We start from the raw sequence: 72089 nt of genomic DNA, 5'->3' as shown, positions 1-72089 counted from the left end.
AACATTTTTTTACGATCCATTTTTTTAATTATATTATACAGGATGTTTCAAGTACCTAGTCTAAAAAGTGTCAGGGTGAATCACACTCATATACAGGGTCCGGCAATAGTGCGTCGGACATCTGTAGCTCCTAAAATAAAAAACTTGGGAATTTTCTTTAAGTGCAAACCTAAAGTATGTACTAGGATGTATTTTAGGAAAATATTTTAACTTCTATAGGGTGGCTCAAAAAAGTGCGAGTGGATCGAGATGATTTTTTTTAAATCACACACCCTGTATATTATTGCATTTTTGGGTTCCTTTCAGATCGCTTTACATAATCCTAAGACATGAGTAAATATATTTCGATAATTTCAAAGATATTAATAAATAAATAAAAATTATATATTTTTCAGCCTTTCTTAAAAAAATTATTAATAATACAAAACTATCCTGAAATCAAAACTATATTAGATATTTACTTTAAATGGTCTGTTCTTACTTTGCTATAAATATGGAAATCGTAAATCATACAGGATGTTCAAAATTCTACGCCAAACTTTCTAAAATATAAAATGATTTTTCTTTGTTTTTTTTTAAATGGAACACCCTGTATATTATTTTTTTAATAGATGGAGAATTAAAAAATGAACATTTTTTGCATTTAGAGTATTTCAAAATTTTTAACGGTTTCGCAAATATTCCCAGTTTTGTATTTCATATGGCATTTTCCACAGTAAATTTTTATCAAAGCCACCCAATGATTTTTCTCTCGTATTTTATCATTGAAAGCGCCATATGAAATAATACTGCGTGTATCCGGAAAACTATTAAAAATTTTGAAATACTTTAAATACAAAAAATGTTCATTTTTTAATTCTCAATATTTAAAAAAACGAAGAAAAATTATTTTATATTTTTGAAAGTTTAGCGTAAAATATTGAACACCCTGTATGATTTACGATTACCACATTTATAGCAAAGTAAGAACAGACCATCTAAAATAAATATTTAATATAGTTTTGATTTCAGAACAGTTCTTGTATTTTTAATATTTTTTTTTTAAGAAGGGTTGAAAAATATATATTTCTGATTTATTTTTTAATATCTCTGAAACTATCGAAATAGATTTACTCATATCTTAGGATTATGTAAAGTGATCTGAAAGGAAACCAAAAATGCAATAATATACAGTTCGTCTGCTGGATCTGTGTCTATGAAAGGAATGCGGACAAAAAACATTTAAATAAACAGCAATATATTTGATACTTCGACTTGACGAGTACGTCACCGCAAATCGCTCCGCCCACTCATTTTATTGGCTACTTGCAAATCTGTCGAAGTTTTATTGATGGGACGCGTCGTCTAATTTTTTACGAAAAACATCGAGAGAATATCGTTTCCCCTCTCACGGATACCCCGTAGCCACAGAACGGACAGACGTACTGTACAGGGTGTTCCATTTAAAAAAAATCATCCAGATCCACCCACACTTTTTTGAGCCACCCTATAGAAGTTAAAATATTTTCCGGAAATACATCCTCATACATACTTTAGGCACAAAATATACACCATACAGAAGCGACAAAGAGATTTGCTTCAAAATTTTTAGGAGGGGGTAATGCTGGTTAACTGTCAAACGTGACGTCACAGAATTATACACCAAAAAAAATTCACGACCGCAGGCATAATTATTTCTAAATATTATGCATAAAAGACTAAAAAATATATTTCATAATTATTTATTTATTTTTAATTCTAAATAAAAATACTGATTTAAATCCCTCTAGTTTTTAAAAATTAAATAAACCTGCCTTTCATCGTTTTCTATTAAAATCTAACAATTTTCTTTCAGTGTGAAATGCTGTTCAAGGCGCACGGATGTCAAACGTGACGTCACGCAATTAGTTCCCATTTGACCAATGCTATTCAAAGCTCTTTGTCGCTTCTGTATGGTGTATATTCTGTGCTTTAGGTTTGCACTTAAACAAAATTCTCAAGTTTTTTATTCTAGGAGCTACAGATGCCCGACGCACTATTGCCGGACCCTGTATATATGTTTAAGAAAAAAAAGTTCATATAATGATGGGGTCTAAAGTATTTCCTTTTTGATCTACAGGGTGTAAAAAAATAATTTCTCGCAATATGTCGGAAACTACTTCTGATACCAATTTTCTTTAATTTTGGTATGTGGTTTACAGGTATAAGGGGGTTTATTACCATTAAAAACCCAATTATTTTAATTTATATAATAATATAATTATTATTAATTTACCCAATTAAAAATTGCTGGAAATTATTTTCAAGTTTGTAGGACGGCCGCTAGAGGGCGCAACTGCTATGGAAAACAACAAAATGGAATTTTTAAGAAATTTTGCCTAGATACGATGTACTATAAATACTAGCTTCATAATCTTCAGTAAATTCTGGATATTTTTTGTTAGAACCATTTTCTCCTATCTGCTAAAATAAAGTGGTGGGGAGAGGTTAGATCTGTTTTTATTTAAATATTAATAACTCCGGACTGGATGATCGGAATCCAACAAGCGAGGGCTTGTTTAAAAGAGCGTTTCTTACTCTATATTGTACCATATAAACAATAATAATAAGATATTGAACGTAGACGCTAGGGGGCGTTGTCTTACAATTTAACAAACATTGCGCGTTTTTTCAAAAAAATTAAATGCGATAGAATATGTAATTTTAGCTGATAGTAAAGAGTAATAAAATCTTAATAAATCAGCGAAAACCGCATCTTGATATCTTTTTTCAAACCAAAGTTATTAGCAAAATTATAATAAATACGAAAATATAAGCCCTTAATTATCTTATTTTTCTAACACGGTATCACTAGCCATCTTGATTATGACCATTCTAATAAAAAATAATATAAAAAAGATTATTTTATTCAAAATATCGAGAATGAACCCGAAAACAATAATATCTATTAGGTGTATTAATATCTAATAATTAAGATACCAATGACGGTGGATAAGAAACGACACCTCAGTGAATTCATGATAGACTTTGGAAAAAAGTTTCTTTTAAACGGATAGTTTAAACATCAAAATATTATTATATCAACATTTTGATAGTTCCAGCAGCCTTTTTTATGTTTTGATTGCTTTTCTGAAAATGCCTTTCTTCAACAGAGAAAAAACGCTGCTAAGACTATCAAAATGTTGATCTAATAACACTTTGGCGTTTATGCTATTACGTCAAAAGCATTTTTTTTCCAAAGCCTACCATGACTTCACTGAGGCGTCGTTTCTTATTAATTGTCATTGATTTCTTAATTATTAGACATTAATAAATCTGGTGTTATGGTATTCTGGTATATTGTTGATTTTAGAATATTCTAATCATTTCTATCTTATTCTTTGTAAGAAGTAAGAATGTTCATAATCAAGAGAGCTAGTAATACCGTGTTAGAGAAATAAGGTAATTAACGGCTTATATTTTCGTATTTATTATAATTTTGCTAATAACTTTGGTTTGAAAAAAGATATCAAGATGCGGTTTTCGCTGATTTGTTAAGCTTTTATTACTCTTTACTATTTGCTAAAATTACATATACTACCGCATTTAATTTTTTTGAAAAAACGCGCAATGTTTGTTAAATTGTAAGACAACGCCCCCTAGCGTCTACGTCCAAAAGCTTATTATTATTGTTTATACGGTACAATATAGAGTAAGAAACGCTCTTTTAAACGAGCCCTCGCTTATTGGATTCCGATCATCCAATCCAGAGTTATTAATATTTAAATACAAACAGATCTAACCTCCCCCCTCCACTTTATTTTGATAGATAGGGGAAAATGGCTCTAACAAAAAATATTTAAAATTTACTGAAGATTACGAAGCTATTACTTATAGTACACCTTATCTAGGCAAAACTGTGTAAAACCCCCATTTTCTCATTTTTTGTTGCAGGTGCGCCCCCCTAGCGGTTGTTCTACTAACTTGAAAATAATTTCCAGCAATTTCTCATATCCTCTTTAGTTATAAATATTTTTTCCGCAGGCCCTACGGCTAATACTTTCCGAGATACAGCCGAGAGCTATTCTTAGTGGGACACCCTGTACATTTTTAACCAAGTGAGATAAATACCTACCCCTCGGGATTATCCATCCTTTTTTAACAAGACTGATCTCTTGGACTTTTCTTGTAGATCGAATAGGTTTTTTTTTAAAAACTACATTACATATTTCAAAATCGCTAGAAAAATAGGCATAAAACGGCCCACATAATTTTGTTAACAAAAAGTCAGAGGCGCACATTTTTTTAGGAAAGATGCACGTCCCTGGTTTTTTACAGGGTTTCTCGTTTATAAATAGAGGTACAAAGATGCTATTTTCATATTACTGTCCTACTCTTTTCTGAAATTAAAAATGCTGCATACATATTTGTTCAAGCCCCCTTAGTTCCTGTAATACAGGGCGAATTTAAAATATCTTATAACTTACCGAAAAGGTAAAACCTGACTCCCATAGAGTTTTTCAGGTAGAGTTCAGTGGCGTAACTATATATGCTTTCGCTAAAATCTATCAATCTTTAAATACGACCCAAACTTATGTGTTTTTTAATGGGATACCCTGTGTATATTTTTTTTTTCCATTTTATTCGCCTTGCTTTGATCTTTCTAAAAATATATTATACTCTATACTTATTTTCATAAACAGGGTGAACATACATTATTTAACTTTTTAATATAGGCGGCCGGTTTAAATTAAGTAATCAAATTTTGATTATTGGTTATTCCACGCTAGTGTGCAGAATGCAGTGTGTGCAGAATTAGTGCACAAATGCATTCAACATATCAGTAACTCAGATCGATAGTGCTTAATGATTTTCTCACGGGTCATATAGGTTCGTCATCACTGATATACAGGGTGCTACAAATTCGAGGTACGAACATTGGTATCTCGGAAACCGTCGTAATAGATACGAAGATCGTTAAATTGGGGCAAAGTTGCTCCTTGTGATGTTCACCAAAATGCCATCAAAAAGTTTTAAAAATTTCAAGGATTGCTGAGTTTTTTGGAAAAAACGGATTTTTTTAATCAATTTTATTTTTTCCTGTCGTTATTTTTTAGAAAAATAAAAAAATAATTGCGCATTCTCATAACCACTTTATTAGAGCTATATGATAGTATTTTTAGATTTTCAAATTAGCTGATAATTTGTGAGATACAGAGGCCAACTTAATTTTTTTAAATACGGACCTGCATTTTTTATTTTAAGTTTTGAAAGAACTCGGTCTCCTGAGTAAAATGACATGCCACACTTGATACTTTTCTTTTCTTTTGAGTACCTTAACAATAACAAAACTATATAATTATTATTTAAAATAATTTCAAATCCGACTCTATTTTTTTTTAAATTATTTCATCTGATTATATTCATCCAATAATATTGATCAGCGCTAATTAAAATTGAATAAGAAAAATCGAGAAAAATTGAAAGATTCAAATAAATAATATCCAGGTCAGCAATTTAAAGATATATTATATACAGGGTGTTCAAAACAAATGCGAAAAATTTCAGGGGGTGATTCCTTGTTCAAAATAAAGGGTAGTTTGCTTTATAAACGTTGGGTCAAAAGTCAACCATTAGGGAGATATCGCGGTACAAAGATGGCGGAAAAATAATGTTTCTATTTTTTATCTTGAAAACGAAAAATGATAGACTAATGAAATTTTATGGAAGCATTACTGTTATGAAAACATACTTTCTGGTAATTTTCTCACTTTTTTAAAATGAGTGGAAGGGGTTGAAATAGACTACCCCTATCATTCTTGTTAACGAAATTTAAAAAAAATCTTATCAAACACATGCAAAAAAATTAATTTGGATAGCTTGGTTTGTTTAGATACTTTTTTATCTCTTGTGTTTCTTTGATAAAACTCGCCGATTTGAAATTAAAAAATAAAATGTAAAGCATTACATGTCAGGATAAAAACATTTTTAGATAAAGAATCTAGTGATAATAACGCTAATAATAAGAATCTAGATAATAACGTGTTGCAGTAGAGTAATGTCAATAAAATAATATTAGAAACATCCTAAAAACTGACAGCGGCCCACTAGATTTTTTCCTAAAAAAATTAGAGCAGCCCACTAGATTCTTTATCTAAAAATGTCTTTTGTCCTGACATGTAATGCTTTACATTTTATTTTTTAATTTCAAATCGGTGAGTTTTATCAAAAAAACACAAGAGATAAAAAAGTTTCTAAACAAACCAAGCTATCCAAATTAATTTTTTTGCATGTGTTTGATAAGATTTTTCTTTAAATTTCGATAACAAGAATGATAGGGGTAGTTTATTTCAACCCCTTCCACTCATTTTAAAAAAGTGAAAAAATTACCAGAAAGTGTGTTTTCATAACAGCAATACTTCCATAAAATTTCATTAGTCTATCTCTTTTCGTTTTCAAGATAAAAAATAAAAACATTATTTTTCCGCCATCTTTGTACAGCGATATCTCCCTAATGGTTGACTTTTGACCCAACGTTTATGAAGCAAACTACCCTTTATTTTGAACAAGGAATCGTTCCCTGAAGTTTTTCCAATTTATTTTGAAAGACCCTGTATATTTAACTTTTCTTATTATGAATTTGAAATCTCAGTGTACGATCTAATAATATGCATAATATTAATCGTAGTTATTCAAGGATATTTAAACTCATAGTTATTATAGATAAATCAACTTCTACAATCTATAGTTTCTAAATGCTCTACATGTTCGAAAGGAAAACCCTCCCTATAATGCACACATTTATTTTTCGTTCAGTCGTTTTATACCTCTTTGAACATATCTTCTTCTTAGGGACGACAGGAACCTAGCTGGCCATTATACTGTTCTACCATTTCCAATCCATCTTATCCGGGGAAATGATTTGATTGTTTATATTATACTAGTTGAAGCCTGGCGCATCCGCCACGATATCATAAAAAGATAGTTTTTTTTAATTAAATGAAGAACAAAAAATCCGGCGACGACAGTTTTTAGAAGAGCCAATTAGCTATCTTTTAGTAAAAAAAACTTTCTAAAGCAAATCGTTACTTCAGTAGAGACGACACAGATAAACATTAGCATTTTATATGTAGATTATATTTATATTATTAATTATATCATTTTTTATTATTTTACTGCATTTTATGTTCCATATTTAATGTTTTACCCCACGTCATTATTAAGTTTGAAAGCTTATCAGATTGTAACGATGAATAGATTAAGTATTTAAAAAAAAACAGAGCCGGATTTGAAATTACTTTAAATAAATTGTGTTCAAATGTCCGAAACAAAAAAAAATATATTAAGTGTGGCATATCGTTTTACACAGGAGACCGAGTTCTTTCAAAATCTCAAATAAAAAATGCAGATCCGTATTTAAAAAAATTAAGTTGGCCTCTCTGTATCTCACAAATTATCAGCTAATTTTAAAATCTAAAAATACTATCAGTTATCTCTAATAAAGTGGCTATGAGAATGTGCAGTTTTTATTTTTGAAAAAGTAACGACAGGAAAAAATAAAATTGATTTTCAAAAAATTCGTTTTTTGCAAAAAACTCAGCAATCCTTGAAATTTTTAAAACTTTTTTGATGGCATCTTGGTGAACATCCCAAGGAGGCAACTTTGTCCCAATTTAATCATCTTCGTATCTATTACGGTTTCCGAGATAGCAATGCTAGCGTACCTCGAATTATTTGTAGCACCCTGTAGAGCTTTTTTGGGACAATGAATTAAAATGTTCTATTCGCAAAGAATAATAATGATAATTTAGCAATAGAGGTAGAGGCACATTTATATTGAACGTAATCAACAAAAAAAATCGATAAAATATGATATTATTACCTTTTGCCGTTTCCGTGAGGCACTCCTTTTACTACATAATTAATCTTACCTAAAAAAGATACAAAAGATACAATTAAAATAATATTCAGTCTTTTGGTGAAAAACATGATAATTTTACAACTCTAATATAATTAATTACATATATTTACTGCTGTTACCCATACAATATACAAAAAATATTGTATAATTACCTTATATTATCAAAAAGAAAAGTTCCATCCTGTATCCTGTATCGTCGATGCCATTTTGTCCTGTTAGAACGAGAAAAATAACTCTCCTACAAGACAAAACGTAAAACAAATTAACATGGACATTGCATAAAATACTGAGTTTTTAGAGTCATCGATAATTTTTAGCAGCGATCGAAAAAATTCGATCAGTTTCGCTCAAATGGGATTGCATAAGCGGCATTCCGTCTCGCACCGCTCGAAATTTTCGATCGATGCTGTCCGCTGCGCGCAGAAATTCAATCGCGTTGCCATGAAAGTGACCTGAACAAGAAAATACTCAAAATAACGGAAATAAATAAATATTTTGATAAAATTACCCCTTTAACAGACATAATAGACTCCTAGGAAGATCATTTTATAAAAAAAACACTACACTCGGAAGTTTTTTCACAAAAATATTGAGAAAAAAAAACGAAATATTTTTTTGACAGGACTCTTGCTTGGTTGATTGTACACAACTGACAAAATTGTTGTTATTTTGTAGTGTGCTGCGATAGATTCACAACAAATTATTTATTGTAGTTATGAAATTAGAACAGACACGCGTTATTGATGATTTTTAGTTAATAATAACGGAGATTTTTTATTAAAATATAAAGGAAAATATATTGTTATCGTAGATAAATATTTTTAGAATAGTTTTTTTAATATCAAAAAAAATATGGTAAAAATCATGGAAATAATGTAAAATACGGTTCTTCAGTATCAATGAGTTATTTTTTTTTACTGGAAACATACATTTTCCGAATTTTGTGTGTGTGGATGTTTTTAGTTTAGAACTTATTTGCTAAATGGATAGCACCCAAAAATTATAAACTATTTTTAAAAAATACTAACAGTGACTTAAAATGACACCCAAATTATACCTACATATCTGATTCATTATATATAATTAGGATGGTTAATTTATTTTATACCTATTTCAATGATTTCCAAGTAATGTACGTGTTTTTTTTTTGTTAGATTGAGACAGTTAAAATTTGATAATTCCTTAATTATTTTATCAAATTTTGCGATTGTCTTTTTTTAGATTTCTGATTTGAGACGTTGCCTTTGTCGAATACTGATAAGCGAGACCCATAGCGAGACCAGTCTTGGTATTGCTTTTTCTGCAAAACCAAGACCAAGACCAGCCAAGACCTTAGCCAAGGCCAAGACTAGCGTTAGCGTTAGGTAGATGGCAAAAAGACTCCCTTTAGTCCCTTGGTCTTGGTCTTGCAGTTAATAAAGTCTTCCACAAATACAAATAAATTATCTTTACAAATAAACACCAGTATGAAAATATTTTTTAGTCGACTCATACATAAGTTTTGCCGTATGTGTCGTTTTATTTGTAAATAGCACAGCATTTGTCGATTTCATTTGCTTTAAATTACTTGAAAAACTATTTTTAAAGATTTTCTAGCTCGGTACAAAAGAACTACTTTCACCTATCGATATTTCTGACCATCCCTAGTTCAGGAAAACCTAGACATTTGACATACTCCATATGACCAAGACAACCTAACCTTAAATAAATTATCAACAGTAGAAATATTGTTAATTTAAATTTATATTAATAAAAAATGCGTTTGCCTGCAGCTAATAAAGCCTCTATGTTATTAGGTATCTGCGTACCTAGTCTTAAACAAGGAGCATCAAAGTTTAAAATCAAGAGACTTGAACTGGACAGTAACTTGCATATGGTAACTTTTTCCTTTTTATTAAAATTGTGAAAACATACTTTTATTTTTATTTTAGTACTTTACAAAATTCGAGTTTGTGTATGCCCACGATCCCCAAAAACAATGCAAAACTGGAGACATTGTTTTGATTGAACAGTTACCTCAAAAATTAACCATGCTCATTACACATGGCGTCAAAGAGATAATCTATCCCTTAGGAGATGTCACTTGCCCATTAACAAATAAAAAAGTAGTGGCGAGTAAATACAGAGACCATATCGATGCAATTAACAAAGTTTATGGAGAAAGACCAGGGGCATTTAATTATAAAAATGCACCACAGCGAGGTTGGCAAGAGGATAAAAAGGACTTCTCACATGTAGACACATATATTAAGTACCATGACGATGGCACGGAACAACCTTACGCAGTTTAATTGTTTCTATTTTTTTCTTTGTATATAGTTGGGTTATAAGAAAAGTACAGTTGTAGTGTTTACTTGAAGTTTTATTATTCACACATTTTCAAATTAAAAAGATTATAACAAAAAAGTGAATTATAGAAAATATCACAAACAAAAATTACTTGATATTCTACATTATTTGCTTTTATACCCAATATAACTGAAAAAAAAAATATTTGATGACTTATTAACAAAAAGTATTACTATTAATTCTGCCTGTATTTACTGCACCTTAAAATTAATTACTATACAAGCAAACAAGTATTTACATAATTTACAATATGCATATACCTAAGTAAATCCTGAGATATTTAACATCTACATATGCATAAATAGATTTGCAGTTTGGTCAAAACAATAAAAAAATTATGTACAAAAGCAAACCAAATAAAAACAATTCAATACAAACCTCAGGGTACTAATACATTAATATAATTCAAATTCATCTATGTAGTCTATCCCACGAAATGATAACTGACAGTGACAGGTATTGCTTGTCATTTTATTTCACAAGTTAAATTTTTCAGATATACTAGGTGCAATCTTTCTGGATTCGTTGGACAGACTTTAGACATTTTACTTACTAAACTATACAGGCCAGTATAGGCATTATAAATCCGTGGTTTTTATTTAAATGCGTAAAAATAAAGCTTATACAGGGTGTGCCAAAAAGTTCGCATCAAATTAGAGATTTCTTAATAGACTTATTGAAAAAAAGGTTACACAGAATTTCTTCTGCATATCCAATAATAAAAAATATCATTTTGATCTGTCATGCAACTGTCATTGTTTAGAATTGATAGTACCAGAGATAGTACGCTTTTGAACCGAGTTCTATAAATACAGATGCTTTAAGAAAATATGAGATTTTCGGTTATTTTTTGGAAAAAATATGGTAGGTATTTTTTGGATGATTGGCATAAGGCAAAGCGAATCTAATAAAAAAATCTTTAGTAGTAATTTTTAGGTTAGTTTACTGTCCAGCAATAAATTGTAAAAAAAATAAAAATCAGACTAACGACTACATAATGGCCTATAGAAAACAAAAATTTTGAACTAACACTTTCAGATTAACTTTATAGACGTTCCAGATAATTTAATAGTCTATTCTAGACGAAAAAACAATGATTTGTTGACAAGTTGCAAAACCCGCCTTATCCATTTTTTTATAAATGGCCTAATAACATATATTAATAGTGGGACCCTGAAATCTACATAAACATACTTCCAAACTGCTGTAAAAGTCGCCTATTCTATATAAAATTCACTACAAATTACGTTACTGCAGCAAAATCCGTCGTATCCATTTATATTTGCTTTTTATTGTCATTGTAACAAATCCCGCATTTTTTCATAAGCTTTTTACATAATTATAATATTACTGCTGACGTCTTTTCAAATCCTTACTAAATTTTAATAAAATAGTATCATTAATAAATCAAGTTAGGATGCAAATTCCATATTTACATATAAAATGACAGCGATCTTCATTTCATAGTCATCGTTGAACGCCTTGGCGCCTTGACCTCGTGACACCTAAATAAGCCACGTTAAAATCGAGACCACGGATTTACAATGACAAGCCTGTATAAAGCCTCGTTCTCAGAGCTTCGTACTATCGCCAGCGATACGTCAAGGAACCAAGAAGATTTGAACAAAATACAAACAGCTGTCAATTTTGAATTTAGTACAGCCCTCATTGGTTCTTTGAAGTGTCAACCAGTGTAGACAGGTCAAAAGAACCAATGAGATTTGTACAAAATTCAAACAGCTGTCAATTTTAAATTTAGTACCGCTCTCATATTGGTCGTTTGAAGTGCCAACCAGTGTCGCCAGCGATAGAACGTAGTTCTGAGAACGGGGCCTAAAGCAAAAAATCCTAATTGACAAATTCTTATATTTAATTCTTAAATTTCAATGGAATAATCTTAATTAAGCTATAGACATGACAATTAAAAACTTATTTATAAACTCTTTCAACAGATATATTGCTCTGGTCATCGAAACTGCTTGGTCTGGATTTTAACGTGTAAGACAGTGATCTAGACAGCTTAATGGAAAATCAAATGTATTAAAAAGAGATGAAAGTTAGGTTGATACATTTCTTCTATGCGGTATTGTCGGGTTTTGCATCAAAACCTCAAGTAAGCGTTTATGAAAAATGTTGCATCTGGTTTGGAACTTTTTTACAATTAGTTACTCATTTTACTACAGCTGAAATAGATTATATTTAGCTTAGATATATTATCTTCATTTCAGTAGTATACATGAAAGTTTTTAAAATAGTTTATTTTTTTCTACACACATTTTGCTACAAACGCAAAAAACTGGCAACACTATGCCGCTTTTTATTGTGTCTCTCTGTCTGTCAACCGGTCATTTATATTTATCTCTGTCGCATGCATTAAAATACACACCACGCAGATGAAGTGACCAGACCTATATACCTTATACTCAAAGAAAACACGTCGTTACAGTAGCCTTCGAAATTATAATCAATGATAATTTATGCCGGTAATTTTTTTAAAAAATTTACATAAAATTTCATGCAAAAATCTGTTTTCAAAAAATATTTTTTATTTTACAAAGATTTGCGAACATTGAGAATGAAAACTTTTCTTATTTTCATTTAAAAATTAATTTTTGACAAATTTGGATGTTAGTTTTTAAAAAAATACATATAGGACGTAGCCTGACTGGAATTGTCATCCATCGTCCTTACAAAGGCTACTGTAACGCCGTTTTTTTTGGATTGTATGATACAGGTGTCTTTTTAAAGATCAAATTGTTTATACCTACGTCTGCTATATTTCTAAAACTGTTTTTGTAATAACACCCTTATAGTATTATTTTACTTGTTGGAATATACAAAAGTTTTTTTTAAAATTGCATGGAATATTTCAACTACAATTAAAATAATCAAATACTCAAATTATTCATTTATTTATCCTAAAAACTTCCAAATAAGTCGTAGAAATGCGTAGGCAAATGATTTTAAATAAGCACAATAAAAACCGATTTGAAGTACATATTTTTGTTGCTTAAAAATACCTTTGTAAATTAATAACAAATAAAAAGTTTCTTTAAAAATAAAAAGACAAATTATTGAATAAAAACAAAATTGATCCTAAAATAGTTTTAAAAATGCTATGGTACATGAAGCTTAAAATCTGCTAAAAATTATTTAAACAAAAACATCTATACCCCATAATCTTTAAAAGTTATATGGAACTCACTTAGCATCATGCCCAATAAAATATTATCCCTTAAATGTATATATTTATATAAAAAGTAAGGTTAGATAATAAAAATATTGAAAAGAATAAAAAAGAAAAATCATCAATAATTCTGTAAAAGTATTGGTCCAAGTAAGTAACTAGGACCGGTGTGGTACTCTTAAGTTTTTTGTCCAGACGATGCCAAAGACAGCCCAATATAGGCAGTCCCAAAATTAAGAGCCTCAAACCAGTCCAGTTGACTCTTGAAAATACTTTATATTATATATTACATACCATACAATATAATACATTATAAAATATCTAATCCAAAGTGAACTAAAAACTACATTTATCTTATAAAATACAAGATGTCCCATTTAATGGTTAGTTCTTACTACAAGTAGAAATCCCAACATTACTGAAAAGCTCTTAAAAAAACTAATCTTGAGCATTCCCAAATTAATTTTGTTTTAGAATGAGCCCTAAGAACATAAAATCTCTCATATTTCTTATGACCCGCTTGTTTTTTAGAACGCTAGCATTCCTTAAACGTTGATTTATATTCTTGACATTAGGACTAATGTTAGTAGAATTATGAACCAGCCAGAAGAGAAAAACGCAACTAGTTTTAATTCACCCTGTGTAAACCATGCAATATTGTGGACTTCAGTATAAAAAGTTTTGAAAAGTATATTATTAGAAAAATATTTTTAATGAAAAAAAAAACAGATTTTAGTTTCAGGTAGTTAGTTATTTAAAATGGTTAAAAATGGTCATAATTCAAAACCACTCTGTATAGATTATGACATTATCATGTTTAAGTACTGATAATTTAATACCAAAAATTTAAGAGTAAAAATGTATATAAAGTAGTGATGAAACGGATAGTTGTTTGGCCGGATACCGAATACCGGATATTCGGTGAGCTGAGAGGCCGGATGGCCGAATATCCGGCCATCGCGATTGTTTCAGTGAGATTGCTGATGAAAATATTAGACAATGTCTCGATCAAGAGAAAAACCCAATTGCAAGCGTGATCGACTACTACTTGAAAACAGTTCGAACTGATCACAGCCGGGATCCTTACAGTACCTTGCAGCAGTGTTTTTAGTAAGAGGTTGTTTTCCGAAGCTGGTTTGGTTTACGACAACAAGCGAAATCCCCTATTACCGACAAACGCTAAAAATTTAATTTTTATTTGCCATAATTTGCCACTTATTAATTTTGACTATTAATTTTCTAAAATTGGTAAAAGAAAAAGAACAAGATAGTAAATTTTAAAAATCTGTGTATTTTTTTTTTCATTTATTATTAGTTACCTATTTATGTATGTATATGAAGTTTTCATTTTTGTATTTTTCATTAAAGTGAATAATGAATATTTTCAGATTTTTTGAAGTTTTTGTTATTTTCAGCTTTAAATAAAAGCAATTTAAACTGTAAGTACATTATTTTTTGTTATTTATGTTACTTTTTGAATACCCGGTATCCGGCCGGATAGTGAGTTACTCTTTGGTATCCGGCCGGATAATAAATTTAGGCCGGATACCGGAGAGTTGCCGGATATCCGTTTCATCTCTAATATAAAGCATAAAGTTTATATGAAAATATTTTTAAATCTCTGAATCCTCTCAATATTTTGCAAAAATGTTGAAGTGAAAAGGTCAAACAGAAAACCTGAAGTGTTTTTTTTGGAAAAGTAGTTCACCCTGTATATGTCATTGCCATTAAGATTAGAATACTAAAAATAAACATTTTCAGTGTTTAAAATGTATTAGGCGACTGTCAACAAAAAAGAAGATTTAGAAACTGTTTTTATTAGATTACCTGATAACTTTTTGTTGTATATTATCATCTAACCTCACTTTTTTTAATGAACCTTTTTATTTGCCCTCATGACACTTGTTAAGTGTCATTTTTTTGCTAATACAGATGCTGAATTGATTACAAATAACTTATTTCCTTTGCCAAAAATTAAATAAAATATACATGTTATGATTTATTGTAAGCTTCTAGCAGGTCACTGAATAATTTCTTTAGATATTGGAACTGGCTAATAACAGAAGAAATATGAAGTATAGAGAGTGTCAGGTAAAAAAGTCTACATCAAATGGGATTTTTTTGAATTACGAGAGTTTGGTAAAATTAAATAAAGCAGTTAGTTTTTCCTTGTCTAAAATCTAAAAATTAAGTTCATTGGTTTACATGCCAAATTCTGCATTTGTTAATAAAAAGTAATTATTAAAATTTTGTTTTAATTATTTTAAGTTTCACATTTTTATCTATCTTCAAAGTTTTGTCACTCAATGTCTACTTTCTGTCAATTTTTCTAATATTTTGACCAGTGCCTATATTTAAGTTTTACATATGATGCAAAAATATTTAATACTTAATAAGACACATTCATTTTCGCACATACCTTGACTACAACAATTTACTCTGTTAAAAAATACAATATTCTTAAGGCGGACTCTGGCGACTCGTGTTGGGTACTAACATTAATTTATTATTGGCATACAGATTGTTAACTAGACAGTTACTTATAGGGGAACAGAATGGCAACACTGCCTATTGAGAAGCCATGTACTTATAGGTGGGTTTTCTGCTGATTCGTCCCGTCGCGTCGTGACGGGGTTGCCATATTTCAACCATAAAGCTCTTGGCGCGAGTAATAAACAAATTAACAACCTGTATACTTGCCATGTTGTGCGAGTGGTTTACTTGTGCAACTATTTGTCACTCGTCGCGCCGCGTGAGCGCTAAACTTGTTGATTACAAATGAAAAAAATAGTGTTTACAAAGATGGTATACTTGCCAAGTACGCAAATATTGGTGTGCTTGTCAAGTACACGAGTCGTCAGACTCAAGTATGCATTATTCTACGGTAACCGCAAAACATTTTCCGATGCACGTCATCAATCATATCGACATTGACACTAAAGTCTATAAACCTGACTAAATGAAATTTTGGCAAAAATGTTTAAATTTGTTGTATAATTTAAGATACCGAGCAGCTCTTCATTTTACTTTATAGAGCAAATGATTGTAACAGATATTTTATTTATGTGTTCAGTAACTTTGTCGTTTATTTGATAATTATCCTAATGTCAGTCATTATTTTGTATAATATCGTGTTGTTGAATCTTTAAGGGCCGGCTACACGAACAAGTTTTACCACGAGCTTACCTGCGCAAACCTGTTTGTATCGGGAACTCGCTGTGTGTAGACGGTAAAACGGTAGCACGCACAAACCAACAAGCGCGGCCTGCGTAAACGTCGCGCTGCTAAAGATTTTAGTTTGCGCAAACCAGTTTGTGCGGTGATATCATACGTGTAGACGGTATCAGCGAGTTTAAGGTACAGTTTTGTGACTTTTGTAGGTTTTGTATTATTAGTTATCAACTCTTAGAAAATGTCCGATATTCACACTTATTCCAATAAGGAGTTTATCACGAGTTTTATTGAAATATATTGATCGTTGCCATGTCTATGGAAGATAAAATTGAAAGATTATTCCGATAGAAACAGAAAAAATGATGCGTACAAGAAAATGGTTTTCTATTTAAGTCAGTTTTTACTCCACTTCGATCTATACCGTTTATTTTGCTGTTTTTTCTTTAACAATAAGCAATAAAAAACAATAATTCGTCACTTGACATTTCCACCAACGGAACCACAAATTCAGAATAAAAATAATGATGAATGTACGCTCTTACTTGCATCGCGTGGACACCGCACAGTGTTCCTTCTAGTTTGCGCAAACTATACCGTGCAGGCAAGTCGCTGTCGTGTAGCCGCCGCTTAAAGATTTTAGTTTGCGCAAACCAGTTTGTGCGGTGATATTATACGTGTAGACAGTATCAGCGAGTTCAAGGTACAGTTTTCTGACTTTGTGGGTTTTGTGTTATTAGTTATCAACTCTTAGAAAATGTCTGATATTCGTACTTATTCCAATAAGCAGTTTATGACGAGTTTTTTTGAAATATATTGATCGTTGCCGTGTCTATGGAAGATAAAATTGAATGATTATTCCGATAGAAACAGAAAAAATGATGCGTACAAGAAAATGGTTTTCTATTTAAGTCAGTTTTTACTCCACTTCGATCTAAACCGTTTATTTTGCTGTTTTTTCTTTAACAATAAGCAATAAAAAACAATAATTGGTCACTTGACATTTCCACCAACGAAACCACAAATTCAGAATAAAAATAATGATGAATGTACGCTCTTACTTGCATCGTGTGGACACCGCACAGTGTCCCTTCTAGTTTCCGCAAACTATACCGTGCAGGCAAGTCGCTGTCGTGTAGCCGCCGCTTAAAGATTTTAGTTTGCGCAAACCAGTTTGTGCGGTGATATTATACGTGTAGACAGTATCAGCGAGTTCAAGGTACAGTTTTCTGACTTTGTGGGTTTTGTGTTATTAGTTATCAACTCTTAGAAAATGTCTGATATTCGTACTTATTCCAATAAGCAGTTTATGACGAGTTTTTTTGAAATATATTGATCGTTGCCGTGTCTATGGAAGATAAAATTGAAAGATTATTCCTATAGAAACAGAAAAAATGATGCGTACAAGAAAATGGTTTTCTATTTAAGTCAGTTTTTACTCCACTTTGATCTATACCGTTTATTTTGCTGTTTTTAAGCAATAAAAAACAATAATTCGTCACTTGACATTTCTACGAACGAAACCACAAATTCAGAATAAAAATAATGATGAATGTACGCTCTTACTTGCATCAATTGTTTGCGCAAACTATACCGTGCAGGCAAGTCGCTGTCGTGTAGCCGTCGCTTTATGAGCAATTCTCATTTTTTTGGCCTATTTTGGTAGTTTTTTTTAAGTTGTACTTTTAAGCACAAACAGTTCTTTTAAGAACTAAATTTTCGAGTTTTTGTTTTGGTTTGGCAATTGCATTTCTTGAAATTGTGTGCTGAAAATACGCCAAAGCATTTAAACAGTCGAAACAAAGAGCTTGTAGCTTCCCTGATAAACTATTTTGAACGATAACGTGACAATAAAGGTTCTTTATTACCCTTGACTGCAGTAAGTTTAATTGATAACCACTTTCAAAGTTATTTCTACGTTGGTTTTTATTAAATTCTGTGATTATTAGGTTGTGCATTAATATCACCCTCTTACTTGTTATTACCACTTATGGCGTTGTAAGATGTACATCAATAAATAAATAAATAACCCATAATAATACTTAGAATAATCTTCATAATGGACTAGTTTATGCCAATATGTAATAAATAAAAAATAAGCTATAAAACAAATAAATTAATTAATTACTAAAATGTTAGTTATTAAATTAAAAATAAAACGTAAAAATCTTTAAAAAATGATATAAGAAATATATTGTTTGTCAATTTTAAATTAAGATTCGTCTCATAAATCCATCAAAATCTGGCAGCGCTGTCGCCATCGCTTGTCACTCAAAGTTGATCACGTCCATCGGAAATTGTTTTGCGATTACCTTATGTAGTTTTATTTAAAACAACTAAAAAATATAGTTTTATGCAATGAGTAGATGTACTTCAAGCAAATATCCCATTTGATGCAGACATTTCTGCGGACACCATATATTTATTGTAGACTACCTCTATCTATACAATTTTACACAGTTTATAGTTGATGATGTTCTAGCCTGACAAGAATTCCCTTTCCAACGCAGCGCCCATCATGTTCCATTCCCCGTCGTCGTTTTCGTCAGGCTCTTCGAAACTATCACTGTCGTTATCGTCGGGATCGTGATCTGGATCGTCCAGCTCGTTATCCACATCTTCGCCTCGACGAAATTTCTGACTAGGTAGATCTTCCCGGCTATTTTCATCTTCTTCTCGTTCTCGCTTCCTTTTCGCACTCTCCTTCTCTGAAGATAAAAACGAAATTTACGGAAATTAGAATATTACATTTTATACAGGGTATTCCAAAATGCACGGCAAAATCCTCATTAAAAATATTGAATAAAGTTCCAATAAACATGGATACGAAATAAATAGTTAAGATACAAGATTGAGGTTAACAAGGATGAGCGTTACTTCTAGTAATATTAAATCTAATTAAAGTAGAAACGGTCTTCCTGCCGAGCCCAACTAGCATTTATAGTGGCAGATACGTAACTGCTACTATCAAAGCCACTACAAAGTGGGCGGTGACCATCGGCGGCTACGTCGTATATTCGTAGCTGTTAAGTAACTGCGACCAAAATGGGGAAAGATTTTGAGTAGCCGGGTAGTGTCTTGGGTAGTTTTTGCCACTAAAAGAGTTACTATGATGTGTTACTATAAAATAGCCTACTGGTGAATGCGACTTATCCGTTACGAAGCTGCCTAGTCGCGGGTTCGTGGCAGCCAAGTGTTAGCCACCGACATGTGGAACTTTCGTCAAACTGTTGAACTTTATTCGCAGCGACCTCTTCATGCAATTTCACATTTCATAAAAATAAATGTCATGATGGAAAATAATTATGGAAGCCATTATTATTTTTTCGTTATTTGTTATTTACCTTGCGATTTTAACGCCTTTTTTAGGTAAATTCCAGAATGCAATCAACTTTACTGAATAAAATAGTGGGTTTATATAACAAAATTTTCGATCGCCTCGCAAAATATTTCAAATTATTATATTATTTACAATAGAAACCCATGTTTGTAATTAAAAAATAATAATAATTTGCTTGAAACCGGGGTCAAACTTTAAAATATTAGTCCACCGTCAGAAATAACAAAATAACTAAGTAAAAAAGCTTTAGTCTAGGTATATTTAGCTTAAAAACGCATAATGTTTGAGCCATTTGGCTGATCGTCAAAAAATTCATGAAAAAAATATGGCCGTTTAATCAGAAAAATACTTTATAGTTCCATATGCTTCCACAAAGTACCGGGAACAATAACATATTAGGCCAACCCTACCCGTTTGGCCCTTTAAAATCTTCGGATTAATAAAGTAACATTTGTAGCTATCCAAAGGCGACTTTATAGAAGCTAAGGCGACTATATATAACTTTTTTGGAACTACATGGGCAACGATTCTTGGGAACCATGAAGTGATTTTTCCAAGAAAGTTCCCTGCGCCACCAAATTGCCACTTAATTGGAGCCTTGCTAGACCGATCGCGGTGGTGACGACTATACATTCCATTGGTGCCACTATAACGTTCCGCCTTGTCCTTTGAAGTTATTTTTTACTTATTGTGCATTTTCTATTATTAGTGTTTCTATATTATTCAGAGCTACATGAGGTATAGAGTATTTTAACGCCCACTCTTTTAGCTCTTGTTTTATATTGTTGGTTCTCAAATTAGTTCTCCTCTGAGATTCGGTTTCAGATGAACTAACACTACACTCATCTACAGAAACAGCTTCAAAAATGTCTCAGTCACTACCTGATTTATGATGTTCATCAGTAGGATTATAGAAAGATGTAGTTTTTGTTTTTTTGTTTCTGATGTTGATGCATCGGCTCGCAGTGATTCCTTTTGTTTAATCCTTCGGTAGAAAATACTAGCATATCTAAATTTCTTTTTATTCGCCTTAGGGATTTTACGAAATTTTAATAAAGCTTAAAAGCAAGTAAAAGAAAACTCTAAACCAGAGCAGCACACGATGCAATCTGAGGCAATTACACTTATTAGGGTATAATAAGTTACGGTCACTAGAAAGTAGCCGTTTTTGAACCCCGTGACTTTTTAGTGGCAATGGATGAGCGACGGCTACTTTATAGTGACCTAGGAAGGTAGCAGTAACCATTTTGCTACTTTCAATGCTACTATAAATTTGAAGTAACTAGGTGTCGTGGCCGCGACTACCCCGTAACTTAAATTGTTACTATAAAGTAACAAAAACTTAATGGAGGCATTATGGTAGCACTTGTTGGTAACCCCTACTTTGAAAAGTTACTAAAAAGTTTTTGGTCTTTTATGGTGTCATATTCGAAGATTCGGGTAGTTCCAGCCACTTCTTTAAATTACATGTTTGCGACTTGCACTCGGGGTGTTTATTTTCCACTTTTATGGTAGGTGGGGACTAACTGGTCACTCTCGAAATATACTTCAAAGTGACTACTATTCCTTATAGAGTAACATTTTAAGTGGCAGAGTGGGCCTAGGAACTATACTTTAGGGGCAGTGACATTTTAAAAAGGACAGGAACCTTGCACCACCTACCTGCTGAACCTTATCCAGGGTCAGAACTTCAATGTAAGGACATCGAGTTGGCGAGTCATCAACTCGAGGGAGGAGGGACATGGTCAGGTCCTCACAATAGGAACTGACCTCAAATCCAAGGAGGCAATAGAGAAAGAGAGACATATCCTCTATTATAGATACGGGACAACACCGGTATCAGGTCTAAGAAGAGATCAAGTTAAAGAGGTGGAGAAAATGGAGACAGATCCTCCAGCCTCCACCTCACCGGGTACCTCAGCCGGAGGCAAGCTCCTCGACTGTGAAGGGCGGCACGGAGGGCCAAACTCCAACCGTGGAAGGGTGTGTACCCTCGGAGGAAGAACTGTTGTCAGATGAGGATGGGAAATACCCTGACCCCTCTACAACAGTGGTATGATGGGTTATAGACTGTGTGATGACTCAAGGAACAGGGGTAGTACAATTAAAGTAGAGAAGGACTAACTGAAGATCCATAACTACACATTAGGGTGAGCCAAAAAAAAAAACTAACCTATGGAATTTATGGGTTAAAATGAACCTAATAACCAAACAATAAAAAAAAAATATCCCCGGAAGGCAGGATTTTTAGCTCAATTTTAAAAGGTGAACATTCGAAGTTTTCCATTTAAAGAACACGTAAAAAAATATTTTTCCATTAAAAGTACCATAACTTTGAAACGGTTTACGATAAAAAAATTACATCGCGGATTCTTGTAGAGCATAACATTTCCTAAAAAATCTATCTGAGAGTACATATTTTTTTTTCAATTCAATAATTCGTATATTTGAAAGCTTTGAAAAGTGAAACAAAATCAAAATATGCAGTTTTAATGTTTCTTGATTAAAAATTTTCATATTTAGCAAACAAAACTAGATTACTCTCAGATAGATTTTTTAGTAAATTTTATGCTCTACAAGAATGCGCGAAATAAATAATTTTATCGTAAATCGTTTCACAGTTATGGTACTTTTAATGGAAAAATATTTTTTTTACGTGTTCTTTAATGGAAAACTTTGAATGTTCATCGACACATTTTAAAATTGAGCTAAAAATCCTGCCTTCCGGGGATATTTTTTTCTCGGTTATTAGGTTCATTTTAACCCATTAATCCCATAGGTTACCTTTTGGCTCACCCTACTACATATACACGAAATTAAAAGATGCAGAGAGTACAAGCATTTTGGAAGTATTATATCTGAAGAACCCCAAGAAAGATATACACAGCGGAGTTCAACAAGGTAAAAGAAAGTAATCGGCCTTTTAAACTTTCTCCTGTGGTCAAGTAAAACATCCATCTGAACAAAGCTAACTCATGCAAGTAGCACTTTTAGACACAAAATCGAAATAAAATCTCTGCTGAGAAACAGTTTCGAAACAATGATGGTGTTTGTGTCATGACACAAAGTTCTGGAATTAATTCGACACATTTTTGATAGGTATGTTTCGTAACATAAATCGCTTTTTGTTTCGAAATATTTTTCCGAAATATTGTTTCGCTACATATAAGCTATAACAATAAAGATCTTAGTGTCACAAATTTTTCGAAACTTTTAAGAAACAGACGTGGCTCACATTTACAAAGGTTTCGTATCCGTTTTATGTAAATTGAAACATTTTGGAAACATATTTAAGGTTTCCATTTATTGTCGACTCATTTTCGAGAAAAGAGTTATCTCTTTTTAGACACAACTATGATATAATGCAGATAATTTGTGTACCACTCCATATTAATTTTATAAAATAATGAATTACAATTCCGCCATGTTGGCTAGTGATACCGTTTTTAACTAAAAATATTTGTTTTTATCGGTTGTTGAGTTTTTTGAAATCATAAGAATGCATTCTACTTACATTAATTGAAGAGTGGAAATACCAAAGGGGGCAAGTGCCAAATTTTTCAATATTATTTATTATTTATATTATTATTACATTTGCTGCATGTCCTAACAAAAGTTACAAGTGCAAAGCGAAAGCGTCTATTGTTTATGTATATTATATATATTTTTTAAAAGATAGTTTAAAAATTTATTAGTTTCAGTTCTACTATGTTTTTCTCATTCATCTCGAAAAAATAATTTTGGCACTTACCCCCTTTGGTATTTCCACTCTTCAATTTATATATAATACCGGGTGCGTCTCAAAAGTGGCTCACCCCTATAACTTTTTTATTTTTTCAGATAAAAAAACGAGATTTGGTATGTTAGTATATGACATAAATTAGGATTGATTGGTGTATTCAATTGTTTTTGGTCACTTCCTGTTTCGCCGGAAATTACTACAACTTTTGATTTTTAAATGGCACCATAGGTTTATTTCTACTTTATTTGATAGAAAATTACATTCTGAATAAAATGAAGTATCATATGTCATATGATCACACATCATATGTGTACTTTTGACATTTTCTACAACTTTTGATTTTTTTGATTGACTACAACTTTTGATTTTTAAATGGCACCCTCCATATTTTTTTACTTTATTCGATAGAAAATGACATTCTGAATAGAATGACATATCATGTGTCAACTTTTGACATTCTCGCTTAATAAAAAAATGTTTTTTAAAATTCAATCTAGAGTGCCATGTGTATGTTAAAAACATTAATTCTTCATCAAGGAGCCTTGGAAAAATAGATTTGGTCGTCTAATGTTTTTAGTGTCTTGCCCTGGCCAGTTAGAAAATGCTCAAATCGTATTTTTAATCGTATCTCAATTTTTTCAAATGGAACGAGGGTGGCTCATTAGCATATTTGGAAAAAGCATTTTTTTACGAATAAATTAATACCACACACATGGTATTTCAAGTCAAATTTTCGTTACGAACCGCAAGTTATAATTTCAAATAAACCATATGCGAAAGTGTCAAAAGTTGACATATGATATGCCATTCTATTCAGAGTGACATTTTCTATCGAATAAAGTAAAAAAATACCGGGGATGCCATTTAAAAATCAAAAGTTGTAGGCATTTCCGGTGAAACCCGAAGTGACCGAAAACAATTGAATACGTTAATCAATCCTAATTTATGTCATATACTAACATACCAAATCTCGTTTTTTAACTAAAAAATTAAAAATTTAGAGGGGTGAGCCACTTTTGAGTCGCACCCGGTATAGTTTTATTTTCAGAACCATATGATATAGAAATAAAAATAAAAATCTATATTTCAAACAAAAATATTTTGTACCATCAAATAATGATATTTTTGGGGATTGCATACCTTCTAAACTTTTCTCATCCGCTAAACTTTTCTCATCTGTGATCTGACAAGTTTCCCTTTCACCGTCATCCTCTTGCTTATCATATGCACCTAATATTTCTGTTTGCATCATGTGCTCAAATTTCGCTTCTTCCACGTCAGTATCTTCTTCTTCTTCCTCTTCATTGTCTGCTTTGGCAAATACTTCATTTTCACGATCACTATCATCAGACTCATCGTCTAGAATATCTTCTACCTGGTAAAATATAATAAAAATATACCCAAACTTTTTAGATAGGCTTCAGTTTGATCGAGATTAAAATAATCCTAAATATTTTTATTATTATATTAGCTTATTACATTTTAAATTGACAATCGATAGCTGTAAGATTAAACTTGGAATCAGAGTTCCGTAGCTGAAAGACTTATTAGGAAAAGTGATTTATAGTTGCCGTAAGACGTTATGATAAAGACATAATCACAAAAAAACATCCCCCTTTAGAACTTCATCTGTCATGTTAAGAAATGAAAGTAAATAAAGCACCTCTCGTTTTTGTTTGCATTCTAAAAATTTCAATTAGTGCCTGTATATATTTCTAATAAATTTTTTTAATTTGTAATGTAATATATTACATTTAAATGGAATAAATTACATAACAATTAGTTATGTCAATTACAGGCTTGTTTTCTAACATTTTTTTAAATAAAACGAATTGTAAAATTTCAATATATTTATATTTGTCGTAGTCACGAAAAAAGTAAAATATAAAATGGACAAACACTTACTTACATTGCAATAAAACTGCCACTTTTAGTTTTGCAATCCAAACGCAATATTTCTTTTTCACAAATAAAAATACCCGACAACACTAAAATCACTGAAACTTCCGCGGCTGACAACGAAAACTGAAAAATATAACTTTTTATTTTGTACCCGCATATCAAAATTACGCTGTACCATTATTTTTTTGTTTTTGAAATAATATAAAATATAATAAAATTGTCTAATTACTAATTATAACTTGTGAATTTTAATAATAACTTCTTGTTATCAAGATGACATTTTAGACGCCAACTGAAATATACCGGGTGCGGTATATCAAAAGTGGCTCACCACTATAACTTTTTTTATTTTTTTCAGATAAAAAAACGAGATTTGGTATGTTAGTATATGACATAAATTAGGATTGATTGACCTATTCAATTGTTTACGGTCACTTCCTGTTTTAGCGGAAATTACTACAACTTTTGATTTTTAAATGGCACCCTAGATATTTTGTTACTTTATTCGATAGAAAATGACACTGAATAGAACGACATATCATATGTCAACTTTTGACATTTTCAAATATGGTTGATTTGAAATTGCAACGTGCAATTCATAACGATAGTTTGACTCGAAATACCAAGTGTGTGGTACCAAATTATTCGTAAAAAAATGCTTTTTCCAAATATGCAAATTGATTGGGCATCTTATAGCTGGCCAGGACAAGACACGAAAAACACTAGAAGATCAAATATATTTTTCTAAGGCTCCTTGATTAAAAATTAGTGTATTTAAGACAGCTATGGCACTCTAGATTGAAATTTAAAATATAATTTTGTTTTAAGCAAAAATGTCAAACGTTGACATATGATATGTCATTATATTCAGAGTGTCATTTTCTCTCGAATAAAGTAAAAAAATACCGTGAATGCTATTTAAAAATCAAAAGTTGTAGTCACACACTAACATGCCAAATCTCGTTTTTTTATCTGAAAAAATAAAAAAATTATAGGGGTGAGCCACTTTTGAGACGCACGCGGTATATATATTTTAATTTTACACATGTATGTAATATAATTTAAATTAATATAATGCAACTTTATACTAAGAAAACATTTATACATTCACAAAATACAACAAAATCCAATAATATAGTTTAAAAACAATGAAAATTGAATTAAAATTAAAAAACGTTAAGCGCGACCCCTTGTGTCCAAATTAGATGGTTAAATTTTCCCAATTTTTACACCATATGATGACCGGTGGCATCTCTAGTGTTTGTTCGCAAAGTTAGTCTTTTACTCCCGTTTATAGCCATTAAAGAAAAAGTTATAAAGAAGGATGTTTTGTGGATGTAACAAAGCAGTACAGCAGTAGCAGTAAGGTATACCTTAGTAGGTTATATAGTTTGAACAGATGAATTGTGATTAAATTATACAGGATGCATTTTATATCATTTGATTGCTTTTCCAAAAATGCCTCTATTACTTGAAGAATCAGTTTTTTGCTTATTTTGAAATGATTAATTTATTATACTAAAATAGGTCTATTATCTGTTACCCCTGTCCCAAAATTTCCGAAAAAAATCAAATAAAATAACTAGCCAGGTCTGACAGCCAGATATTGAAACCATTTGTTTGCTGATTTGAATTTGTATGTTCGGCAACAATCAGGTGAAATCGAAACTCCTTCGGTTCGTTACATTTAGTTTTTGTACGTACGTTAAAATACACAAAGATCCATAAACACGAGAGAATGTCCCACTGCGGGTGTCAAACGATACATTTATGTATACGTCTTTGGCCGTGTTTTAACTGTCTAACGTCTACTTACCTCCTTATCCATATTAGCTATATCATCGCTTGAAAATGACATCAGCGGATTGATAGTGTCCATAAAGCGACCGCTAGGGGTCCTCTTTCGCGTAGCCGGCGTCTCATGTTCCGGATAGGTGACCGCGTGTTCCGGACTGCTGCAGTGTGGCGGAGGGTGGCGGTTTTTTGAACCTTTCGAGTTCAAAGGGAATATCCGTTCGTCGACGTGTTCCCATCGTTCGGCGCAAGACCACAGCCAGTCCGGCGTAACAATTTTTAAATGTTTCATCCGTCGAGCAGCATTAACCTAATAAAACGTTACAAATAAGGAGCAGACTTTCTAGATGCATTTTGTCCATTTTTTTTTAATTTTGGCAAACAAAGAAAAACTGCTACACGTTTTGCAAGAAATTTACAGAAAAAATAGTACACCTACATGTGAAAATCTAGTTTTGATGATATCTGGAAAAATTGAAAAAAACTGTTCACTGTCCTTTAGACGTGAAATTTCTCTTTATTTTTCTGCCACCACGGTCCATACCTCCAACTCAACGATCTCCAGTCGTAGTTCCAATCATTATTTTAAGTAGTATTATTCAAAAAATAGAGAAGTTGTAGTACAAAAAAGACACGCTTCATCTAGCAATGACAAACGAACAGCAGTATGTCCACAGCACAAAAGAACATACTTGTTTGTTTGTCTATCGTCAATGGACATACAGCACATTATGGAGTGTAGAGGTAAGGAGAAATATCTTCGTGCATTAAAAAGTGGTCATAAAAAGGGAAGATTTAGATGGGGCTGCAGACCTAAAATTTAAAATATGCGCCGAAAATTTTTAGAACAGGAAATGATTCAAAAGAGATAAATATTTGACGTGAAGGCGCGGGTTTTAATACAAATTTTATTTTTAAGTCACATGAAATAAATTATCGATTTTTATTCAGCGGCAATATACTGAGCCCCTAATAAATAAAAATAATTGTTTTATATTCTAAAAAATAAAAACAAAGCTTTTTTGGATAATGTTTAGTTATGTTGCTTTTATTCTCTTATCTATGGTTACTTTCCATTTTTTAGATTTATGCGTCATTAGCGCGACTGACTGTGGTCATTTGGCGAACCCTTATTCTTCCCATTTTTGTGACCACTTTTTCAAATAAAGTCCCAAAACAGATATTTCTCCTCATGTCTACACTCCATACAACACATAGAAAGTTCGCCATTTAATTTGAATGGGATAAAATGAATTTAGAACATCGTTTCTGACATAATATTATAACACTGTGTATGCAGTTTGCAGTGCCACCTTTGGTTGAAAATCATTAAAAATGGACAAAATGCATTAAGAAAGTCTGCTTCTCAAATGTTTCAGGAGTAAAATATCTGTGATACATAGAAGTAATACTCCTATAAAGCTAATTTACAGCAAAAACAGCATCTTCTACAGAGTTATTAATAGGTAAAAAAGTTCATATGCATTCGAAAAAACTAATTTTTCTCATTAGTCTTTTTTCTAGTTCTTCGCTAATATGTCTGTAACGTACAGCTGGTTCCAATAAAAATGAATACGACTCTTTACACATTTTTTTCGAATATTTGGGCAGTGTATATTTATGTGTCAAATATTTTGACATGTTAAGGTTATTGTGACATTGTATAAAACAACTTTGCTTTTGACAAAGTGGCAAATAAATTTTTCAGAACGTCAGCCTGACATGAATAGAGAAATGGAGGACTGGTATCATAGAATATATACTGCCCGAAATAATAAAAATATGTTTTATACCGTACTCAATTTTATTGGAACCAGGCTGTACATAACAGTTGGAAATCAGTGATTGTTAACAATTACTAGTAAAAGCTTACATTCACTGATTTGCTAAGACTACGCCAGTAAAAGTTCAACAGCTATTTTTGATACCAACTTGTACTAGTGAATGCTAGCATTCCCTGGACGATAGCAGTTAGTTTGAAAGATTCAGTTAGCGCGGTTGCCACATGTTGTAAAATATAATGATAAATAACGATAAGCTGAATTATAGACAATATAAGGATAACATTAAATTGGGCTAAACGTTGGCAACGTTGACAGATATCTGGCGTAAATTCGCTCTGTTTGTGGTTATGTATAATTGTTTTTTTATCGTTGTAAAAAGTGCTGTGCGGTATTTTCCCTATGGAAGAAATTTTCTGTGAAAAATTAAGGTAAACTAGGCACTGTCAAAAATGTAATAGTGCTTGTTTTTCATTTCTGCAATATAATGAAGTCATACCAAAGTTAAGCATGCAAGAGTAAAATATATTAAGGAACCTGGTGACTATGAACTTATTAAACGTTTTGGTATGCTTTAAGGCGGGTTTGAAAAAACGAATAACTCCCATTGAAGAAAATTCGGGCATTGTTTATTTTCTCCACGATGAAAAACTTTATTGAAATTTGTACCAATAAGTAGTAATCTTATGTTTATGAATGTGTTGTCCTTATTTTCTATAATTTTTAATAAATATACTAAAGAAGTAAATTGTAATTTTAAGATATTATGTGGATCAGCTTGAATATTGAGGTGATCCAATATTCTTAAAAGTTTTATTGTTCTTTCAACCAACATTTTTCCTCACCACACTCGCCCTATACAATAGAATAACTTTTATTGGCAACCTTTAGTAAATGTTACTTTCACTAGTGAATGTTGGAAATTACTAGGAAAAGTCGACAAATATCTTTAAAATACCACATTCACTTGTCCAATACGTAATTGCTAGCATTTCCTAGTGAATGTTAACAATCACTGAAATTCTGACTTTCACTGTAACATGTACAATAACTGAGTACACTTGTATAATCCAATGTTACTGAAAATAATTAGTAAATAAATATTTGTATTGCCATTATCATATTATTTTACATTGTGTAACAAAATATATTTTAATAAAACTTCTGCATTAAATCTTAAAACCCTAATACTCTACACTGGTGTAGTGAGGACCTTTTTAGGTAGCTCTTTTAGCCATCATATATCGCACTCTCTCGGCAGGCTTAAAGTATTAGCCCTATAGGAGTATTACTTTTATAGCGTGAATTAATAAAAACAACCTTGCAGAAGACGCATAAATTACAAATCTGAGTATACTTCAGGTGTTAAAATAGCAGTAAATATAATAACATTTTAAATAAGATAATTTTTACGTCTACTGGTTTAAATTTAGTTTTTATTCTATCAAATAGTTAATACCTTAGCTGTTCGTGGTCTGACTGCTACTAAATGCGTAGCAAATTCATATAAATCTTCTAGAACTTCGGCACCTAAACTTCTAGCAACTTGATATGCTTTCGATTCTTCTAAACTAGAATGAGTAGATACCAAACCGCTAAATACCAAACGACAATCTTGTAATACTTTACTTCTTACATCTAAACATATATAAATTTTATAATAAGATTAAAATATACAGAGCGATAACAAAAAGATTTGAAGTTAAGCAAGTTTTGAAGAATGGCAGATTAATAATTCTTTTGAATTTGTTTATCTGCCAGCGTCTAAAGCCAGCTTTATCTTCAAACTTTCCGATCACACAGTTCTTAAGTCGCAGAATACCTTAGCTATACAGCAGCGACAGTAAGCGTCAGTTCCTTTGAACTATGCTTCCAAAATATGTTGACCTTAAACTATACATTCTGACAAACTCAAGCATACTAAAAAAAATTGTAATTTTTTACAAGTTATTAACAGAAAAAAGCGTTTTTAAGAGTCTATTGCGCTGTACTGTTCGGGTCGCTCTCAGGGGTCGGAAAAAGAGGGTGTGCGGCCGAAGGAAATATATATCATATTTCAGAAATCTGCCTAAACCTTAGCCCGATCCTGTCCTGTTAAGCTACCCAAAATTCCAAACACACATGCTTTGATTAAGACGTGCAGAGCTTCAGCATTTGCCATAAAATAGCAAGCAATTTGTTACAAAACCATATAAATTATATACACTGTAATCACAAAACTTCAATCTTTGTCGGTATTGTAACGGAATTTTAAATTATTTCTTTATTTTCGAGAAAATTTAGTCCAAACATTAGGTATATTTTGTTGAAGTTTGACCATCAAAACTTAAAAATAAAGAAGTTATCTAAAAATGTGCGACAATACCGACATAATATAATCTTTTATCTTTAATTTCCTTCTTCATTTGTGTAAAAATACTTGGCCAGTTTTACATAAAACGTTAAATGCCGAATGCTTATTTTGCTACTTCTTTGGACTAGTGAAATTGACTCTTAAGGGAAATTTTAGTAGTTCAAAAAAGTTTTTTTTCTAATGAAATGTTTTTTACACCTAGAAAAATAGTTTTTACATTACGGCTTTTAAGATATTCATTCCTGATATTAATCATCAACTAATCAAAATTTTACAACTGGCGTTATTAAAATAATAGTCTGAAAATACTTATCATTTAAAATTTGGTCAACAAATAAAATTGTCGCTTCTGTATAGTTAGGTATAAAATATCTAGATAATATTAGAGTACGATAATTATCTTCATTTTGGTACCATTTAGAGGAAAGATATTTATCAAATAATAAACAGGGTCCAAAAACACAAAAGTAATTGACAAACCAACTGCATTACTCTATATTGTCTAGGGACTTTAGTAACACAATTCCTTGCTTAAATGATTACCTGGAATTATTTGTTTTAGATCTGGAGTTTTCCCAGCTTCCATTGTGTCGAATTTCTCGTAAAACGTCGTATGAATACGTTTCAAAATATCCTCTAAATATATCAAATAGTCATCGGGATCTTCTATTTCTATAAAGTTATCTTCACTTTGTACTACTTTAACAGAGGCATTATCAAACGATTTAAATGGACCATCATCACCATCATTAGCCATCTTTTCTTCTTGATCTTCTTCTTTATCTATGTTATTACTTTGGTTACCAGTTGATGTGTCTTCACCATTATTTTTTACACATTCATTCTGTTCTGTGGAATTGGCTTTGTCCTCATCCTCATTTGTCTTTTGTACATCTTCAGATATAGGTAAACCATTTTTTTCTCTTTCTTTAGTGTCAATTTCTTTATTTACAGAGTTTTCTGGTTCTTTTTTTGATTCCACTTCATTTTCTTTTGTATCTTTATTTTCTTTTGTATCTTTATTTTCCTTTGTATCTTTATTTTCCTTTGTATCTTTATTTTCTTTTGAGTCTTTTGTATTTTCTTTATCAGGTTCTTCCTCTTTATCAACAGCTTCTGTTTTATCTTCCTTCGCGTCATTATCATTGTCTTCTAAATCAGTCTTACTATTGTTTTGGATCGTTTTATTCATTAAATTCGTTAAGTCAATGCCTTCTTTGTCGTCATTTTCTTGTTTGCCTAAACCAGGGGGCGCATTTATGTCACCGGTGTGTTGAAAAAAATGGTAGGGTTTCACATGAATTAGATTTCTTGCGTGCGACCATACATCTTCCCTGTCATCGATAATGCAAACCATATTGTCTCCACATGGAAAAAGAGCTCTAGAAATCAAATAATACTGATCAGGATAATTTTTAAATATGTTAAATAATATTTATACTAATATACAGGGTGGTCCGAATTGTATTCCGGAAATTTCGGCAGCATACACTGCAGATACAAATAAGTGAAAAGTTTGTATAAATGTATGTCCTAAAATGCTTAGTTTCGGAGATACAGGCTGTAGAAGTTTTATTTTTATTTATTTACGAAGTAACGTCAATATTTGCATAAAGATTGGTGTCTGTAAATTTTTTGACATGATAAATATATGGCAATATGACTCCTAATTGTAGAGGACGCCACCTACATATTTTTTAACTTGTTTGAAGAGTAATAACTTTTCTTCTGTACCTGTATAAAACTACTGAGTAAAAAGATATATTTACGAAGTTTTTTACGTAAAAAAGATCTCTTGGTAAAAATCGCTATGTAAGAGACCGCCAAGAAAAAAGTTCAGATTCGTAATCTACGACCTCAAAATAGAGTGTATACCAATTTTGGTGAAAATCTGACGATTTCCAGTTTTCCCAATAATTACCTTGGAAAAACTTGAAATAAGAATGAAACTTCTACACCCTGTATCTCCGAAACTAACCATTTTTGGACATAAATTTATACAAACTTTTTTACTTATTTTTATCTGCAGAATATGCTGCCGAAGTTTCCGGAATATAGTTCGGACCACCCTGTATATTATACAAGATCGTAAATTTTGGTAGATTGAATTTTGAAGACGACACTTAAGTATTATACAGTACCTCTTGTCAAAAAAATTAAAAAGGACTTTAAATAAGCAGTCAATTTAGTCTAAAAACGAATATGTTTCAACAACCACTAGGTATAGTATATGACATTATGGTATTTTTGAAATGGAGATTTAATGGCAAATCCACTGAGCTAAAAAAATTATAGTATTCCATTTAAAAATATACAACTTTGGTTTGAAAATATGTTTGAATCACCCTGTATATTGACAAAAATATTTTCGAAATATGAATTACCATTGGCCATTGTAAAAAAAAATTCAAATGAAAATCACAAACCAAAGACCTAATACATAGAGCTTTTTCAGAAGCCTGGGTCACCCTGTACACTTTACGATTATTTTCATAAAACTAATACACAATTTAAACATTACCTTAAGTTAGCCTTCTTGCTTGTTGGATTAAAACACTCGTCCCTGCTCAATATCCGATTTGCAAAATACTTTTGATCTGGATCTAAAAACATTGCAATCATATGTGCGTAGTTTCTTGATCCAAAAGTGCAAATATGCAACTCATATAGTTCATAAATTGATTTCAGAAAAGTCAGAGTCCCCGGTCTTAATCTTGTATGATACCATGGTGACTGAGGTCCATGCAATTGAAAATGATAAACATCTTTTATATTTGGGGGTATATTGTCGTGTGTGGTATGAATCAACGTTTGATCTAAATCGACAAGTAATACAAGTTTCCGATCCTTTATCAGGCATTCATTGTCAGCTTTACCAAGTTTTTGAGCTTGCTAAAATTTACAAAACTTGATTGTTGGTATTGCAATATAAATGTGTCAAAATCTATCAAGAACTTTAAACATGTAACATTTTAGGCACTGGTATGTACTTATTTTAAAGTAGTAGTCTCACTGAATTTTGTTTTCTAACATATTTACTTATATTTGTGTATTTATCAATACTTTCAATTTTCCAAATAGTAACTGTTAATAATCTTAATTATGTCTAAAGATAGTCATTATTCAATACTACAAAACTGTTATAATAAATACAAAACTTATCTATAGGTATCTCAAAAATGGTTATAAGACATTATCTTAAATATCTATATGTTACAAAACGTTTCACAGTATAAAAATAGTATGGCAAATATTAAGAGTATGTAAAATTGTAAATAGTATACATTTAATCGAATAGAAAGATTTCACAACAAAAATAGAAAACACAACAATGCTAGTGAGGTTAAGTTTACATTTTTAAAGTAATTAATAAATTATTGATTGAACTACATAAGTAATAACTGTGAAATAATAAAAATTGTTCAATTTTACCTCTTCACTGACTTTTAAATCTGGAATAGAGTGTATCATTGGAACAGAAGCTGTTGTTTTAAGACTCTCATCTTTTCTCAAATCCGTTCCACATTCAGCACACATATCGTTCATAATAGTTGGATGATTACATGCTTTGATTTCATACAAAATTTCACTACAAACGAAAAAAACACAATTTCAATTTGAAAGGCGCCAAAAATTTAAATACTCTTTACCCAGGTTGCACCACATCTCCTTCTTTCGCTAAAATCTGGTGTATGATTCCGGGCTGTAACGCCTTTAATCTCTTCTGTTCCGACTTCCCGTTCTCTAATTGTTCGTAAATTAGAAGAATACGGCCGATGGAGACCGTAATTCCTTTCCGAATTTTCCATTTTTTAATTTTTATCGGTTTTGTTTGTTGTTGTGACACACGCACAACTTCGTCGGCCATCTTGGATTTACGTTTACTCGCGACATCTTGTGGCATTTCGGAAAACTAATTCCCGCCAAATTTATGAATTCAAAATTAAAATATAGACCATAAGATATACGTTTTATTCATAATTAAGCATACATAAAAAACTACATTGTATATGACTAGTATTATAATTTTTGTGACGTTTAAAAAACAAAGAGGACTGATATTAAAGAATAATACAATAATTCTTAAGATTTGATTTTTTTACTGATGTGAATTAAGAAATATTTTAGGCATAAGTAAACTATTTTACATTTTTAAAAATTATATCAGTGGAATTAATTAAAAAGACTAACTAAATGAATTTTTAGATCATTTTTAATGTTGACTAAAACACCACAGATACATACTTAAGGATATTATAACAAACATATTTTAATCAGGTGTTGCAAAAAAAATGTAGGTACTTAATAGGGGTCAATAATATATAAAATATAATATAGTAAAAGAAAATATGATTTTTCTATAACACATTTACAAAATCACAATACGAAACAACTTTATTACATAAATTTATTTCTGCTATTAAGGTAATCTTGATAATTATATCCTTAAAGCACCTAAAGCACTAATGCACATGTAAGTTGTTCTCTTATATAAATTTATGTAATATACATCGTTGCCTGCTGCTGTCGAGGCGAAAAAAATAAGAACCTTAAATAATTTACGTTACATTTATCTTAAAAAATTAGTAATTCTGTTTTAACAGCATGCAGAACCTTGAGATCCACCTGAACCTCCTGCTCCTGGCAATGAAGGATTTGTTGGGGAATGTTGGGGGCCGATCTTGATTCCGTTTGCCTGAAAATGACAATAAGATTTGACACAAAGTAAATTATTGTGGCTCAACCCTATAACTTTTTTACTGTTTCATATAATAGAACGAACTTTGGTATGTAAGTATATGACATAAATCGGGAGTGATGGACGTATTCAATTACTTTCGGTCACTTCCTCTTTCACCGCAAATAAACTTTTGATTTTTAAATGGTACTATCGGTATTTTTTTACTTTATATAATAGAAAACGACATTCTGAATAGAATGACATATTATGTGTGAACTTTTGACATTTTCAACTAAAAAAAATTAGGATTTTAAATTTCAATCTAGAGTGCCATGGCTGTGTTAAAACTATGGAGTGTAGAGGTAAGGAGAAACAACTCTTACGGGACTTTTATTGAAAAAGTGGTCACAAAATGGGAAGAATAAGGGTTCGCCAAATGACCACAGTGGCGCTAAAAACGCATGAATCTAAAAAATTAAAAGTAACCATAGATAAGAGAATAAAAATAAATATAACCAAACATTACCCAAAAAAAGTTTTGTTTTTATTTTTTAGACAGAGTTTTTGAATATAAAATAATTATTGTTTATCAATATTTTGTGCTTGGTTTGGTTGGCGGTTTTTAAATAATAAATAATATTTAACAATGGTTAAAGTGTGTGTGGTGCGAAGTTGATTGAATATCTGATGGAAAAATAAAGAGCAAAGGCAAAGCCTACGGTATGTAAAATACATAATATAATTCAGTATTGTATTATTTGTATTACATGTAAAAATTAGAGTCAATCAAAAGTGTAGTAAACATTTTTCGTAAGATTATTGACATACATGTTACAAAGTATATTTTTACAATCCTTTTTATAAAGTTACAACCTAAATAAAATTTATTTTTAATGATTTTAAAGTTTGACAGACATGCAAAATTGTTGGCATTTTTTTAAACAAGTAAAAGTAGGAAATACATAAAATTGTAGGTACTGTGAAGAAATATAGTTAACTGTAAGTGCTGTATTTTAATAATCTATCAAAAATCAAAATCATCAGGATAATATTAGGTATTGATTTTCAGACAAGAATTAGATTACAGTGATGGTCAAAAGCATTTAGATACAGCTTTGAAGTCTACAGATAAGGTATGGCAGTTTCATTTTAAAGAACAAGATGTTAAAGTTTGTGATAAAATTGTCATCAGAAATACTGTCCATTTCAGTATTTACATAGGAAAATATTGGAGGATGAAGCTCTACCTACTGCCTCAGGTTAATTTAAATTCTGAATTGCAACAACAGCAACAAGCAAGAAGGGCACCATTAAATGAATATTATACACATACGTATTATTATACACAGAAAGAGTAATGTTATACACATAAATATTAACATTTTGTAGAGCAACAACAGAATAAAAAACCAAAATATGAACACCAACAACTAAAACAGGAACCATTAAATGAATATTATACACGTAAGTACAATTTGATCGAATAAAAAACGGCGTCAGCGATGCCTATGAAATGAAGATTGCTGTCATTTTATATGTAAAATGATATGGAGAATGTCATCGAGATGTTCATTTCCAAGCCAACTGGACGCCGTGTTTTTTCGATCATACAGTATTATTATACACATAAACATCCCTTGATAAAGATCAACATTTTGTAGAGCAATAACAGCATCAAATAATGGAAATAATGGACCCTATTGCTCAAATCAAAAACAAATTTCAGCATTACCACTTTATTGGTTATATCAATAAAAGAAATTATTGAGTTTATGAGTCTAGATCCTACAAGCAAGCAGATATAGTCTCATAATTTTAAATGAAGATATATCTATTATAGTATGTATAAACACTTTGCATCTTTTATTCAATGTTGTAACGAATTAACAAATTGTAGGAATTTATTCTAATAACGAAAAAAAAACTTTGGATCAAAAAATATTTTCTTCTGATGAGGTTTATGAATATTAAAGTCTGTTGAAGTTTGGCCATTATGTGTTGGTATACAATTTATTTATGATGTTACAGTAGTTAAACCATCCGAGTATGAAACATGTTTAAAATCCACTATTCTTAATGAATGGCAACTACCAACTTGAGAGGAAGCTAAGAGAAAGGTTCTATTGGGTGGACTAGAAGGAAAAGGGACATATACATGAGGATCTGGAAGGGCTATAACATTACGTCTCAAGCCATGGGACAATAGGAAACGAAATTCAAAGGAAAATATTACAATACGTTGGATGCAAATTATAGTGCAAAGAATTGAGAAAAAGAATTATTAAAAGTAGTTATTGTTACGATAGTTAAACCATCCGACTACCAAATATATTTAAAATCCACTATTCTGAATGAATAGCAACTACCAACTTGAGAGGAAGCTGCGAGAACGATTCTATTGGGTGAACTACAAGGAAGACATGAGCATCTGGAAGGGCTATAAAATTATATTATTTCACGTTTCAAGCCATGTTGGAATAGCTGGGAGTGAAAAAGAAGATAATACTGCACACCATTCTTGTCTAGAAGTAGTTGATATTAAGGTAGTTAAACCATCCTACTATCGAACATTTAAAATCCACTATTCTGAATGAATGGCAACTACGATGGGGCAAAACGTAAATAAATACTTGTACAGTATAAAATTATATTATATTGGCTTAATTTTTATACTAAATAAAGTGTGTTACGTTATTTTAGACCTGCATTATATTTATTTAAATCCCATATCATCAATTAAACTTTTAATAAAGTTTTCCTAATTATAATTAACATTAATTTTAAACTAAAGCTTTTTCATCTTGAATGAGATTTACGAAATAACTTATGAGAAACAATAAAAGAGGCTCAGTCTATTGCTTCTGAATAATCGATAATAAAACCACATATTGACTTACTTTTATACTAAATAAATGTAGGTATGAAGTTATTTTAAAGCTGCATTATATTTATTTTAAACCCATCACCAATTATTACTTTAAATAAAATTTTTCTTAATTATAATTACCATTAATTTTAATATTTTAAGCTAAAACGATCAGAATATTTTTTCGTCGTCTTGAATGACATGTGCGAAATAACTTATGAGAAACAATAAAAAAGGGCCTAGTCTATTGCTGCTGAATAAAAACCTGTAATTTATTTCATGCAACATGAAAATAAAATTGTATTTTTTTGAAACCCGCGGTTTCGCGTTTGCTTCACGTCAAATATTTATGTCTTGAATCATCTGTTCTAAAATGTTCCGAGAATGTCTTAAATTTTAGGATCTTGCTACAGCAGCGCCATCCTAATTCTTCCCTTTTTTTGACCACTTTTTAATGCACGGAGTTATTTCTCCTTACCTCTACACTCCATAGTTAAAACCAATAATTTTTAATCAAGGCGCTTTGAAACAATAGATTTGATTGTCCAATGTTTTTTGTGTCTTTTCCTGGCCGGTTAAAAGATGCCTAAATTGTATTTTTAATTATAACTGAATTTTTTCAAATAAAACTAGAGTGGCTCGCATTAGCGTATTTGGAAAAATAGTTTTTACAAATAATTTGTTACCACATACTAGGTATTTCGAATTGTTAAATTTTCGCTAGTAATTTCCTGTAAAACAGGAAGTGATCGAAATTAATTGAGTACGTCAATCAATCCTCATTAATGTCATATAGTAACATACCAAATCTCGTTTTTTAAGCAATCTCAAAAAAAAAATTATAGGGCTGAGCCACTTTTCAAAAACACCTGGTATAGTCTGTTCAATGACTCGGGGAGGATTTCGACAGACAAGATCCAAAAAATGACAGAAAATACACACGCAATTTGCCTGTGAATTAAACATCTCAATTAAACCGCAAGATAATGAAAAATATTTTAGAAAGAAAAATCAACTGGAGCTAATAAATTTTAACTTGAAAAAATTCAAATTTGTATATACATATATCTAAATTAGATCTTATCAAAATTTTTAATGGCCCAGTTGCCTAAAAAAACTGTATAAGTATGCAAAAAAAACATACAAGTTTAGGCAATTAAATGGAGGTTTGTGCAACAATTTATTTGTCACCCTGTATTAATCAGCCAACAAGAAAAAAAATCTTTAGTTAGGCTCTCTCATCTATAACAACTGTAGATTTTTTTGGTACCAATATTTATTACTTCATAGTGGTGAATATTTGCTAAAAATATTATCTTTTATCAACGCGAGATAAGATGTAACATAAATAATAAAAAAAATCTATTGTCAAGACTTAAATAGATGTCAACTTGGGTTTAGATCAAATTGGGGAAAAAACACAAATAATATAATCCTAGTAAATAAAATATAATTCGAGTAAACCAATTTGATATAGGCCCAAGAGATCGGTTACCTGCATGACATCGACACAGATATGTTTTTAAATAACATTAATAATTAAACAATTAAAATACAACAATCTCGGGTCGATAATCAAACGCAGGCTACCAAAGTTCGATTGCCTCATGGTCATAGCCGGGTGAATGTAATTAGACGAAAACAGATTGAACGACGTAACCGGCGATGACCACGAGGGATAGAAAATATAAAATGTATGCTAAAGAGAGTCGGGAGTGAGTCCATCGATGTGAGTCGTATTATACAGTCAGTAATTCGCGTTATCAGTCCGTTAGCAGAAGACAGCGCAGACTGAAGATGTTCCTGTAAGTACTTAGTTAACTAAACCATTAAGTCTTGGCATTCCCCAAAATTGTATTATACTGTGAACTTTATATTAAATAAATGAATATTTTATTCAATGGTTGTTTTGATTGAGAGAGAGAACCTGGTATAGCGACCCTAGCAAACAACCCCCAGCTAGGTCGCGACATATGGTGGAGGCGCCGGTCTCTTTTTTAATCAAAGCAACCTGTTTGAATGCAAATTTTTAATTACTTTCTTTAACACCACGACATGTGTTGGAGGCGCCAGTCTCTTTTTTAGTCAAAGTAGCCTTTTTTAATGCAAATTACGGGTAAACCCCACACACCTCCGCAACATGTAGTGGAGGCAAAGTTCTTTTATTTTTTTAATTTCAAATATTTTTTTTTTTCAATACGTCCCCACCATCAAGACATGTGGTGGAAATGTCGTTTTTATCTGTTGCAAAACAACCTTTTAAAGAAATTTGTTTTTAATTAATTATTTCTATATTTTTCGCCACCACAACATGTGATGAAGGCATGTATTTTAATTTTTTTTATATTTTGGGAATGCCAAGAATGTCCTAGTTTTAACTTATTGAAATGATTTAAATATATTTAGTTTTTTGCTTTTTAACATAGTTTCTTTATTTTGATTAATATTATCCAATATGCAAGATTTTTGTTTTCGTAAAATATACGAAATGATTTTAAATTTTAGTATATTTAAGTTGATAAATATTTAAATAACCTATATCTACTATTATAGTATGAATATTTTATTTTATAGTTTTTATTAAGTATCTCATAATAATTTAATACCCTATATATTATTTGAATATTATTTATTACATTTATTTATAAAGTCAAGTGCTGGAAAATGCTGACGACTGTAGTTTTCACCCTGACCTACACATCATGTTTTATTTTGAAATATGAGTACATTCTCATCCACATTTGTTTATTATTTTTCTAACGTTTAAATTTCATTGAAATGCCAATGGCTTTGTCTATATTTAAATATTTCTTGATATATTTCAATGTCATAAACTCTCTAACTAATTATTTTTAAACAAGCTAAACTTTTTATTTTAAAATTTTTCATGATGGAATTTCAAAGACTTCCAGTTCTGCCTAAATTTGTTGAACCCCTACATTTGACCCTAGGTACGATTGCCCAGTGTCTTTTATTTCTAACTACGATAAAATTACTGATAGAAATGGTTGGGATTGTGCATATAAAATTCGATATTTGCAGTGTTACCTGAAACACGCATCTGTCTTTTGGTTTGAAAAATACGCGAAAAATAAAAATAATTTACATAAAACTTGGCCGGATCTGAAAAGAGATTTTATTTTAAATTTTGGCGGTGATATAGCAATAAGAAAACTAAAATCCAAATTGCGCTCACGTAAGCAGGATGCAAACGAGGACATTAAACATTATTATTTTGACTTACTTTCAATGTTTCAAGAAATATATGATGAGATTAATTTTGATCAATTCAGAGACTATTTTGAGAATGGTTTGCATCCATCTTATGACAAATATTATTATATGTTGTCAAGCCGTGATATGGATTTTAACGCGTTAAAAAGTATTGTTTTCAAGTTGAGTGATCTAAAAGACAGAAGTTCAGATTATAACACGTTGGCACGTTCGTCCCATTTCTACAAAGGTAGTACAAATTTAAATAATTCAGCTAGTAAAAATAATTATAAACATAATGATTACTATAATTATAATTCAGACGATTTAAAAAGGAATAAAAGACAGCTAGAGTATGATTATTCGTATAATAATCATAGGGTGGCAAAGTTTAAAAATTTTAATGGCAGAACAAGATTTGAAAATAATGAAATACATTATGACAGGGTTTATAGATATGACAACCAGGCTGAAGCAGCCCAAACTGAGTGTAGACATTATACAGACAAATATAATTATAATTTGAACTATGAATGTAGTGAAGAGAATGCAATTGAGGACAACCAGACCACTAATTTTGAACAAAACCCACCCCTGTTTGAGAGACAAACAGCTGATATGGATGGTATATTTATTGTGTCAGAGGAGCATGAGATAGAGGAGAATAGTGTGAATATTTGTGAAGAGGACGATTTGGATTCCCTCAATTTAGAAAGTGCACGGATAGAGGAAGATTGTGATGCCCTCCCCGTGGCAATGGGATACGCACAGGCAGAGGAAGTGAATGATACCCTCCCTGTAGCAATAGAGTTCGCACAGGTAGAGGAAGATGATGCCCTCCCTGTTGCAAGTGAAGTTATGCCGGCTGAGGATGAGTGGAATACCCTCCCTGGCAATGTCGAGGAAGATGAAATAGAAAAATGGAATCCTTTCTTTCTCGAAGAAGAGAAATGCAACTCCCCAAATATACCGATAATTTGTCCGCCCGACACAGAAGAGAAAGATATAACTACGACACATGAAGTCACAAATTTAAGAAGTAAAAGGACACGCCTATTGGGCCACCCGTTAAGGAACCGACAGTTTGACTATTTTGACCGGAAAACAAACGTTCCAAGAGAAAAAACTCGTGATGAATTTAGACCCCAGCAAGCTATTTCTTGCACAAGTAGGAGAATGAATATGATGTCCAAAAGCCCCAACGCCAAGATGGCGAAGGATATCATTATCCACCCTAGCCACCCTCCCTGGACTCGATGCTTATGAGTCATATTTAAAGTCGAAGTTTGAATCTTGAAGCCAAGTACGATGGACCACGATAAAGGATACTGATTAATTAATATAGCATTTAAGAATATTTTTACGTTTATATTATATTACTAAAAAAAAAAAAAAAAACAAGAGACTGATAGAAACTAATCTATTTTTGAGTATTTTTAGGTGACATATTATTTGTTTTCTAACATTGAGCAAAAATAAGGATTAAAAAAAAAAAGGAAGAACAGAAATACTTTCAAGGTAAGCTGAGGTAAAGTATACTCAAACCTACTACATTTACAGCTCCTGGTGGAGGGATTAAATAGCTACGTTAGTTTTAAAGAACTGCTCGGATGATATTTTGTTAGTTGATTTGTTGTTATTTTTATTCCTAGTATCAACGTCACGTGACTATTTTGGCCTAGGATGCCTATTATTTTTTTAAAAAGCCGTGATTGTTTTAGAGGTACTAGTTGAATTTGATTATTTTTTTTCCCCGAGTCAGAAACAAATATTATTTATAATTTATGTTAGTAATAAAAAAGAAAAATAAACTGCGATAGTTTTGTCAATATGTATGTATGTTGTTCTGTTTTGTAGACTATTTATTGTATATGTTTCCATGTTGACAAAACATGTTATTAAAAGCCACGCGACTTTTTCCAAACAATCTTTCACCACTTAGGAGATAAAGGACATGTAATGTAGTAGGCAGAATTAAAAAGATACGTAACGATTTTTGTTTCTCAAGAAAGAATGTGATGAATTTCGCCATATATATATTTTTTTTTCCTTCGTCCTAAATCAAAAGAAAATGTAAACGTTATAATAAATACTTACGTTTCTATTTTTGCTGACGTACAAATAGTTGGAGGCTATTTTTAAATATAAATAATAATACAAAGTGCTTAGCTCGACTAATTAAATAGTAATAAGTAAAGTCATATTTTAAATCTTTATTTTTTTTTATAAATATAAGGAACTTAAGCAAATAATTAGAACTATCAATTTTAATATATATATATATATATATATATATATATATATATATATATATATATATATATATATATATATATATATATATATATATATATATATATATATATATATATATATATATATATATATATATATATATATATTTTGAGCAAATGCATATTCAAAAAATATTTAAGACAAACATAAACTGTACATATTTAATAGGGAACTAATAAGAATAGTTGATAACGTAAATGTTATTCTGTTTTAGATATTAGAGATGTGAATAAAATATAGTACTTACTCTTTAATCCTTCATGAATCTTTGTATCACACCTGCCGATACCACAATCAACACTAAGAAGTCGGAGGAAGAAATGAGTTGCTGTCTGGAAACACGTACCAACTACACCAGTGAGATGAAACTTTCCAGCATCACAAGCTCTGTTCAGTTGAGTAAATATTAAACACGCCGCTCGCCTTTTTGCCTCGAATTCCGATGGATTGGAGATGTATGGAAATTTTTGATACGGATATGGAAGCAATAACCAGCCTGGAGAAAAAACTAATTTGGATGGTTGAAGTAACAAGCCACTGAACCCATAATACCGCAGAGAAGCCAGAAAACCAAGAAATATTAACAAGTAAATTTTGTTTTGGCTCGAATGAAAACAGTACACTAATGAAGAAAAGAAAAATAATTGTCCAGTATTCCGCTGATTCCAGCAATTTCAAAAGGCCGTCGCCCGTTTGACATTGAAACCAAGCGCGCGGACGAATAGAAGTATGCGATAGATAAGAAGGCAACCAGTCAAACAAAGGCAAAGGCAGTGTTGGTGTGTGCATTACTTAACTGATATGAGCTACGGTTAAAATCTATGGTTGAAATGGACGCAACAGAAGGCAACGTACAAGGACGACGCACTTCTTCAATACGGGTGGTATCGAGTAGGACCCTTATTATTGTACAGGACTAAAGAGTGAACGATAAAAATATTTCTTTTTATTTTCATGACTTTCAGGATCACTGTAGCATTGTAATTAACTTTTATTTTGTATTTGTAAAGAATTTTAATTTTTTGCCGTTTTAGATTGATTGAAGTTTGTTTATGATATTTCGTCTGAAATTTATAAGTACAAAGATGTTTTTGATATATAAAGTCTCGTTAACACTTTAATAAAGTATATATGGTATTAATTACACATGAAGAAAATAATGAAATCGACGTTTCTGCGTGTAGTAGGTATGGGCCACATTATATGTAAAAATAGGTAAGATATTAACGTTTTTATTTTTTTTAGCTTTAGATCCAAGGATCTGATATTTTACCAAGGATTTTTTCCGTATCTCTACTTTAAAGACTGATCGGTGATTTTGAGCAATTGAAAGCAAGTTACACAAGCGTAAATTATGATTATTGAACTATTATTAGCTTACATTAATTATTCAAGATGAACAGAAATGCGTAATTTACATATCACATAGGTACCTGTTGGTGTATTTTCATAATGCTATGTATGTGATTTACTTTTAAAATTAATAAAATGAGGTATTAGATGTATATGTATTGCTATTTTTATTCATTTTATTTTCATTCAAGTCCTGTTTGATTTAATTCACAACAGTCTTATTATGTACCTATATTTATGTTTTTTTTTTTTACATATTTTTTTTGATTCCAGGTTTTGCATGGATTCTGTTGTCTTTTTTCTTGCTTCCAGTTAGTTTTACGCCCGTGAAGCTGTGAAAACATTTATTTATCTTCAAGTTTCTGTAAGTCAGTGCATTGTTACTTTACTATTTCAATTTCACAGCATCTCTGATGTTATTTAAATATTTTGATATTGATACAGTAGTTTATAGGTTTATAGCTCTTTAATTGTGTTGATTTGTATATTTACATTGTTCTAAATTCCAAATAAATATTTTTGAGTAATTTTGTTGTATTATTTTACTACTAGAAAAAGTAAAAGTATATTAACCCTCATTTAAACCTCCTGAACAGCCCGCCATCAAAAACTGAAACGGGAAATAAATTTCATAAAATTGAAATTGTCGTGTCAATGAAGTGTCTATGTCATGTCAAATCATGTCAAATGTCCCAGCCGCCATATCTGAAAATTAGTTACCCAGGCAGCCACGCTGTTTCCATAATTTAACATTGACTTGACACTTCTTCTTGTATTTATTATTTTATGGTGTGCATTACTTAACTGATATGAGCTACGGTTAAAATCTATGGTTGAAATGGACGCAACAGAAGGCAACGTACAAGGACGACGCACTTCTTCAATACGGGTGGTATCGAGTAGGACCCTTATTATTGTACAGGACTAAAGAGTGAACGATAAAAATATTTTTTTTTATTTTCATGACTTTCAGGATCACTGTAGCATTGTAATTAACTTTTATTTTGTATTTGTAAAGAATTTATTGTGTGTTTCCTATTTAAGTCTTTATAGAATATTTTTTATCGCTGGGGACCAGCTCTCCGCCCGGGGATATGTCAAGACTTAAATAGATGTCAATCTTGGGTTTAGATCAAATTGGGGAAAAACACAAATAATATAATCCTAGTAAATAAAAATATAATTCGAGTAAACCAATTTGATATAGGCTCAAGAGATCGGTTACCTGCATGACATTGACATATGTTTTTTAAATAACATTGATAATTAAACAATTAAAATACAACAATCTCGTCAGTCAAACGCAGGCTACCAGTTCGATTTCTCATGGTCATAGCCGCGAATGTACCAGACGAAAACAGATTGAACGACGTAACCGGCGATGACCACGAGGGATAGAAAATATAAAAATGTATGCTAAAGAGAGTCGAGAGGTTAGTCCATCGATGTGAGTCGTATTATACAGTCAGTAATTCGCGTTATCGGTCCGTTAGCAGAAGACAGCGCAGACTGAAGATGTTCCTGTAAGTACTTAGTTAACTAAACCATTAAGTCTTGGCATTCCCCAAAATTGTATTATACTGTGAACTTTATATTAAATAAATGAATATTTTATTCAATGGTTGTTTTGATTGAGAGAGAGAACCTGGTATAGCGACCCTAGCAAACAACCCCCAGCTAGGTCGCGACACTATTATAACTTTTTCTAGCATTAGAACAAACCACTTTTATCACTCTGAAGACCTATTTTCCTTACTATACGTGTATATATCATTAATGAATAATGAATAAAGGTGATAACGTATATTGCTTATCTTCCATACTTTTAGCAACTTTTAGTAAATTGGAAAATGTTATAAATGCTACCACTAGTAAAGTCCCATTATATTTCAATCTAATAAAATATGTGTAAAAAATAGTCAAATAGTCATATAGATACGCACAGAGTAATCACTTTTAATAATGAAATAAAATATAATATAAATATAATTTTTTGATTATAATTTGAAAGAAAAATATAAAAAGAACATTTTTAATTCAAGTGTCATTTGTAAATGTTAATAATGCTTTGCTGTAATTTGTTTAATTATTCAAAAAGTAAACATGTAACATAAATGACAATAAAATAACAAATAGTCAATAAAACCTTTTATATGCAAACCTTTAAAGTTAAGATATTGCTATTATAGGCAAATGTCACTTGGTAATAAAGATTATTAATAGGTAATTGTCACTAATAATATAATCAGACTACTTTTAATAATACCGGGTGCATCTCAAAAGTGGCTCACCCCCTATAACTTTTTTATTTTTTCAGATAAAAAAACGAGACTTGGTATGGTAGCATATGACCTAAATTAGGATTGATTGACGTATTCAATTGTTTTTGGTCACTTCCTGTTTCACCGGGAATGACTACAACTTTTGATTTTTAAATGGTACCCTGAGTATATTTTTACTTTATTCGATAGAAAATGACATTCTGAATAGAATGACATATCATATGCCAACTTTTGACATTCTCGCTTAATAAAAAATCGTATTTTAAATTTCAATCTAGAGTGCCATGGCTATGTTAAAAACACTAATTTTTAATCAAGAGGCCTTGGAAAAATAGATTTTATCGTATAATTTTTTTAGTGTCGTCCTGGCCAGATAAAAGATACCCAAATCGTATTTTCAATCATATCTCAATTTTTTCAAATCGAGGGTGGCTCATTAGCATATTTGGAAAAAGCATTTTTTCACGAATAATTTGATACCACACACTTGGTATTTCGAATCAAATTTTTGTTATGAACAGCATGTTATAATTTCAAATAAATCATATGCGAAAATGTCAAAAGTTGACATATGATATGTCATTCTATCCAGAGTGACATTTTCTATCGAATAGAGTAAAAAAATACCGAGGGTGCCATTTAAAAATCCAAAGTTGTAGTAATTTCCGGTGAAACAGGAAGTGACCAAAAACAATTGAATACGTCAATCAAACCTAATTTATGTTATATACTAACATACCAAATCTCGTTTTTCTATCTGAAAAAGTAAAAAAGTTATAGGGGTACTTTTGAGACGCACACGGTATAATTATACTACCATGTGATAAATAATTCAAAGAAAAAAAAATCTTTTGTGTAAATTAAACATATAACTTTTTTGTGTTTTAGATTCCAAAATATAAAACATTTTGCAACAGTACATTTAACTTACCTCATTGTTGATATCAAAAACACCTTCTTGTATTTTCTCATAAATTTCCTTAGCAGTATTAATGAACGCTTCTTCCACATTGGCTGCAGTTTTAGCTGATGTTTCCATAAAAACTAATCCATGTTCTCTAGCAAAAGCTTCACCTTCCTCTTTTTTTACCTCCCGCCTTGATTCTAAATCACTAAAACATTATTTTAAAATTATTAAATTTGTTATAACAAAATATTTATTAGTAAATCGTATATAATTTAGAAAATATATTATGTCTACAGATAGTTATATGGGGTTTCACGTTTGTGAGTAGAAATACAATATGCGGTTTTCACTCACTGTGTTACTTTCTTTGAAACTAAAGATGCAATACACAGATTTTTTCTAGCCTTCTTAGGTTCTTAACTAGAGGGCGAATTTTAAAATATTGCATTTTTGTATCAGTTATCTTACAACTTATTAAAAACGTGAAAACTCTGTCCCGTAGAGTAGTTTACGTAGAATCCAGTGGCGTAACTAGTTTTTCATTGGGAGCTATCATTTTCGAAATTGACTCAAACTTATGTTTTTTTTTTAAATGAGACACCCTGTATATTATTTTTATTTGATTTGTCTTGTTATGAGCTTTCTAAAAATATACTTACTCTAAAAATATAATATATCCTATACTTATTTTCATAAACAAAGTAAAAAATGAATTATTTAAATTTTTAACAAATAATCAACCTATTGAGTTACTGAGTTTATAATCATCTGCTGATGATGCTAACATGGTTAGCGAAACGCGCGTCCAGTGTAAAAGTAAAAGTGTTTTGGTGTATTGTGGTGATTTAGTGTTTTTATTTTGCAATCAACCTAGTTTGAAAATGTATTATTATTTTATTTAATTTAATTTATAACCAGATAATTTTGCTCTCCCTCGTATTATCTTCATAATTCATGCACTTAAAATGAACTTGTGCTGCTTTTAGATAACATCCTATCTATCAGAGTTGATATTTTTGATGCACTTGGGCAATGATTTCACACAAAAAAACTAGTGTGGAATTGCTGGAAACTAGTGTGGCTATTCCAACTAACCAAAGTTTGTTGTAGAATAAATTATTGAGTAGTTTTGATTACCTCAACCGCCTATACCGGGTGCTTCTCGAAAGTGGTTCACATCTATAACTTTTTTATTTTTTTCAGATAAAAAAACGAGATTTGGCATGTTAGTATATGACATAAATTAGGATTGATTGACGTATTTAATTGATTTTGGTCACTTCCTGTTTCACCGGAAATGACTACAACTTTTGATTTTTAAATGGCACTATCGGTTTATTTATACTTTATTTGATAGAAAATTACATTCTGAATAAAATGACATATCATATGTCAACTTTTGACATTTTCGCTTAAAAAATTGTATTTAAAGTTTCAATCTAGAATGTCATGTCTGTGTTAAAAATACTAATTTCTATAGAAGAAGAATATTGGAAAAATAGATTTGATCATCTAATGTTTTTCTTGTCTTGTCTTGGCCAGTTAAAAGATGCTTGAATCATATTTTTAATGTCTCAAATTTTTAAAATGGAATTAGGGTAGCTCATTAGCATATTGGGAAAAAATCATTTTTTACAAATAATTTGATACTACACACTTGGTATTTCGAGTCAAAATATTATAAACCGCATGTTACAATTTCAAATAAACCATAAATATGTGAAAATGTCAAAAGTGGACATATAATTTGTCATTCTATTCAGAGTGTCATTTTCGGTGAAACAGGAAGTAACCAAAACCAAAAATAATTGAATACGTCAATCAATCCTAATTTATGTAACATGCCAAATCTCGTTTTTTTATCTGAAAAAATAAAAAAGTTATAGGTTTGGTTTGGTTTAGTATGTTAAAAAGTTAAATAATTTATTTTTTATCTTGTTTATAAAAAAGAAAAATAATATTATTAAATAGAGTATAGTATATTTTTAGAAAGCTCATAACAAATAAAATAAAAAATATACAGGGTATCCCAATCCCATTTAGAAAATATAAGTTTGGGTCATATTTTAAGAATGACAGCTTCCAGAGAAAAACTAGTTATGCCACTGAATTCTACATAAAAAACTCTATGAAACTCAGTTTTCATCTTTTCCATTAGTTATAACTGAGATACTATGAAGAGAGTAGAAAAATGCAACAATTTCAAATTTAATATGAATGATGTTAATTTAACTATGTATGCCTTGTATTTTAAGAACAAAGAGGGTTAGGACGAAACTCTGTGTAGCATCTTTAGTTTCATAAAAAAGTAGCAAGGTAATGTGAAAACCGCATCTTTGTACTATAAATGAGAAACCCTGCAAAACACACAAAAATGAGACACCCTGTACTCCATAGAGCTGTACTCTTAAATATAATAGAAAAAATAACAAGGCTTTGTAATAAATTCACTTTAAAGTGCAAATAAAAAATTAAATAAATACCTAAAATTTCACACAGAATTCAGATACTTTATAGTTATCTAAAAATTTAACATAAACAATACAATTTACGAAATCTCAGCATTTAAATATTGAAAAATTTGATAGGTCTGATTCACACCTCAGACTCAGAAAAGCAAACCATAAATAAGTTTAAAACAATAAAAATGTCCTATTTACACACATCAAATAAAAAGTATCTTCATAAATCATACTCAATATGAAATTTATATTAGGTACATACCTTTTGTTTCCAATGAGCATAATTACCATATTAGAATTTGAATGTTGTCGAGCATCATCTAACCAAGTTGTCAAATGGTTAAAGGTTTCCCTTCTTGTAATGTCATAAACTAGAAGAGCCCCAGCAGCACCTCTATAGTAAGATCGCGTAATTGATCTAGAAAACAAAGTATAAAACATCAAATTAGTGCATTTTAATGCATTAGAAAAATATAATTATTTACCTGAAAGCTTCCTGTCCAGCAGTATCCCAAATTTGTAATTTGATTTGCTTACTGTCAATAGTGATCATTCGAGCACCAAACTCTACACCAATTGTTAAATCATGAACAGGCTGGAATCTTTTATCAGTGAATTGTAAAAGTAGGCATGATTTACCTACACCTAAAAGAAACTCTAGTTAGTCTTAAGCTCAAGTTCAAGCCCAAATTGCTGCACATATGTGTATCAAGATAAGTTAAAAATATGTAAGACAATCCATGAGTAAATATGGACACAAATTGTTAATTTACTATAGGCCTAAAAATTCTAGGCAGAAGTGATAATAAGGTGAGATACTGTTTACAACAAATAGCATTGTGTACAAACACTGACGCATTAACAAATAATGAACTTAAAAAAATCTGTCTTTGTCTGATGAAGTCATTTTCCATAAAACTGATTAAAAGAACTTCAAGAACAAAGTAACATATTTTTGTGATAGAATAATTAACAATGTTATTATTAGTTCTTACCTGTATCACCAATAATTATGTATTTAAACAAATATGCATACGACATTATTCCGGAAAAAAATACTATTTACAGAATATTTTTGGCCAGAAAACAACTTCGTAATTTGCAGATGATATGACAGCTGTCGAAAACACTAAATTGACAGAATAAATTTGATGCGTAGACAATTTCAAATTTAAAGGTAGGTTGCGCATTTAGGGTTGGGCGGTAACAAAAATAATCGATAAAAAATTGTTGCCAACCTAAATAGATAAATTGTCAATAATTTTACTTGCGGATGTTGTGGATAGAGGTCTCTATATTAATTAAAATTTTAAAGTGGCTAGATATTAAAATTTATATATATTTTTCAGTTTATATATTAATAATTTGCATATAATAAATATTAACAAGATATTAAACGATATTTTTTGACATATTTAAATAGTATAGATTAATTTTTGATTTATTTGGATTATGAGAACATATGATTGAAAGTCAGATTTAATCTTAGACATGTTACTATATTAAAGATATTTTAATATTTATTATTAAACATGTAATTTAAATTAGATGTGATAAATTTTAGATATTTTTATTTTACATAATGGATTGTATCGGGATTGAGAAGTTCCTATATTTTTATCATTCACCATTTTATCAAGAACCAATAATATAATTTATTTATTTATGAATTTATGTAAGGGAGAACACAAAATAATAATAATTATTATCATATTCTAATAAAGGAATATATTAATTTTTTATTTGTCCGTCAGTTTAAGAAATTTTATCGTAAATAAAGCTGAAAAAGCTCTATATGTGATAGATTGAACAAGTGAAAATGATTTTTGTTAATATTTTTGTTTTATATTTACTCTTTCATAATATAATTAAAAGCAAACAATAAGGCAAAATAAAGGGTTTTGCGTCTCATTTCGTTGAACCATTTCTCTAATGTTTGGAAAATGTTATAAATATAAAAAGTTATGAATATACTAGGAGGTATTAACAAAGCTTTATACTTAAATTTAAATTTAAGATTTTTCATAAGTGGAGTTGAACGTGAATATTAAATATTTGGGCCTATATTCATTTGAACTACTCATATCGATATTTGATATATGCCCATCTATATTTGATATGTGCCCATCACTAATTTTGGAAAAATGCCAACTGCCAACAAATGCCAATCACAGCTGTTTGACATTTAAAAACTTCTGAAGTTCATTCTGTGAGTTCATTTAAATATCTTACTGACCTAGATAACATTAGTAATCTAAAATAGTTTCAGCTTCTTTTATTTATGTAACTTATAAGAGAGAACTGGACAATATAAAATCACCAGTTATAAGTTATCTGCGATCATCAGAATCACCTAAATGATTTTACCTGACAGAGACAGTCTGAAACAGAAACAAAATTAAAAAATAATATAGGTATTTAAAATCTCCGTGCCTTTTCGTTTGTGATGTAATATAAATAATACAAATATTTCAAACAGGTTGGTGGCACAGTATTTCATAAGTGCTATTTTTGATTTTGTAGTAATAATTATTTTTAGGTTTTAGGTTGTTTTTTTTGGTAAATAAAATGAGCGAGATCAGAGCAATGGAAGAAGTAAAAATTTTATTTAACCGATTTACAAGTTTTGTGGATAGGGATATAAAAGGAGTTCACGTAAGTTTTTGAAAACTATAAGTTAGTTTTCATATATTTTTAGATATATATTTTTTAGATTGGTTGTTACTCAATTGCTCTTTTTGGGTTAACTGTTGCTTTAAGAAAAGTTCGACCTGTAAGTCTTTTTTTTATTTATAATGGAGAAAGGTGTGTATACTAACTATATTAATATTTTAGTTCAGCAAATTTAAACGGCCCAAAGATATTCCCAATCATTTCATAACAGAAAAAAGAGAACTGGCAGGTTTGGTAAAGAGAATAGATCCAAATGGTGCATTATTAATGGTAGAACATAAACCTCTGGTTAATATACCAATAATATCTTCTGGGCAATTGCCAGTGAAAATATCTGGAGTTAATGTTACTGGGCTAGGGTTGAATTGGTTACAAGCAATCGTGGCTGGAAGGGAAATAAAATTTGTGCCTGTTGTAAAGCACGAAGATTTTGTTCATTGCGAAGTATTATTAATTCAGGATACTAAACAGGTATTGAAATATGTTTTTATCAGATCTAATTATGTATTATAATCATATTTTTGTAGAATAAACCTGAGTTACTAAATGTCGGAGAAAGTCTTGTAAAGATCGGATTTGCACAAACAGTTCCTATCCAAAGTCCACTCTTAGAGGATACACAGCTCTTAAGTTATTACAAAAAATTACAAGCAGCAGAAAATTATGCTCTACGAAAACAGCTAGGCCTTAAATATTATATAAAACCAACGAAGAAGTCTTTACAACGTTTACTTAAAAATTTAACTAACCTATCAAGCGTTTTGACAAAATCAACCAAAAAACAAATCAAGCGACTGTCCCAGTTGAGTTCAGCATAGTATAAGGGGATGACTGTAGTGGCCGAATGTGTTCTGTTGATTTTACAGTGCGTGGGAATTTATAATATTGTACAGTTTTTCTTTTACACAAAAGATTATTCTATTAAAGACGATTTGGAGTATTACTTTGATTGGTAAATTTAAATGAGGTGACAAACTTGCATTTTGGATTGGCTCACAAAAAGCATTATTAAATTCAAAATTGTGACTGTACCCGGTTGAATTTTGAATGACTGTTGTAGATTTTGTACTGTTTTTTATGTTGTTGATGCCATTATATATATTGTTTATTACAAGTTTTTGCTATTATATTTTAAAACTTGATATTTTTGTTGTTATAATAACTAAAAATTATAGTATAATGGATCTACTTATCAGATCTATTTTTTTTGCTGACTAGTGGTGGTATGACATACAGATTGTTGAATATATTAGTAATTAAATTTATTTTTTATTACATTTGTATTTTATTTACCATTTTTTGTTCAGGTAGATACAGATATTGTATTATGTCAGTCAGCGATCGAAAAAAAAATCGGCGTCCAGTTGATAACAATCGATTACTCCCATTTTCATCGCCGATATCATATAAAATGACTGGTCTTCATTCCCAAGCCGTCTCTGACGCTGTTTTTTTTATCATATAGTATTTTTAAGTCAAAAGTCAAAGCCTACTTGATCATAAACTACTGTGATTGCACAAATATATTTGAAAAGGCAGAAAGGGGCAAATATTTTAGAAAGAAAGAACAACTATTGAAATAATCTTAATTTGAAAAGTTGAAATTTATATCTGAATAAGCTCCTAAAAACTTAATAAATCAGCATTTGACTGAAAAAATTTTTTTGTGTAAAACACATCTAGAGATTTTATTACATGCTGATGCCTTAATGCTTGAGGCATTGTGTTGATCTTGTATGGTAATCTCTCCCATTATGGATAATCAAGTATTTTTTGAATTATTTTTGCAGTTTCTTTGATCGTTAGGCTTATCTAGAAAAAAGAAAATAGCTCAAGATATTTATTTTAACCGGCGCATTCACCATTTTGTCGAGTTGGAATAGGTTTTTACAGGTTTAAAATTTAAAATGAATATAAATAAGAAGAAGACTAATTATTTTTATGTATAATTAGAATGGTAATTGTGAAAATATTTATTATTAATTAAATAACTCTATTTTTATTTAATATTTCGAAGAAAGTACAGGGTGATTCAGGCTTCCGAAAAAGCTCTATATTAAGTTTTTGGTTTGTGAATTTCATTTCAATTTTTTTAGATATGGGGTCAATGGTAACGCATATTTTGAAAATATTTTTATCAACATACAGGGTGATTCAAACATATTTTTAAGACAAAGTTGTATATTTCTAAATGGAATACTATCTAATTTTTAGCTCAATGGATTTGCCACTAAATTTCCGTTCCAAAAATATTTACTATAATGTAATATGCTATATCCGAGTGGTTTTTGAAATATAAGTCACCATCCGAACGAATTGTTATATACAGAGGGTGGCGCACCTCATTCGTCTCGGTTGATTATACGCGAAAACGGAAATATGTAGAAACAAAGTATTTTATGAGTATATGGGGGGAGGCAATGTGTACAATTAAAAATTATTTTGTATTATAGGGTGTTTCAAAACTAAGATCCATACCATAGTTATTTTTTTCTAATAATAGAACACCCGGTTTTTTATTTCGCATATTTGGATTCTTGGGCTTAAAAAAAGTCATTTATTATAAGGGTGAAATATGTTTAAAATCTTTGGTTTTTGAGATAGAGTATGTAGATTATCAATAATACCTTGCGTACTGAAAATTTTTATTGCTTTATTAAATTTATACAGGATTGCCGTTGCTGATCTATTTTAATTATTTATTTTACATAAAAACATCGTTATTTCAAATACAATATTTGGCATTTCAGTCAAGTCAAATTGTCGTTATGAACCGCATGTTACAATTTCAAATAAACCATATGCGAAAATGTCAAAAGTTGACATATGATACGTCATTCTATTCAGAGTGTAATTTTCTATCGAATAAAGAAAAATATACCGAGGGTGCTATTTAAAAATCAAAAGTTGTAGTCATTTTCGGTGAAACAGAAAGTGACCAAAAAAAATTGAATACGCCAATCAATCCTAATTTATGTCATATACTAACAAATCAAATCTCGTTTTGTTATCTAAAAAATAGAAAAGTTATAGGGGTGAGCCAGTTTTGAAACGCACTCGGTATATCCATAAAATATTTTGTTTCTACATCTTTCCAGTTTCGTATAATCAACCGAGGCGAATGAGGTGCGCCACCCTGTACATTTACCTGGACTATACATATGTACGTATATCGGTAACAGAACATTTTGTATTCTAAATTATCAGCGCCATACCACAGAAAATACTTTATTTTTTAATTTACTAGAATATTTAGTAGCTAAAGACAAGGGTAAGACCCTTGTTTATATATTCTTATATACAAGGGTAAGATGTAACCGTCATCTTTCGTAAATCCGACTATAAGTAGTTAATTCTCATTTTTTAGATCGTTAATGCAGAAGATAAATTATTATAGATTAATAACAAAGGTAAATTTATCTTTATAATGTCTCGTAATCATATTCGACACGTAATTCTATTGTGAAATTAAATAAGGGAACAAAAAATATCGAAGAAAAAAGTTACCGCCGACTATGACTCGCCTCCGCCGAAGTTGGAAAGTCATCGACGAACCCATTATGCCCGCCAAGTGATATGAATGATTTTCTGATGACCCCACAATGCAAAGCAACCCCATTTCTGACGTCAAACGGCGCTGCTATTGTTCGACGTCGTTTGTAGTCCGTCTTTAGTAATTTCGGTATTTTGCTCTCTCGGTACCGGCTCCGGCGGCTTCCTTTCAAAATTTATTTCCAGAACTTTGCGTGGTTCATGTAAATTTCAGGCGGATAAGAGTAAAGAGAGAAAGGGAGAGAAATAATGCTGCGGTCAGGTAATTTAAAGGCTTCCTAAGAAAGTTGCCGTGCTCGTGGAAAATCGGGAAATTTAAGTTTTGTAAGGGGAATGATATCCTTTATAAGTTTTTTTTTCAAAAAAATCGCGTTGTAAGGTTTATAAAGAGACATGGATTCTTATTTTTTTAAGGAAAAGGTACTTTGTAAATTTGTTTATTTGGGAAAATATTATTTTGATATATACACTGCACAGTGGTTCCCAGATAAGTCATTAGGGGAGATCGGGGCAAGTTGGCGAAGTAAAATACAAAAGGCTCCAAAACACGAACAAACGGGTTTAAAAAAAAGATCCAATTTCATCTGTTAGTACATTTATTCAGGTACATAATAAAACATAAAAAACCAAATAAAACTGTACTCTTGAATAATTATAAAGAAAAAAGCAAAAAAGTGCATTTTCAAGATGACGAGCCTATAGATAGTTGCCTTTTCTGTAATGGACGTTCGAAAAGAAGGTAAAAACACAGATTAAACAGTATACTATTTGTATACAGATAAAAATCTTATCCCTAATTCGAAAATTGTTTTTTATGACGATGTGCAAACGAGTAAAATTTCCTGTGCGCAAAAATAAACACGCGTAAATAACAATAAACAGCGTAATAGAGAGATATCGCTAAACCGAATAGCGTGCATGGACGTTAATAAGGCCAGGTGTTATTTCCTTTACGTTAGGTGGTATTAACTCTCTTCATTTGTTATCGGATCGGAAAGAATTATGTTCGCGTCGCGTCTGCTATTTAAACTTAACCTAACTTTGAATTTAAAACTTTGAAATTGTTTTGTTTACTAGGTACCTATTTTAAAACTAAAGGGCTAAAGTGCTTATTTCCAGTGCTTTATTGTTCAACGTCTGCCAGTGGGTTTAGGGCAACAAGCAACAAATTCTCTTAGAAGGGCTAAGTCGTCATCTGCTGTAAACCTAAGCCTCTTTATAGGTTATTTAATATTGGAAGAGGTGGAATCCATATTTTGAGCCATATTTATTTAATTAAAACTAAACTCCAGCTACTTAAATATCAAATTACCTAATAAAACTAAAGTAATAATTCAAAACAATTCAAACATAACCTATTTTTTTTAAAGATTTCGCCGGCCGGCCCCGGTTGTCAAATACCCGCACATACCCATTTAAGCAATTTTTAAACGTTATTTAGAAATAGCGCTTGATGTAATTGATCCGCAAATTACGTCAGGCGGTAACGTTATTAGAGGGCGCGGGCGTTGCGTTAAAAATTGACTCGCGAATATCGTAACCATGATAAGGTACGCGTAAATACTGCATGACGCTATTCGGTTTTCCGATATCTCCCTAATAACTGTGCCGGTCAGGCGCTATGCACAATTTTAGAGGCTATAAGTGGGCGTGCTATGTGCGCAAACTAGTAACCTAACTAGTGCCCGATTCCGAAAATTGGAACCACGAAAAACAATAAAGAAAAAACAAAGTTTATAATCTGTATGATCTGTGGTAAAAAGAACTGTTTTTTTCTTTTTTGCACTTAATTAAACCTAAATAATATTAGTTTATGGCAATTTATTTGAAGGCAACAAAATAAATAGTATTTTTACATTTTTGCTTGTCACTCTTTAAGACTTTTAACTACTTTCCCTTTCAAATCCTCTTAAACGGCATGATAATACTTCCCATACAGCACATCAAATCACATTTACGATGTGTTTACATTATTAGATGTAGACACAGGGTGACACAATTTCCCCGATGTAAATATGCTACGTTTACACGTTGTAGTTCAACACGTATGCACAAAGGTTAAACGTCCGCCTCACAATGTAGCCACAGTATAGCATTTACGTATACACAAAATAAGGGATACACAGTGTGCCGTAGGATACACAGTGCTTGTGTATTACGTTTAAATTATGTTTACACATTGAAGTTGTGACTACCGCGTGTATACGTATGTATTTTGCTTCGTATATACATCTTGTGTTACATAAAACTACTTCTTATGAACGAATTTAGGAAATAATACAAGTTTTGATGCCTAACTTTTCGTTCTTTTTAAGAAATATTTATTCAATGATACGAATTATATCTTTTTAGAACGAAAATTAGGAAGGCAAAACTTTGTATTTTCCAAAAGTATCTCGATCGTAAGTTCAAGAGAAGTAGCCTTAAAATTGTTCCATTTTTGTTTTGTATTAAATGTACCATTTTTCTTCCATAAAAGGGATTAAATGGTTAAAAAATAAAATTCTTATATTTCTTTATATCAATAATAGCGCAATAGCGCAAATAACACAATAATAATAATTATTTACACTGCAGAAACCAGAAGTAAGAAAAACACTGTAAAAGAACAGAATTTGTATGAAAATGTATTAAAAATATAAGTACCTAGTATAACAACATACTAAAATGGTAAACACTGGTATATCGCCACGATTTGGTGGACCTCGTTTAGTCATTTTTTCTCTCTTTCCCTCCAAGCAGTTGGTTTATTAGCATACTCATTCATCGAGCACTCTGTTGGACTTTGTTGTATTTTATTTCCAGATTAACAACCTCACCCTTAAAGTTTAGATGAAACTGATTATTGAATATTAAACATATCTGTATATTGAACCATCAATAACTTACCGAATATCAGTGTAAGAAGTTCTTTGAAGTGTTTAAATCTTTCTTTCTCTGGTCCATTTAGATTTGTATTATTTCCAAATTAAAAAAAAATATATATTGCAGAGCTAACTCAGCTAACCTCTTTATCATTATACGAGAATATTTGGAGTTTTCATTCATTGAAGTCAAAATTTGGTAAATTGGGTATCGAGTAAGGGAAGAGTCGCTGCTATAATATTAATAATACTCTTAGGAAGGTGTAACAAGGTAATTAAAAACTTGTACTTACCTTAAAATCTCTTTTAAACTACACACAAACAGAACATTTATATAGAGCTTCCGAATGATAAAACAATAATGGCTGCTAACACATACCACTCCTAGAAAGGAGAGAGGACACATAAGATACACTTGGTCTGTGTATCTACGCTGAGGCTATCCGCGCATGCGCACACCTTCATTTCATGTTAAGGTGCGTATTCATTATCCGAACGAACGAACGAACGAACGAACGAATGAAAGTGCGGTATATTTAGACGGGGACCGAACGCATGCGGCCGTTCGTTCGTTCGTTCGCTCGACCATCCGTTTCGAGTCGGTACATCAAAGGCGTTCGCCAACAAATGCCTCCGGTCTTCTCCTGCGGTCCTATCGTGCGGTCCCCGTCCATACCACTAGCGTACGTTCGTTCGTTCGTTCGTTCGTGCGGATAATGAATACGCACCTTTAGAGTGTAGACACACCAGTACACTATTACAAAGTGTCTATATAGATATTTATATTATGTGTATACGTCACATTTTTAAAAGATGTGTACTATAGGCACAACTATGATACGAAGTATCACACATACATATGACTTATACATTGTATGTCTCATATACCGACGTCAGATTTCATCATTTTAATAATTATTTGTTACGTTACAAAAAACTCTTTAGAATCTTGAGTGCATACGGTATACAACTAGTAAACACTGTATCACACAATTCTATCAATATAAATCTGCGTGTATCTCATATGTATATGTTAGAACTAGATGAACACTTAGGTTCACTTGAACATATGTTGTAGAAACGTAATTTCATTTGAACGTGCTATATGGGTTGTTGCTTAAAGTATATTGTATATAAATTAATTGCCACTGGCTGCCGCCAATTGCCGCCGGATCTTATACCGGGTAGTTATATCGAGTGGTTATTTGACTTTTTGTCTTAAAATAAAAGTAACTTATTTTTTCCTTCAAGCTATATCCAGATATCTAACAGTTATGACCGCGCAGCTAATTAAGAGGAACCACTGTGCACTGTGTCAAATTATAAAACTTCCCACCCTTAATATCTTTCGATATCTTTCTTGCAGTTGAAAATATGAAAAATCGGAAAGACACGTCAATTTGTAAGGGGAATGAAAAAAAAATTTGAAATGAATATTTTTAGCCTTTTTCTTTCAACCCCTTAGGTTTTAGGTAGACATCACTCACAATCTTAAATGGGAATGGGTTCAAGTGGCACATCGTTTTAAAGGGTGTAGAATTCTCTTTTCAATGGTATCCTACTTTGTTGCTTTTTGTCCAGAGCAATTTTTCCGAATAATCGCGCGTTTCAAACGTTCCCTGGCCCAACAATTTTCAGATTTTTACAAACGTATTCATATTTTCACTATTTATTTATCGTATGGCAAGCACATCGTTTAACAGATATTACAAAATAATACATGTAAAAATATAAACAATACAAAAAGATATAAAATATATAAATATAAAAGGAACACGGTATATCACAAACAAAATACGCGCAACAGGAGACAAATACAGTGAGATTAAATACAAACGTCAAGATTACGTATATAGTCTATTGCAGCGTCATCAGCAGTCAGGAAATCGGAGTAGTTTCCACCGTAAGCTCTTATCTCGCACTCGTCCACTATGTGGCGTACGGTTTGTCTGTCGGGTCCACAGTCGCATCTGGGTGATGGTATCTTACCCCATCTGTGAAGAGAGTCTGCACATCCATTCCGTTGTTCGTGCGTATTCTGTTGAGGGATGACCATGTTTTGCGAGGCAGCTGGTACCCAGGCGGTTTTTTGGTGATGCAGGGGAGGGCTTGACAGTGCTCAGGACATGTCTCTCGCCATTGTTCTTTCCAGGACTCTACTAGACTAAAGCCCATGTTATGTAATTCCTTGGCTGTTTTCATTGTTGGGTGTCTGGATCGAAGCCTATCCATCTCCAAGTCAGGTATGTCACGATGTATAGGGAGCTGGGGGTTGTTGTTTGCCTTCCTGTACTCCCGGAGGAGAGCATTGTTCCGACGCAGATGCGCAGGTGGAATATGACTCAGGATAGGCAGAAAATGTGTTGGGGTTGTTCTTATAGTCCCGCTGACAATTCGCATCGTGTTATTCAGCTGCACGTCGACTTTCTTCGTATGAGCGCTATTCATCCAGACCGGGGCGCAGTATTCTGCTGTTGAGTATACCAGTCCAAGAGCTGATGTATGGAGCGTGTCAGCCGAGGATCCCCAGGTAGTACCACACAACTTGTGAAGGATATTATTCCTCGTCTTTAATTTGGCTGCAGTGTTTTCCAGATGCCGCTTATAGGTGAGCGTTCTGTCCAATGTGACTCCAAGATACTTTGGATACTCGTTATGTTGGAGACGATTTCCTTCGAAACGGACGTTAAGTCGTCTGCCTGCCGATTTATTACAGAGATGGAAGCATGTCGCTTCGGTTTTTCTAGGGTTTGGTTGCAGTCTCCATTTACGGAAATATGTACTTAAGGTCACCAAGTCAGACGACAAAGTTGCCTCCATTACCTCAAAGTTCTTATGCTGCGTCGCCAAGACCCAATCGTCTGCATATCCCAACTTCCTGGAGGATGTGTGAGGCATATCAGCGATATACAAGCTGAACAGCGATGGGGCCAGGACGGAGCCCTGTGGTAAACCGTTATTTAGGATCCTTTGGGCACTTGTTTGTTCTCCCATTACTACCCGGAATTTTCTGTCAGCGAGCATGTTATCTATAAGTCGGAGAGTTCTCAAACAAGGGATTGTTTGGCCGAGTTTGTATAGTAAGCCATGTCTCCAGACAGTGTCGTAGGCTGCAGACAAATCTATAAAAATAGCTGCTGTTTTAAATATTTTCTTTGATAGCCAGCTTCTATGTATGTTGTTAGTGCCATAACCTGATCTGTGCAGCTGCGCGCAGGGCGGAACCCGGCCTGTTCTATGGGAACTGTCTCAATTATTTTGGTGGCAATGCAGTTATACAGAAGTTATTCTAAGTGCTTATAGATTGAGCTCAGCAATGCCACTGGGCGATAGCTTTCGCTCGGCTTTCCTGGCTTCAATAGGGAGATGATTTTTGATCGTTTCATTTGTTGAGGTATTATGCTGTGTGTTATGATATCTATGAAGAATTTTGCTAACCAGCTTCTTGCATATTTTCCACAGTGCAGTAGAAACTCTTGGTGGATTCCGTCATATCCAGGTGCCTTTCCCGGTTTTTACGTCCTTGAGAGTAATGGTTATTTGGTCAAACGAGAATGGCCGGGAAAATTCCGTTTGGTCGTCACAAGTAGATTTTAGCGCTGTGTGCTCGCGCCTAATCTGAGCTGTGTGAGTTCTATCTCTCGGAGCTTTCGAGGTTGACACTATATGGGAGGCTATCTTGTTTGGAGGTATTGGTGTGTCTTTGTGGGCGCTCTTGTTGCCGTCCCTTAGTTTTCTTAAAAGAGACCAGGCTTTTTTACTAGAAGTCTTGAAGTCCAATGCCTGAACGGTTTCCACCCATCGCCCTCGACGGGCCGCGTCACGACTGTGCAGCAACTCGTCGGCAATTTCTTGGTCGTTGCTAGCGAGAAATGCCTGGTATAGGGTTTCGCATTGCTCGTCCCATCCTGGGATATATTGTTTGCGGTATCCTCTGGGTATGGCCTTCTTTGCGGAGCTTACGACCGCAGCTACAAATCTCGTGTATGAATCTGCTCTAGGAGGGATCCACCTCAGGCACTTATCCAGACTATTAGAGAACATTTCCCAGTTTGCTCTCTGAAAATTCCACCGTGGTCGAGGGAAAGATATTACCAAGGGGATAGTTATTCCAATCTCTATTAAAGCAGGTCGGTGTTGGCTATGTGGAAAGTCTGGTAGGATTTTACGAGATGTTCTTAGTGGTATGTTATCTTTGTCTGTGGTCACGAAGCAAAGATCCGGATTATACCCACGTTTCCAGGCCGCCGAAAAAAAGGAATCTCTATCCTTTGCGTCAAATACAAGGTACATGTTATTTTCATCCGCCCAATCTACAAGTGCCTCGCCATTTTCATCGTTATCTCTGTATTTCCATTGCGTATGATGGCTGTTGAAATCACCTACATAGATAGATGGATGTTGCAATGGTAGTAGAACTTGTGGTGGCCATGGGACTGTCGGAGGTTTGTACGTGTTATTTATGGTGTAATCTTCTATTTGGATCACCACCTCATGTATGTTGTTGGAAGATGTTGAGTGCAAGTGAACATTTTCGATATTGGACCTCACATAAGTTGCCACACCATAAGCGTGGTGGTATGTGGCCCCGACTAGATCGTAGCCACATATCTTACCCCTCTTCGTAAGCTGCTCCTCATTCTCCGTATGTGTCTCCTGAATGGCAACGTCGATGTCGTTTTCGGTCAGGATCTTCTGCAGGACGTCACATTTGGCCCTGCTTATTCCTTCCACATTTAATTGGCAAATCCTGATACAAGGTCCAAGATTCCTTGTCAACTGGCCGTGAGAACGGCCATTTCGTGTCGTCTGTGTCATCGAGTAGTGATGTGCCTTTGATAGCCAGGAGATCGTTCTGATTGTCTGGCTGCCAGTTAGTGCTAGTTCAATTAGTTCACGTTTTACAACGCTATCCAGGGTGCACCACGGGGAGGCGAACTAGCTTTACACCCCATATTTTCACTAATTACAGCTTATTTGTCAACGTTTTTTTTGTGCTGGTGTCAGATATCACAAGCATTATCGTACAGAATTTTATAAGTCATGTTCCACAGCCCACTAGGACAACACCATCAAGGGGCGAAGGACGTCTTTTGGATGCTGATATTTCAGTCCAAATGGTGAAAGTAGTCCATTAAATCCGGGAAAATTGTTGTAACGGACGTTTTGACACTTTTTTAACAAATTTAATCTAACCTTAATAAAAATATAATAGTAAAAGAGCTACCACCGTCGGGAAAACGAGAATTTTATGAAAGCTGGTTCTTTAATATATCTTTTGCTATGCTCTCCTGACCAAAGTGCGGGCCGTCTAGCTGCCGCTAGACTACTGCGGTTCACTACTACGCATCACATCTGTACAGGGTGAACAAGTCACATTTTCGTGTATTTTATAGGATTTCTCATTTATGGGTAGAGATACAATGATCCTATTTTCACATTAGATACTTTGCTATTTTTATATGAAACTAAATATGCTACACATAGGTTTGTCCTAGCCTTTTTAGTAGTAGTGGGAACTATCGAATGAATACTATCGAAACATTCGATAGTTGCAATTCATTCGAATAATTCGATAGCTAGTAAGAAAACATTCGTCGAAAACTATTCGAATAAAAATATCGAATAGATGCGTCATCTGCCTTGAAATATATTAATTCGGCAGCAAAAACCATTCATTTATAAAATTCATTCATTTGTAAAATTCATTTATTCGTCAGGATCGATTATAATAAAATATAAACTGGATTTTAGTTGTCGCCCGGCGACGTAGGTTTCTTCCCTAGAAACCCGACAGCGGTCGGCCGGCGGTCGGTGGCAATGGTATGAAAAAAGCCGGCATCTTTGATTTTGAGTCAGATAAAGATAAGGACACATTATCTTTTTTTATTGAGGTGCTAGATTTACACAGAAAATACATTATGAACGGCGCTGTTGCCGTATATTCGTATTAGTTGGTATTAGCAAAGAATATTATTCTTTGGTATTATAATTAGTTAGGGATAGTATAACTATATATTTTGCATGTTTTTTATTAATATTCTGTTGTTATACTGCAATAATACTTTTTATTTTGGATATAGGACAATGATTTTTAATGTTTTTAAGCAAAACTGGTTTAATAAATAATAATAACAGTAATAATTTGTTATACCTATTAACACCAAAGTTTAAAATCATTTAATATAAACATTTTTTTAAGTAGTAGCAAAATATAAACAACAAATTAGAAGTCAAAATTATTTATATTAGATCCTATTTAAAAGTAATATAGTCTCTAAATTTTTTGGCAACGTTGGTTTATTAAATAATAATAATTACAGAACTAATTCGTTATATTAACAACAAATTTTAAAATCATGAAATATAAACATTTATTAATTTCCTAAGCATGCAGTGTAATAGAAGAAAAATATAAATAAAAAATTAGAAATCAAAATTATATATGTGTATTACTTTTTATTACTTTGTATTAGTATTTAAAAATAATATATGCTTTTACTGGCATTTACTTTAAAAAATAAATGAAATATTTCTCCGCAAAAATCTACATTAAGAGAATTAGCATAAACAAAATACAAATATCGTTAACTTTTTTTTTAAATTGGCACGTGTAAAACTTTAATCAATCAATTTAATTTTCTCATCCCAAAATTTGAGTTCGATAACCATTTACTTATAACCACATTACCACATTTCTTAAATATGATTATTAAGTTCAACTAATTCATATTACTAAAATATCTAAAATACAAATACATATGTATTTTTAAAATTAATTGTAAGTTTACCTCGTCTCTCTTAAAAATTGTTACTTCTCAAAATTTTCCATTAAAAAAATAGACCATATACCGTATAAAATTAAATAATTGAAAGATCGGAAAATCACACAAATTTTCGGAAAAATTTTGACCACCTGCACACGTACACAATCGTCAATTAAAAAAAACACTACTACTTTAGTATTTTAAATATTTTAATAAACGCAAAAATAGCACAGTATTTAGAAGGTAAGTTATAAAAATTTGGAAGAACTAATAATGCACTGACGCAGACAAAAATCAAACGAATACTAAATTTCATTTATCAAAGGCATTCGATAGTCGTGGCTTAACGATAACCATTTAGTCGCACGGCGAGGTTGTCACATATGCTTTAGTATACAAATGAATGAATGATTTTATTCGAATGAAACCATTCGATAGTTGAAATCATTCATTCAGTAACCATTCGATAGTCTAATTCATTCGATAGTTCCCATCGCTACTTTTTAGTTCCTGAAATACAGAGAAAATTATTTGTGATGCGCAGTAATGAACAGATGTTGAATACAGATATGATGCGCAGTAAAAAGTTGCTAGCTCCTAGACTATAAGTAAAACAGCGAAATCTCCTTATACAAATGAAACTATAAAATGACACCAATAACAAAATATCGTATATCCGATGAACGGAGGCATGAAAATGCAATAAATTTAAAAACCGCGTAATTTTCTAACCAATCGAAGTGTTTAAATTCAACCAATAAAATTAATATCGTATCATCGTATCGTCGGACAACGGATGTATGAAAATCAAGCTTTACACCGAGATTTGGGTTTTTTTCGTGTACCTATCTACTAATATCTGATTTCAGCGAAACGAAAATTAAGCCTCCAACTTGTGCTAAAAAAGTCTCTAGCGTTTATAAATGGTAAAGTCGGTTCAGATAGCCACTGTTTTGAATAGGAGGCGCTTGATGGGCTTGATTGGGCTTATCCAAATTGGGCTATAATCCAAATACTTATAATTTATTTATTATTGTCTATATAAAAATATGCTGCATTAAGCCATCTCTCTCCGCAAGGCGGGGTTAGTTGGCGAACGTAATAGGGGAGAGTTCGCCATGTAATATAAATCAAAGTACAATGGGAAAACTTGGAAACGATAATAAACTTTTTATAAGAAAGAAATAAAAAAAATTCTTAATACCCATTTTGATTCTTTTTAAATGCATTTTTACCACAATTCTGGCAAATATTTAGATAGGAAGAGCAATTTTCATGGAACCACTCCTTACATATTATACACTGCAACCAATCTTCCTTTTTCGGGTGTTGTAGCTTTCTCCACAACCTACAAGTCTGGTTCATCTACTTCAGAAAAGGTTTCACTATCTTCCTCGTATTCGACTTCCATATCCTCCTCATCATCAAGTAAACGATATATGGAAATCTCTCCCTCCTATTTCGTAGCCATCTTTCCCAAAATGCTAGAAAGAGATGGCCAACGGGAAAAACAGAACTAACCGCATATTTTTAACTGTTTCTGATGGTTAATATTATCTAATAAACATTATACTCACTTAATAAGTTGAAATATACAGTAAATTCACTAAACATACGCTCACAGTAGAAAGTAAGTTAAATATATTGTATAATTTTATAAGGAAGAGAAAATGTTGTTATTTTTTGGGTGTTTTTATATCACATTTATATAAGCTATAATACATTGACTGTGCTTATATAATAATGTTCTTTGTAGTTGATGTCGGGCAGCTCCCGTCTGGCAGTCTCACCCTACTTTACCCAAACTATATATCATTCTCAATATTCTCATTTTCCTAGTGAAATTAGTTTGATATGTACTTGATAACCAGTGATACACACAATAGTCACTGCCTTTAAACAAATAATAAGTACTCTAGTTAGTTATCCAAGCGTATAATATTATATATTTTCCTCTAAAAGCAGACACCATTATCCGAAAGAATAATACCTCCGTATTTGATTTTCCAAACGCATTCTTTCAGACGGGCCTCCGCTAACCCTCTAATGGTTTGAATCCAATACAATGCATGTGCGCACTATTACAAAGAAAAATATTTCCTCTGTGGAAACCATTAGAGCCTCGCCGTTGTTGATCGAACCGATCGCCTTGTTTACTTAGTTGATTAGCGGATTGAAAAATGTTGTAGCGGCGCGGCGCGGTGAGGCGATTGAATTGTTTGAACGGGGCTCGGAGAGTGGTGCGGTCTCGCCCTTAGAGTAATAAAACCTACAAAGCTAAACCAAACCAAACCAATTTTCAATTACAATTTCTGGTTTTACTTACTATTGCGAAATGTTTTTTTTATAATTTTGACATTCAGAGTGACACTTTTCAAAATCCTGTAACGTTCTGAAAGATGTTTCATTTCGCAACTATTGAAACTAAAAGAATGTCGGAATTCCATTCTCCTTATTTATTTTAACTTACGCAACGTTTCGGTTAGATGTACCACTGACCGTTATCATATGTAAACTATCTCTAAATTTTTTCTTTTTTTTTGCAAAGGGGTGGCTTAAAAATTTTTTATAGACGAAGAGTGATCATTCCCATCACCATCTCGAGAGAGACAATCATAGAAATAACCCTTTGACAGTGTGGGACTCAGATTCACTGATAAAAAAGATAGACTTGAACTAAAGTCGTCATCGTTCTTGAAAAAAAAATTTAGTGGCAAGAGAATTTATTTTAGCGTAAAAGAAAATATTTTGCTTGAAGAAAAACTCCCTTAACTCAAGAAAACTGGTTTTCTTGAAAAATTCGAAAATTTCTCTTGAATCTATTTTCATTCAACCAAGTGCAAGTTACTTTGTTTTAAGATAATAAGAAAAATACGCTAGGAAGTAATTCATTCAAGAAACATGGCCTATTTTCCAATAGCTAAATACTCTTTTGATGAAAAATAATAACGCCACACAAAGACGATGATGAAGGACGGTATATACAATCAGTCGGCAGTCCGATCAGTCGTATGTCGCATTTCATAGGTCGCAAATCATAGTACGCACGGGTTTTGTTGCTTGGAATTTTCCACTTGGAATTTTGCATAATTTGCTTTTTAAGCGCATATCGTATAACAAATTAGTGATCGTTATTAACATGCATTTGACATTTTTTATGGGCAAATTTTAGGATATATGGATTCTTTAAAGGAATTTCTGAAAAAAATGGAAATTAGAGCATTTATTTGCTATATTTGAAGGTAAGAGACATTTACCTAATGCACCTGTTTAGATAATGCATGCGTGACATAGATAGGGGAAATTAAAACAACTTTCGTTGCACGTCATCAATGACACCTATGGAGTTTGCTGGAGGTCGTATTATGATGTGCAACCAAAGTTATTTTAATTTCCCCATAGGTATCGATTTTTTTATGCAAATAATTACAACAATTTTAGAATATCAAGTCATCGTATTAAAAAATTCAAAATATGACCAAAGCTTATAATTTTAATAATTTATTTGCTTTACTTTGATTAATCGTGATGTAATATTTTTTTGTAATTTGTAGAGTGATGAACCACCCCAAAAAGTACCAAGGAGTGAAGAAGCAGAAATAACTACTATCGAGGAGAATAATATCACTTTACTTACGACCAGGAAAACCTAAATTTATCAGAAAATAATATACCTAGTAATATGCCTTTATAATTATATTTGAGTCAATAGTATTCGTTATTGGTTTAAGAAAAGTGTCTCTTTAACCAAGAAATAGGGGTCCCTTTTCAATCAAGAATTTTTGCATGAATCAAAGAGACTATTGTTCTTGTAGCAAGAACTTCTTTGCATATTCTTTTTGGGTCAAGAGTGAAATACTTTGGACAGATAGATTCTTCTATTCTCTAAAGTAATTTTTTAAAGCTTATGAAAAGATAGTTAATGCTTTGGGTAAAGAAACGTCGTTCTTGGCCCTATTGAAAAGCGCCAATCTTTTGGGTCATAGTCATATTCATTTCGACTGAGAGATCCTTTTTTTTCAGTGTTGTTACCCACAAAAAAACAGTCCACCTTCGAGGAACCAGCTGTCGAAGTATGGTCAGATATTATTCCTGCTGATGTTGGGGAGACTAGTCTCAATTCTAAAACTACTGAGCTTTATACTTTTATACTATAGGCTTCCAGGCATTCACCCTATGCAGGCTCGGATGGGGCTAGAGGGACCCGGGAGGAATTGTAAGGAAGGTCCCAGTTAGGTTTTTTTGCGTATTTTTTCATCAATTTTTCCCTATTGATTTGTTGTTAGTGTTTGAAATCAGAGAACGACCCGTAATGCGATACAAATGTATGTTGTATAATTTTTACTGTGTAAATGTATGATTTTCGTTAACATAATATGACACACAATTATTGTTGTATTAGCTAAGTTACTATTCTTCCTCAACGCAGTTTACAATAGTGCCTAGTAATAGCAATTTGTGTCAAAAAAATATAGTTAGTGCTGCTAGAATTTGTAATAAAGATTTTCATTTAAATTTACTATTTTAGACGCAAAATGTGTTTTCTACAATGTGTGTTTTTTTCATGTATTTAAGATTAAATAATTAACTATTTTACATATAGGTTCTAAGACAGGGGGGCCCCCGAAGGCTGGGGCTCCGCTGGCAATCGTCACTCTGTCTATATGGCCAGTTCA

At 31.7% G+C, this 72089-nt stretch overlaps 4 protein-coding genes across 8 annotated transcripts; 2 read left to right on the top strand and 2 right to left on the bottom strand.

The window, feature by feature from the left end:
- Positions 1-9537: 9537 nt before the first annotated feature.
- LOC115883687 lies at positions 9538-10232 on the top strand. The gene is made up of 2 exons (XM_030902080.1): positions 9538-9755; positions 9811-10232. Exons 1-2 carry the CDS (start codon positions 9636-9638, stop codon positions 10168-10170), a joined length of 480 nt encoding a protein of 159 aa, XP_030757940.1. The 5' UTR covers positions 9538-9635; the 3' UTR covers positions 10171-10232.
- An 8618-nt stretch (positions 10233-18850) lies between these two features.
- On the bottom strand, positions 18851-35389 carry LOC115883695 (RNA polymerase II subunit A C-terminal domain phosphatase). Its single transcript, XM_030902085.1, has 8 exons — positions 35149-35389; positions 34931-35087; positions 34020-34390; positions 32042-32880; positions 30605-30783; positions 27387-27674; positions 24809-25043; positions 18851-19294 (listed from the first exon to the last, which is right to left on the bottom strand). Exons 1-8 carry the CDS (start codon positions 35364-35366, stop codon positions 19065-19067), a joined length of 2517 nt encoding a protein of 838 aa, XP_030757945.1. The 5' UTR covers positions 35367-35389; the 3' UTR covers positions 18851-19064.
- A 304-nt stretch (positions 35390-35693) lies between these two features.
- On the bottom strand, positions 35694-52706 carry LOC115883688 (ras-related protein Rab-2). Its single transcript, XM_030902081.1, has 5 exons — positions 52553-52706; positions 52043-52202; positions 51820-51975; positions 49120-49300; positions 35694-36194 (listed from the first exon to the last, which is right to left on the bottom strand). The coding sequence occupies exons 1-5, from the start codon at positions 52596-52598 to the stop codon at positions 36096-36098; spliced, it is 642 nt and encodes a 213-aa protein (XP_030757941.1). The 5' UTR covers positions 52599-52706; the 3' UTR covers positions 35694-36095.
- Positions 52707-53698: 992 nt separating this feature from the next.
- LOC115883696 lies at positions 53699-55505 on the top strand. Of its 5 annotated transcripts, none has more exons than XM_030902087.1 (6): positions 53699-53766; positions 53821-54036; positions 54097-54212; positions 54271-54330; positions 54393-54701; positions 54758-55505. In XM_030902087.1, exons 3-6 carry the CDS (start codon positions 54126-54128, stop codon positions 55046-55048), a joined length of 747 nt encoding a protein of 248 aa, XP_030757947.1. In that variant the 5' UTR covers positions 53699-53766; positions 53821-54036; positions 54097-54125; the 3' UTR covers positions 55049-55505. The 5 variants fall into 5 exon arrangements, with proteins under 5 accessions (XP_030757947.1, XP_030757950.1, XP_030757948.1 ...); XM_030902090.1 differs by having other exon boundaries at positions 53719-53766; positions 53827-54036; positions 54104-54212; XM_030902088.1 differs by having other exon boundaries at positions 53719-53766; positions 53827-54036.
- Positions 55506-72089: the final 16584 nt, after the last annotated feature.

This window comes from Sitophilus oryzae, unplaced genomic scaffold (assembly GCF_002938485.1).
Source record: "Sitophilus oryzae breed Bouriz unplaced genomic scaffold, Soryzae_2.0 scaffold_1976_pilon_pilon, whole genome shotgun sequence".
Lineage (NCBI taxonomy): Eukaryota > Metazoa > Arthropoda > Insecta > Coleoptera > Curculionidae > Sitophilus > Sitophilus oryzae.
Note: the sequence above shows the minus strand (reverse complement) of the source record. Positions and strands in the feature narration are given on the sequence as shown.

What these genes read in the sequence shown, in the direction of transcription:
- LOC115883688 (XM_030902081.1), bottom strand. Translation starts at nt 52,598, where the DNA reads ATGTCGTATGCATATTTGTTTAAATACATAATTATTGGTGATACAG. An exon ending in CATAATTATTGGTGATACAG is followed by an intron (nt 52,203 to 52,552) that starts GTAAGAACTAAT and finishes AGTTTCTTTTAG; the next exon opens with GTGTAGGTAAATCATGCCTA. An exon ending in GCTGGACAGGAAGCTTTCAG is followed by an intron (nt 51,976 to 52,042) that starts GTAAATAATTAT and finishes TTTGTTTTCTAG; the next exon opens with ATCAATTACGCGATCTTACT.
- LOC115883696 (XM_030902087.1), top strand. Translation starts at nt 54,126, where the DNA reads ATGAGCGAGATCAGAGCAATGGAAGAAGTAAAAATTTTATTTAACCGA. An exon ending in CTTTAAGAAAAGTTCGACCT is followed by an intron (nt 54,331 to 54,392) that starts GTAAGTCTTTTT and finishes TTAATATTTTAG; the next exon opens with TTCAGCAAATTTAAACGGCC. An exon ending in TAATTCAGGATACTAAACAG is followed by an intron (nt 54,702 to 54,757) that starts GTATTGAAATAT and finishes ATATTTTTGTAG; the next exon opens with AATAAACCTGAGTTACTAAA.
- LOC115883695 (XM_030902085.1), bottom strand. Translation starts at nt 35,366, where the DNA reads ATGGCCGACGAAGTTGTGCGTGTGTCACAACAACAAACAAAACCGATA. An exon ending in AGCAAGAAGGCTAACTTAAG is followed by an intron (nt 32,881 to 34,019) that starts GTAATGTTTAAA and finishes TTTGATTTCTAG; the next exon opens with AGCTCTTTTTCCATGTGGAG. An exon ending in TAGCTAATATGGATAAGGAG is followed by an intron (nt 25,044 to 27,386) that starts GTAAGTAGACGT and finishes ATATTTTACCAG; the next exon opens with GTAGAAGATATTCTAGACGA.
- LOC115883687 (XM_030902080.1), top strand. Translation starts at nt 9,636, where the DNA reads ATGCGTTTGCCTGCAGCTAATAAAGCCTCTATGTTATTAGGTATCTGC. An exon ending in TGGACAGTAACTTGCATATG is followed by an intron (nt 9,756 to 9,810) that starts GTAACTTTTTCC and finishes TTTTTATTTTAG; the next exon opens with TACTTTACAAAATTCGAGTT.